At 37.1% G+C, this 69809-nt stretch overlaps 3 protein-coding genes across 3 annotated transcripts; 1 reads left to right on the forward strand and 2 right to left on the reverse strand.

Moving 5' to 3' along the window:
* Positions 1-15944: 15944 nt before the first annotated feature.
* LOC126783859 (probable jasmonic acid carboxyl methyltransferase 2) lies at positions 15945-17837 on the forward strand. Its single transcript, XM_050509386.1, has 4 exons — positions 15945-16038; positions 16150-16551; positions 17129-17389; positions 17478-17837. Exons 1-4 carry the CDS (start codon positions 15964-15966, stop codon positions 17835-17837), a joined length of 1098 nt encoding a protein of 365 aa, XP_050365343.1. The 5' UTR covers positions 15945-15963.
* An 18448-nt stretch (positions 17838-36285) lies between these two features.
* Positions 36286-41160, reverse strand: LOC126782357 (bifunctional dihydrofolate reductase-thymidylate synthase-like). Its single transcript, XM_050507583.1, has 12 exons — positions 40939-41160; positions 39895-40409; positions 39415-39814; positions 39265-39309; positions 38998-39063; positions 38058-38119; positions 37896-37970; positions 37653-37818; positions 37445-37568; positions 37232-37338; positions 36962-37144; positions 36286-36593 (listed from the first exon to the last, which is right to left on the reverse strand). Exons 2-11 carry the CDS (start codon positions 40335-40337, stop codon positions 37034-37036), a joined length of 1599 nt encoding a protein of 532 aa, XP_050363540.1. The 5' UTR covers positions 40338-40409; positions 40939-41160; the 3' UTR covers positions 36286-36593; positions 36962-37033.
* Positions 41161-42650: 1490 nt separating this feature from the next.
* LOC126782795 (diaminopimelate decarboxylase 1, chloroplastic-like) lies at positions 42651-46671 on the reverse strand. The gene is made up of 8 exons (XM_050508111.1): positions 46027-46671; positions 45688-45862; positions 45146-45295; positions 44744-44905; positions 44125-44310; positions 43400-43522; positions 43151-43240; positions 42651-43036 (listed from the first exon to the last, which is right to left on the reverse strand). Exons 1-8 carry the CDS (start codon positions 46521-46523, stop codon positions 42956-42958), a joined length of 1464 nt encoding a protein of 487 aa, XP_050364068.1. The 5' UTR covers positions 46524-46671; the 3' UTR covers positions 42651-42955.
* Positions 46672-69809: the final 23138 nt, after the last annotated feature.

Here is a 69809-nt window from a genome sequence, read left to right on the forward strand (position 1 = left end):
TCCCTGTAAGGCTGCAAAAGAAAGGCATTGGTTTATATCACCAGTTTTACATTCAATACAGTAATTGAGTGTCCATTGTTCTTGTTTTATGCAGTTTGTTCCTTTGTCTTAAAATTCAATATCTGATACTCTCATTACCAAAAAAAAAAACAATATTATACTCTGTATTCAATACTCAGACTACTAAGCTTGTGGCTTCCAAGGTGGTCTGGTATTCAATATTGCTTAAGGTGACTTGCTAGCTATATTCCTGAGACACCTGCCTCCATAAAGATTGTAGAGTTCAGTAGGAGAGCCCAGTTTCTAAGGCTTGGTCAGGACAGTGGGTTCAGGGGATCAGAAACCTTGTTTTGTTTACTGGTGGCCGTCTTAGGATCTTTGTTTCTAATTAAGTAAGCTGATATATAATATAGGAGAACTGGAGAAGGAAGATGGTGTCTAATGTCCCCTCACCTAATCACCTTAGCCTTGTTTGGGTCCATGTAGAACTGGCGATGATTTGAGGGCTGTGGTATGGTCCTTTTCTTTTCCAGCTATGAACTTATCTTGGTGAGTTAGGATGCAATAGCCCAACATATGGTTGGCTCGATGACCTCTATCTATAGGAGTTGATGCTGAGTTTTGTTTAAAATGTTGATGTGGAGTTTAAGCAGTATCCCTATGCTAGTAGCTTATTTTCATTTAGTGTATTTTAAAGTTGTTTCTATAGATCTATTTATTTAGGTATTATTGTTCAACACTTCTATAGGTCCATTGATTAACTGATGAAGTATTTGTAGAGAAGGGCAATGATCACACAATAGTGCATGTAATCTTGATGCTTTACTAACACAATTGTTGTAATATCCCGAAAATTCATATCAAATTTCCAATGAGTTCCCTGATATTATTAAGTTGGTCATTGTCCAATTTTATTAGACGAGGATAAAAACGAAAGGGTTCGAAATATTAATTGTTTGGAAACGTTCAATTTGATGAGTCTAAGAGTTGACTTTTGATTCATTGGGTTTCTTAGAAAACTTTTTACAAGAAAATCGTAGAGCTCGTCGATACGAATTCGTGGACACCTGGCACGCCTAAATCGGAGTTCGTATGAAGAAGTTACGAATCAAAAGGTATTTGGACATTTTTGAAAAATGTAGAAATAGGAGGATTAAAGAGAAAAAGGGAGAAAAATCAAAAATTTCGGATCGGGTACTGTTCATACCCGAAAATCCTAGATTTTTCTCTCTTCGAGTGGCTGACTTTGGGCCGCCGGATCTCCGCCGTCCGGACACCATAGAGCGGCGCACCGGTCACGTTTGAAAGGTTGCTGCATCTCCTGTCGATTGGTGGTAGCGCCACCCGCCAACTTGCCGCCGTTTAGGAGTGGTGAAGTCCGGAAGTTCTCCCGAAAAAGCACATTTTGCCGAATTTCAACTTGTCGGAGCTCCCTCATCCGGCAACCAATCAGTACGATTCTTGTCCCATTTTGAAGGTCTCCTTCCATACCACAAACCCTCCAAAAGATTTAACCCCAATCGTTGTGTGTTAGGAGAATCAAAGAAACGAAATTATAGGTTTTTAAATTAGGGCTTTTCGGTTCTTGTTAAATTGAAGTGTTTAGGCTCAGAATTAGATTTTGTGGTGAACTAGGAAGTTGTTAGGAATGTTATTTAGATTGTGGTGGTGAAATTTGGTGGTCATTGGTGGCGGTCGGTAAACAGTGGCGCCGCATGAATAGTACGGTGAATAGTGTTATATGAATAGTACAAGAAAACATTAAATGTGAACAGTGTTTTAGTATGATGTATCTGTTAGCATTGTTTTTAGTAAACAGAAAATATGAACAGTGTTTGGTAAAAACAGTCACCATGAACAGTGTTTTGGTAAAACAATAACTATGAACAGTGTTTTAGTAAAAACAGTACGTTAGAACAGTGATTAGTAAAACAGTAACGTGAACAGTGTACTGTGAACAACATTTAGCTGTATTGAAAATCGTCATCTGATATTTTACGTATCATTTTCTAAGCATTTATCATGTTATTAGGTGACTGACGAAACGAGTGAGGAAATTACTTTCAGTGTCGTGGAAGTTTCACGCAGGAAAGAAGGGTTCATTAGACCTGGTGTCTCACCTTGGGGTGCGCCGGTGTTATTCGTAAAAAAAAAGGAAGATGGTTCCCTGCTGTTGTGTGTGGACTATAGGGAATTGAATATGATAACCATCAAGAATATGTATCATTTGCCTAGGATTGATGACTTGTTCGATCAGATTTGAGGGGCTACAATATCCTCTAAGATTGATCTGAGATCCGGTTACCATCGACCTAAGGTGAAGAAGTTACTGGAATGCTAACTGGTTTGTGTAGATAGATTTCCATCGAGAAGAAACCTATCCAAAAGTCTTGATGGAGAGTGTTGATCCTGCATTGAGGGATTTTGAGTGTTCCAATGTTGTGGATTGGATTTTTAGTTATGCAACTAATCTAAGTTGAAGCCTAATGAGGTTGAAGTATTATGGTCAAGGTAAGGGATGTGAAGACCATATGTTGGAGGTGGTTTAACGAAAATTTTCGTGACAAGCATATCTAACATTATTGGTAATAGAGTGGTAGGGTGTGTGATACATCCTTAATGTGGTGATGCAATTATTGAATTGAGATTCACATTATGTCGTCGTTGCGTTTCAACTTGTTTTGGTTGGGCCATAGACAATTGATGTTACTCATTGTTCTTGGCTGAGCAAGAAATCTAAGGTGTTGAGAAAATTTCATTTATGGCGTCATGATTTAATTATTTGCTAGATGAGCATTTTATTTAGAACACTGATCTTTCATGAATTAATCATTTGTCTGGTGTTGAGAATTGGAACGTAGCTATGCCACTGATCCAAATGAGACGCAATGGTGGTGAAAGAATTCTATTGAAGGTAAGGAATGAGATGACCTTAGCTTAGTGGTGTTTTAACGAATTTTCGTGACAAACACCTTCTAACTCTGGTAAAAGAGCGGTTGAGGACCGAATTCTTCTTTCAAGTGCAAGTGGTATTTAGTGTTGGAGACTTGGAGGCTCATTTCTCTCCATGCATCAGATTGTTTATTGTTGGATAAGGAGATGTTAACTCAAGAGTTCAACAAGGGATAAATTTTACGATAAGAGAGTGATCCTTTAATTGCTGCTTGCAGAGCAGTTATTTTGGCCGAATGCGTTGGCAATTGAGCAGGAGCATTTGGCTTCTCAAAATAATTAAGTGGCCATGAGGGTTCTTGATGAAAGTAAAGAAACAACTGTTTAGAGTGGTGGTGTAGCGACAATTTTGGGTTAGTCTGGAGGAGATGGTGGACCCAATATCAGGATTCTGTTGAAGTAATTACTGAACTTATTAGTACTACAATTGTTGGGAAACCAATACTTTAGATGATGCCACTGGGACGTTTGTGTGGGGTCATGTGTCATGCATTTAAGGCATGTATAAACCAGGGGGTAATTTATATCTCAATTGTAGTCGTGTTGGAATTTTCGCTCTAAAATCCACCTAATTTTCATGTCCCACTATCGGGAGATAAATATCTTCTTTGTCTGACCTACAAATTGTGGCATACCACTCATAGAAGTAGGTAGCTGTTATTAATTTCCGACGGTACGTTTTGGTGAGGGTGGTAGGATGCGTGATGCGTCTCTCTTGTGGTGGTGGTAGAGGTTCTCTACTGCCTTGTGCGTATATTAGACGATTCTCTAGTGAACTGTTCAAGAGTAATTCTTAGTCCAAGGTGGTGCTCTGTTGTGGTTGTGGACTCAGTGAGTTAAGAATTTTATCGTGTTGCCGTTACAAATAACGTTTTTGGATGGGTATCATGCACGAAATTTTTTATGATTTATAATAAGATGATCAGGAAATGAGATTGTTTTATTGATTGGAAGGAATGATAGGTTCATGGTTCTAGCGATGTATTGAGGTGAAGTCATGAAGGTATTGCTGTGGATAAGTACGATTTCCTTGAAAACCAATGTGTGTGATGTAAGTAGTAGGTATGTGTTAATCATTGGTTTGACTCATGTTAGATGTCGAGAGTTTTTTTTACCATGCTTAGTGGTAGGGGCTAGCTCATGACGCAAGTATTGTTTGTTAATCGCAAAGGAGTGGTGAATTAGATAAGAGGGTATGTTGACGTCTCTATGCCAAGAACATCATTATATTTCTGGAGGATCATTATATTTTGGGTGGCTCACATGTGGCTATTAATGTTAGAACATGTGACAGATTGTCTGTTTGGAAGAAGTTTGAGGTATGGAGTAGTTGAATACTATAATGGTACGAGAGACTTAGAAATATCGGTTTCTAAGACTTGAAAGCGACAAAGAGTAAATAGAGATTATGTAGTGTTGATGTGGGAGACCACTTTACTTCAAAACCTCATTATTCAATAGCATAGTGAAATATGTCAAGAAGAGAAGTCACATGTAAGATTCGTTGAACTTTTTCGAAAGTTAGTGACATTCAAGACAATGATGTCTAACTTGTCTCCTAAATGTCCTACTGTGCAATATGTTCCTTTGAACTTATCTTACCCTTAAGAGAAGACGTTGAAAATTTAGTATACCAACTTCATCTTCTAGCAGGTTCAGATACATATGGTATGCTATGTGCCTCTGCTAAGGTTGTACATGGTTGCACTCAATGTGTGTTATGTAAGGAAATACAGTTATGACATGTTGGAAATTAGTTGCATAGTGAAGTTCGTTTTTAGATTCGCCTTATTTCTTAAATGTCTTGTTTTGCAGAACATCTTGTTTTGCATTTCATCAGCGATGTTCGAGTCGTGATTCTCTGGATAGGTATTATCATGCTCATTGTTAGATTTTATTTCAGACACGGTGAAGTTATATAACACCATAATAGAAGAAAAGTGAGTTGTGATCGTCTCGTGAAGGCATCATAGAGAGGAAAATTATTGGGGATTGTGAATTGAAGTTTTGAGAAGAAGTTGAGAATTAATGGTTAAGTCGCGCGCTTAAATTTCAGGACGAAATTTTTTTAAAAGGGGTAGAATGTAATACCCCGAAAATTCATATCAAATTTCCAATGAGTTTCCTGATATTATTAAGTTGGTACTGTTCATACCCGAAAGTCCCAGATTTTTCTCTCTTCGAGTGGCTGACTTTGGGCCGCCGGATCTCCGCCGCCCGGCCACTATAGAGCGGCGTACCGATCACGTTTGAAAGGTAGCTACATCCCCTGTCGATTGGTGGTAGCGCCACCCGGTATCTCGCCGCCGTTTGGGAGCAGTGAAGCCCGGAAGTTCTCCCGAAAAAGCACATTTCGCCGAACTTCAACTCGTCAGATCTCCCTCCTCCGGCAACCAATCAGTACGATTCTTGTCCCAGTTTGAAAGTTTGAAGGCCTTCTTCCATACTACAAAACCTCCAAAAGATTTTTAAAAAGAAGTGTTTAGAATCAGAATTAGACATTTAGACTTTGTGATGAACTAGGAAGTTGTTAGGAATGTCATTTAGATTGTGGTGGTGAAATTTGGTGGTCATTGGTGGCGGTCGGTGAACAGTGGTGCCGCATGAATAGTGTTTTATGAAAAGTGATATGTAAAACAGTAAATGTGAACAGTGTTTAAGTAACAGTAACTATTAACAGTGTTCTGTAAAAAGTAAATGTGAACATTGTTTTAGTAAACAGTGTTTGGTAAAACAGTAACCATGAACAGTGTTTTTGATAAAACAGAATCTATGAACAGTGTTTTAGTAAAAACAATACGTTGGAACAGTGATTAGTAAAACAGTAAACCATGAACAGTGTTTTGTGAACAATGTTTTATGAACAACATTTAGCTGTACTTAAATCGTCACATGATATTTTATATATCATTTTCTAAACATTTATCATGTTATTAGGTGATTGATGAAACGAGTGAGGAAATTACTTTCAGTGTCGTGGAAGTTGCACGCAGGAAAGAAAGTGAGTAAAATCTCACAATGACAAATCTACCCTTAGCGGAGATTCATAATTACATTTATTTTAAAAGATCGAACTATGATATGTATATAATATAGTGGGTTATGTATGTGTATAAAATGGTAAATACGATACATATATATGCGTTGATATATTATATACTGTTACGTTCTTATTTTCAAATGAATTATATTGTGACAACTATGTTTATTTTATTTGAGTAAGAGTTGCTTGTTGTAGTACAATAACATGAGTGGATTGTTATTGTACGTGGTTTTAACATTAAGTTTTATTAAAACGTTTTCTGTTTTCGGACATGTGTTATGTCTTCGGACGTGTTTTTCTGTCTTCGGACCAGTCTTCGGACATTTTGGCATGTCGGAACCTAGCATTGGCCGGGCGACAGTTACGATACAGTTAGAGCTCTAGTCTTTTTGCCGATGTACTGTATGAGGGGTAACAGATGAGTTACCAGCTTATGAGTACCCATATTTTTGGGATTTTTGGGTGGCAGATGGGTTGCCCAATGCCCAGCGGTGTACTGCATGAGGGGTAACAGATGAGTACCTAGGTCTCATGAGTACCTGTATTATAAATGTAGTTTGGTAAACAGAGGGGTTGCCCGATTTCTCATGAGCATTTATATTTTTAGATATTATTGAACCAGATGGACCGTCCAATGACTCATGAGTACATTTATAATTAAATGTTTTCAGTATTTTTCTTTTAGATATTGGGTAGCGAAATGTTGCCTAATATCTGACGGCGTACTACATGAGGCATAACAGAGGTGTACCAGCGCTCATGAGTACCCGTATTATAAATGTATTTGGATAAAAAGAGGGGTTGCCCTATTTCTTATAAGCACTTATATTTTCAGATATTATTTGACAACCAGATGGGTCGTCCAATGACTCATGAGTACATTTATAATTATATGTTTTCAGTATGTTTATTTTGTGTTTATACATGAGTTATATTGTTATTTTACTCATACGAGCTGTAAAGTTTACCGGGTTTGTGTGTAAAATCTCGGTGCACCTATTCGATGATGTATGTGATAGTTTTACAGGTGTGGATTAGCATAATTGACGGACTACTCTGAAGACGTCGAAGATTTTTTTCTACTGTTAGTGGTGAGGATTGAGTGAATTTTATATTTTCATTGGTTGTGTATTATTTCAGTTGACTGAGTCATGATGTGGACTCATTTTCGATACACTGTTATGATAAGATGATTTCAATATATTTAAAATTGTTTTTTGAGTTTTCATGGCTTAAAATTTAAATTTTTATCATTTAAAATTCAGAATCGTGATAATTGCAGTACTCTTAAGTGTGGAGAAGTTCATTCACATGGAATCTAATAAAGCAGGCTCGGATGCAACTACGAAAGAGACTTCGGGCCTCTTCTATCTGCAGGATTTCTCCACGTGAAGAATGGAATCTCACCAACAATGGACAAACGAGTCACCAAAAAGAGAACCCATACACTGATGTAAGTCATGAGAAATATGGAACTGCCAACAGCAGCTTCAGCTTTTTGGTTGATGATTTACATCGGCCAGTTGGTTTGCTTACATTGAGAGATGCGATCATCCACTTCGGTCCCCCAGGCATTGATTCAAGTATCCGTGGTGGAGGGTTCTTTGAATCAGCTCCGGAACAAAGTGGGTGCCATGTCCATAATGGAACCATAATTTGTGACAATCATTTATATTAATCTCTCTATAAGATTTAACCTCCCTCATCTGAAGCAGCAGACCACAGATCTGCTGAAAGCCTTGCTCCTGTATGCATAATTGCATAGTAATAATTTGTTATCCTTTGGATCTTTGTACTGAGCTGATTGTGTAGTTTTAGGCTATACCGTAGGTTCCTTGATGGGCATAATATGAAGTACATCTAGATCAGTAACATTAGATCTCAACATCTTGTGACATGCATTTTGTTCCTAGTCAACTCATTTGATCAATATTCAATAGACACTGATACCTTATATATTGAAGGGTTCGGTCTTTTCATATGAAGAAATACCTTCTTCCAGAAGATCAAGGGAAAAAGAAAATTCGAGGACTCTTGATAAATGAGGAAGATTGGTTTCTCATTTTCTAGTTGTCCGGTTAAACAGCTACGAACTTGAAGAGTTGTGGACTTGTGGTATGGTTTAGAAGTCTTAAAGATAAATTGTTTCATTGTCATTTTGGTTAAAGATGGTGAAACAATGAACCGTATATTATGATATTATTTCCTGCCAATGGGATTGCAGAAAAAAGAAATTCGTGTCATAAACCTAATAGGTGATAAATATCGATGTGAGATTCTTAGAATTGATAGAACAAAGTTGTTGTCAAACTGTTGGCCGGTGTAGGAATTTTTTTGATTGCATGCTTGGTGCAAATTCGAGCCACGGCCGTGGCACTCCACAGCATGAAATTCATCGCGCGTGTTTGACACGAATAGTATGGCGCATCGCGTGCTCACAAAGGGTAATATTTTCTATCGTTGCCTGCTTCCCAGAAGTTCATTGACGGAGGAACCTTTACCATCTCGAGTTGAAGAGAGCAATGAGAATATGAGATGAGCTTCTGGAAATTGGGAAGAGAACAAGGAGTTTAGATTAAACCCATCAAAATTGGGATTAAGAATTGAACACGAATTGGGCAGTGTAGATTAGGGCATGAACTAAGAAGCTTTCCGGAGTATCGACGACGTTGCTCAGAAGAAGTAGATACACGGCAGCGACACGGTGGTGTTAAACCCAGAAAAGAAAATCTTAGAGCTAGTTGGACATCAATCAGAGAAATTGATGGAATAATAGGATTGGGCTCACCAAATCGTGGTCTAGAAAGTCGCCAGAACCTTGAGAAATCATCAGAACCATGGAAGCTCGGCATATCAGCGATCTCCGACGAGACTGTGAATTGAATGGAAACAATGATCGATAAGTATGGGCTTGAAGAGGAGAAGGAGTAGAGATGAAGCATGCACCAGACCTCACCGGATGACGGTGGCACGAGGTTGAGAAGGAGGCGGGGTGGTGGTCTGGTCTCGGTGAGAGAGAGAGAGAGAGAGAGAAAGAAAGAGAGGTTGAAATGAGAGAAGATGTGGGTTTTAAAAGAAAAGAGAGATTGGGCTCAGGTCTTGGGCTCAAGCCTTAGTTAAAAAGAGAAAAAACTTTGGGCTTTTTTTTAAGTCTGAAAACTAAAACCCCAAATTGAAAATCAATTAAAAAAACATTTTAATAACAAGTAAAAGCTTTAGAGATATAAAAAAACAAAACCAAGCGTTGGAAAAATATTCTGAAAAAATTTCCGAACTCGTGGCGACATGTAGTTTAATATCGACTTATTAAACTATGTTTTCGACATTAGAGAAAATATCGATTAATTATTCATAAGTACATCCATAATCGAGATTTAGAAATCTCGGGCATTACAATTGGCACTAGCTAATGTGATCAATATTTATATCTAGGTACCCTATAAAAATTTGGTCCACTTTACACCTCGTCTTACCTTTATATTTTAACCTTTGTGCTAGATTTAAAATAAAATTGTAGCATTATGAAACAATTATATAAAGTAAAATTCTCGAGATTGATCAACACCAGCTGATGTGATTGGTATATATATTTAGTGGCCATGTAAAAATTTCATTCAATTCGGATCTCATTTTACTGTTAGAATTTCCGGTAAACCGAAAATACCACTAATATGTCCTAAAGGATGACCCATTACCTGGATGCAAATGCTGAAAACCGTTTGCACATCTGAAATCGCCTAGTTTTGTAACCGACAATGTGTGGTCGAATTGCGGAAACCTAGTTGGCAAAGTCCCGGTCAATGGGGTTTTAATATATCAAAATACATCTTTTTGAGTTGACCATAAGTACAAACTGTCAAACAATATCCAAAACAGAAGAAATTTTTACAGGGTTCCTAAATATATATATATATATATATGGATCACATCTGCTTGTGTCGATCAACCATATTTCGAACTGGAGTGTTGATCACCTAAGTGTCCACTAATATATCATAACATTATATTAGGTATTAGAATAAAACTATCGCATTATGAAGTGACTATATGAAAGAAACTTTTCAGCATTGATCGACACTAACTGATGTAATCGGTGTATATATTTAGTGACCCTATAAAAATTTCATCCAATTCGGACCTTATTTAATCGTCGGAATTTCCGGTAAACCGATAACACCTCTAATATGCCCTAAGAGATGATCCATTACTAGGATGCGAATGCCGAAAGCCATTTGCATATCTGAAATCACCTAATTTTTGTCACCGACCGTACGCTATCGCCCCGAGGAAACTCATTTGGAAAAGCCCCGGTTAATGGGGTTTTGATATGTCAAAACGCCTCTTTTTCTGTTAACTATAGGTACGGATGGTCATAATATGTCCAAAATGGACGAAATTTTTACGGGGTCCCTAAATATATATACTGATCACATCGGCTGGTATCGATCAACCGTATTCTGAACTGGAGTTGTCAATCACCATAGTTTCCATTAATGTATCATAAATTGTATATTAGGTTTAAAATAAATCTATCACATTATGGAAGTGACTATATGAAAGAAACTTTTCAGGATCGATCAACATTAACCGATGTGATCGATGTATATATTTAGTAACTCTGTAAAAATTTCATCCCATTCGGAACTCGTTTCACTGTCACAATTTCCAGTAAACTGAAAACATCACTCATATGCCCTAAGGGATGACCTATTACTAGCATGAGAAAGTTGAAAGTCGTTTGCATATCTGAAATCACCTAATTTTTGTCACCGACCGTGCACTGTCGCACTGAGGAATCTCATTTGACAAGGCCCCAGTCAATGGGGTTTTAAAAAGTAAAAACGCCTCTATTTGGGTTGACTATAGCTACAAACTATCAAACAATGTCCAAATCGGACAAAATTTTTACGGGATCCCTAAATATTAATACTGATCACATCGGCTGGTGTCGATCGACCAAATTCTGAACTGGAGTTAATGATCACCATATTGTCCACTAACGTATCATAATTTTTAGGGAAAATTTCCAAAATACACCTCAAATTGGTTGAAATTGTCAATTTGCACCCCAAACTTGCATTTGAGTCAATTTACCTTCTGTAATTGCCGATTTTCACCTCATCCGTTAAATTTAACTGTTTCTATCCAATTTTGCGTCATATGTCATGCACATGAGGGGTAATGTTGTCATTTTCTATTTATATTGTTCTTAAAAACAAATAAAAATATTCTTCAAAATGATTATTTTTTAATCAAATTATTTATTTACATCTTTTTTCTACATATTTAACCCTACTTCGAATTATATATTCAACATACATACTCATTCAAATATAGTGTGTTGTGTATATATATATTTTTATATGTACAAATTTATTTATATTTTTTTAATATCTTTTAACATACCATATCACATAAAATAATAAATATATAAATCAATAACATATTTAAAAATACATAAAAAAACATAGTATCAAGTGTTCCTCTTAAGTAATTTTATTAGTTTATTTCATTATTAATTATGAATAAATATTTAATGACAATACTGCCCCTCAAATGCATATATGTGACTTAAAATTGGATGAAAAAAATTAAATTTAACGGATGCGGTGCAAATCGGCAATTTTTACCAAATTTAGGAGGCAAATTGACTCAAATGCAAGTTTGTGGTACAAACTAACAATTATGGTCAAATTTGGGGTGCAAATTGACATTTTGCCTAACTTTTATATTAAGTTTAAAATAAAATTATTATATTATGAAGTGACTATATGAAGGAAACTCCTCGGGATCAATCGGTACCAGCCGATGTGATCGGTATATATATTTAGTGACCTTGTAAAAATTTCATCTAATTAGGATCTCATTTGACCGTCAGAATTTCTGGTAAACCGAAAACATCACTAATATGTCATAAGGGAGGACCCATTACTTATATGCAAAAGCCGAAAGTTGTTTGCATATCTGAAAATCACCTAATTATTGTTACCGACCGAGCGCTATCGCACCGAGAAAACTCATTTGACAAGACCCCGCCCAGTCAATGAGGTTTTAAAAAGTAAAAACGCTTCTATTTGGGTTGACCGTAGGTATTGATGGTCAAACCATATCTAAATCGGATGAAATTTTTACAGGGTCCGTAATTATATATACCGATCATACCAGCTGGTGTTGATCGACAATATTTCGAAATTAGAATTTATTTATGAATTGTTTTTGGAATGTTTTCCAACAATTTCTTTTATTGATTTAAATATATGAATTTGGTTTTAGGCTTAAAAGCCCAAGCCCAACTCTTTCCTTTTAAAATTTAAGACCCAAGCCATATCCATCAGCCCAACTCTCTTTTCTCTCATGTTTTTAAGATTGCCAGCTGTCTCTCAAATTTTCAACCCAGTCTGAGACCTTCTCTCTTCCCCATCTTTTTCGCCACCGAACCACCGCTTCTATCGACATCTCCGGTTGCCGTCCGGCGAGAGTGGGCAGATGCAACTTGAAGATGATAGTGCTCTCATCACCCGCGTCTTAATCATACCAGATACTTCTCCAAACAACCCCGATTTTAGAAAAATCGGAGTTAACACAGTGAGATTTTGACAAGGAGCTCCATCACTCGATTGAAGCTCGGATGCTTTCTTTCAACCTTCAAAGTGGTAAGCTTAACCTCATATCTTGATACCCAGATTAATTTTCCATTTAATTTCTCTAATAAGAGCCTAATCGAAATTCTCCCATTCTTTGTTTCTCTGTCATGTCGTCGTCGCTAACCACCATCACCGTCGCGTCGGCCGGATCGTTGGGGGAGGGAGTTTTATGAGGAGGAGTATGAGGATGACATTGGCGGCGGCTATGGTGGTGGGAGAGGAATATGATCGGAGGGAAGGGTTTTTAGATTTAGAGATGAAAATGTGATGGTTGATGATGCTATAGCAATTGAATCGGGTGCTAGGGATTGGGAATGGGGATATTGAGGTGGGGCAGAGCCGAGGATATCACCGCCGGTGGTTTCAGTTTTGATGTTGAATTTAATGGGATGGTGGTGAGGCTGCGGTGGCGCTGGAGTGGAGGACGGCAAGGGAGGACTCGGTTGGAGAACATCGGTGTGGAGATTTCTAAATTCATCGTCCTCTTGATTCCATGTTTTTCAGCTACCTAGAGAGAGATCAAGGTGGAGTGAGGGGGTGATTTTCACAGACTATCAATCCCACACGCAGGGAAAATCCATTCATTCTTACTGCTTTTTACTGAACCAATCACTGACTGCCACATCGTGATTTTACATGCCGTGACCCTCCACAGCCGTGGAGGGAATAATTTTCGATGCAAATGCAGGGCTATACACACACTTTTGTATGGTGTGAAGGAGGGGTTTGATAAAATGCACAGTGGGTGTGGGTGTGGGTGTAGGATTTGTGGTGGAAAGTGCTGCTGCATATAGCAGAATTCTCCCAAATGCAGACGTACGATGGATGGTGTGGTTTAGTAAGATGTAAACCACACGTACAATCACAACAGAATAATTTGTCGCCGGAAAATTAAGTCAAATATACAATTAATTAGGTAGGACTTGGAAGCCACATCCAGAAAAAAATTTGCGATTGAGAAGTTCATTCACATGGAATCTAATAAAGCAGGCTCCGATGCAACCACCGAAAGAGACTTCGGGCCTCTTCTATCTGCAGGATTTCTCCACATGAAGAATGGAATCTCACCAACAATGGACAAACGAGTCGCCAACAAGAGAACCCATATACTGATGCAAGTCATGAGAAATATGGAACTGCCAATGGCAGCTTCAGCTTTTTGGTTGATGATTTACATCGGCCAGTTGGTTTGCTTACATTGAGAGATGCGATCATCCACTTCGGTCCCCCAGGCATTGATTCAAGTATCCGTGGTGGAGGGTTCTTTGAATCAGCTCCGGAACAAAGTGGGTGCCATGTCCATAATGGAACCATAATTTGTGACAATCATTTATATTAATCTCTCTATAAGATTTAACCACCCTCATCTGAAGCAGCAGACCACAGATCTGCTGAAAGCCTTGCTCCTGTATGCATAATTGCATAGTAATAATTTGTTATCCTTTGGATCTTTGTACTGAGCTGATTGTGTAGTTTTAGGCTATACCGTAGGTTCCTTGATGGGCATAATATGAAGTACATCCAGATCAGTAACATTAGATCTCAACATCTTGTCACATGCATTTTGTTCCTAGTCAACTCATTTGATCAATAAGCAATAGACACTGATACCTTATATATTGAAGGGTTCGGTCTTTTCTTATGAAGAAATACCTTCTTCCAGAAGATCAAGGGAAAAAGAAAATTCAAGGACTCTTGATGAAAGAGGAAGATTGGTTTCTCATTTTCTAATTGTCCGGTTAAACAGTTACGAACTTGAAGAGTTTTGGACTTGTGGTATGGTTTAGAAGTCTTAAAGATAAATTGTTTCATTGTCATTTTGGTTAAAGATAGTGAAACAATGAACCGTATATTATGATATTATTTCTTGCCAATGGGATTGCAGAAAAAAGAAATTCGTGTCATAAACCTAATAGGTGATAAATATCGATGTGAGATTTCTTAGAATTGATAGAACAAAGTTGTTGTCAAACTGTTGGCCGGTGTAGGAATTTTTTTGATTGCATGCTTGGTGCAAATGCAGACGTACGATGGATGGTGTGGTTTAGTAAGATGTATACCACACGTACAATCACAACAGAATAATTTGTCGCCGGACAAATTAAGTCAAATATACAATTAATTAGGTAGAACTTGGAAGCCACATCCAGAAAAAAATTTGCGATTAAAGAGGAACATGTCGAAAGCTCCAAAGACGAGATAATCTTAACATGAAGATCGCTGATAAGTGGAGCGACTTTACGAAGACAAGGCGAAGCGAGCTGGGTTAGTTCTCAATTAGTTCGATGAGTCATATGACAATTAGTTCAAACTTGGAAATAAGCTTGCGATTAATTTATTAGTGCTGCAATTTGGTACCTCACACGTCGAATCATTTAACTGAATACATGACAATCAACAATTAGCATGGTCCTCCAAGATGGTCTTTATTGAAAAAAAAACTTCCTAACTAGGATATAATTTTAGTTTGCCAAAAAAAAAAGATATAGTTTTTGCTGTCCATAGACATTTGGGAAAAATCTTGAATTTGTAGTTATACGTCCAAAGAGACTGCCCTCATAGTTTTAACATATGATGTTAGAATTAGAGAGAATATAATGATTTGGGAAAAATCTTGCAATTGTAGTTATACGTCCAAAGAGACTGCCCTCATAGTTTTAACATATGATGTTAGAATTAGAGAGAATATAATGATACCTCCAAATTCTCACATGAACAGGGTGGAATTTATAAAAGAGAAAATTAGGGGTTTTATAAAAAGACCTACTGTCCGTGTATCATCAAATTAATGACCGATTCATGCAATTTGTATATATCTAGTTGATTACTTCACCAATGCCAGGTTGACATACATACTTATATTCTCAGTGGACGTATAAAATATTTCGAACTTGAGTCGTTCATTATACATTTTTCTTATCTTTTACAAATATCAATTAGTCTCCTCCGACCTTACATTTGTTGACTGTCCATAAGATATGAACTCATGATATATGGTGTCTATTAACCTACATTATTCAATTTAACAAAAACGTCACTAAGATATAAAAGGTCGAAATAGTTGGTCATCAAATGGTAGTTTGATATAGCACATGTGATGATATTATATAGGTGGAGGACATATATAACTTCGACTGCCCAGCAAAAGAAAAACAATTTTATTATTTCTGAAACATTTAACACGTGGATGGGCCCCTAGTAACCAGTTGAGCTAAGCATTATGATGTTCGCATGCATATTCTTGCTCCTGCTATAAATTGTATAGTGTTCTAGTAGAATTAAGTACCAAACAGAGAGAAAACCAACCAAAACTCGAGAAATAATATGGAGGTAGCGCAAGTTCTTCACATGAATGGCGGAGACAGCAAATCAAGCTACGCAAACCACTCACTGCTTCAAGTTAGTGCATGTCTCTCCATCTCTTTGATTTGCACCTCTCTTTTAAATCTTGTTAATGATAAGTATCAACATGCATGCATGGTCTTAGATGATTTAATTTGTTTCGATCAGAGAGCTGTGATTTCGACGGTGAAGCCTATAGTAGAGGCAAGCATAGAGGAGCTCTGCAGCAATCTCTTCCCGGAGTGTCTGAAAATAGCAGACTTGGGATGTTCTTCGGGACCCAATACCCTTCTGGTGGTATCAGACATCATAAACAATATCCAGAACACGTTTCGGAAGCTCGACCGTCCACCGCCGTCGCTCCAAGCATTCTTGAATGACCTTCCGCGGAACGATTTCAACACGGTGTTCAGGTTACTGCCTGGATTCTATAAGAAGCTCAATGAAGAACATGAGAACAAGGGTTCTTATTTCATTGCAGCAATGCCTGGTTCCTACTATGGGAGGCTCTTCCCGGACAACTCTCTTCATTTTGTTCATTCTTCATATGCTCTCATGTGGATCTCTGAGGTAAATACTTTTGATTGTGGTTTGTCACATATTTTTGATTCTTCATATATATATATATATATATATATATATATGGAGATTTTCAGGTGTGGAGGTCCGTACTTTAAGTTAAGCTACATATTTTCATTTTTTATTAACTTTTCGATCGCGTTTTCATATTTCTACCGTCTAATCCTTAGGTAATAACGTATAGATCACCTCCCTGTAAAATTTCAGCTAATTTGGTAATCGTTAAGGTGTCTAACTAAGTTAAACCAATAAACGGATTAAATGTGCTGAACCGTTCATGTGTATAATGGAAAAACACAGTTTTATGTGACTTAACGATTATCACATTGGCGGAAAATTTGCAGATATGATCTATACGTTATTACCTAATGACTGGACGATGGAGATTTAAAAACTCAATCGGAAAGTTAGTAAAAAATAAAAATCCGTACCTTAAACTAAGGTACGGACCTCTGAACCTGAAAAGTCGAGGTCGTTGAAGCAATACTCTTGTTCAATCTCATCTATTATGCTGATATATACGTCACTGATCGACTAGATATTTAAAATGAACTCTATGATCGGGCAGGTTCCGAAAGGGTTGGTAACAGAAGGAGGAGAGGGACTGAACAAGGGGAACATATACATAGCGAAGACAAGCACACCAGCTGTGTTTCATGAATACTTTGAACAATTCAAAAGGGACTTTACAGTCTTTCTGAGGTCTCGGGCACAAGAGCTAGTCCCGGGAGGTAGTATGGTCCTCACAACCATGGGCAGCATAAAGAGCAATGATCCCCACTGCATTTGGGAATTCGTCGGATCAAAACTTTATGACATGGTCTTAGATGTATGCATGCGCCATGCAATAAATTTCTTCAAACGTACGTAAATATAAATTTTTCTGTTACTAACTGTGAGATGAATTATATTTTCAGGGTTTGATTGAAGAGGAAAAATTGGACACATTCAATCTGCCGTATTATGCACCAACAATGGATGAGGTGAAAGAGGTGATAGAGGCGGAAGGTTCTTTTACTTTGCAAAACCTCGAAGTTTTTAGAAATGACTGGGACTCTTATATAAAACAAACCAACAGTAGCTTTGACAAGAAGTCGAGGGCAGCAATACTATCCACTGACATAAGAGCCGTGGGAGAGCCTATTCTGGCCAGCCATTTCGGAGAGGAAACCATGGATGATTTGTTTCGCAGGTTTGAAGAAGATGTTCTTGATCACATGGAAAAGGAGAACTGCCAGTTCATTAACCTTGTTATCTCGTTAACTAAGAAGTGTTGAATATAAATGTGATGCAGAAACAACGGAACGTAGACTTTGAATAGTTTCGTTGTTTCCTTGAAATGTTGTTTATTTGAATAAAATTTCTTATCGCTTGCTGTATGCAAGCCCTAGCAAACCCTTCAGCTCTAAAAGGTTTATGCTCAATTCCAGATCACGTACGCGTTATTAAGTGTATACTGCTCATTCAGTATGACTCCCATGAGTATTCTTTAATTTGTTATAAAAATCATATATACGGGAAGGAAAATGTTTTAGTGTCATAATATGACACCAAATCCGACGCCGCAATCTCAGGTGGTATATTACGTCATCTTGTCATGTCAACAATTACAATAATCACAAAATGTCATTTTTAAATATAAAGACAATTATATCCTTATTAATCTAACGACTCTAGATTATTATAAAAAAGTTGTAGTTCTTTTTTATATCATTTATTTTTTTCAAAATCCTTTCAAAATGTAATAAAAAATATGATATATACAAAGTACAATCCCGTTCACACGGTCAGCAGCTCACCGTGTGAATTCATGCTCAACCACCATTGGATGTAAATCCAAGGGTTGAAAATAAAATAACTCAGTTTTAAAAAGATTCTCCTTACCCTTGAATTTACATCTAATGGTGGTTGAGCATGAATTCATGGTTAGCTACTGACCGTGTGAACGAGACTGATACAAAGTATGCTTGAAATATATATATATATATATATATATATATGTGTGTGTGTGTGTGTGTGTGTGTGTGTGTGTGTGTGTGTGTGTGTGTGTGTGTGTGTGTGTGTGTGTGTGTGTGTGTGTGTGTGTGTGTGTGTGTGTGTGTGTGTGTGTGTGTGTGTGTGTGTGTGTGTGTGTGTGTGTGTGTGTGTCCGTGTGTGTGTGTGTGTGTTTGTGCGCCTATATGATAATTGTATTAATTCATTATAGTCATTAATTAATCATAAATGTAAATTAATTAAATAAGAAAGTCATGAATCTTAACATTTTTGTCACTAGAAATATTACACAATAGGCATAATTGTATTAAATATGATATTAATTAAGATATGTATATAGGAAAAATAACATTTGTTACCTTACATATCCGCTTAAATCGATTATATCATAACAAAAGAATATTCCATTCGGAGGTTCTATTCATACCTCCAAAAATGACATTTGGACCTCTATTTTTTTCCTAGATAGTTTTGACTTAGTCAATACATATGAAATTACCAAAAAACATATAACAATAAAAATACAAGAAGGGAAATAATTCTTTACTCATTTATTATAAAATACAAATGTGGACAATTATCTTTTATATTTATTGCTAGACAATCCAAAATGGGATATCAAATTGCATTAAATGATTTAATTGATTACATTCTTTTTTGATAAACATCATTAGTCAAAGTTAATAAACATCATTTTGAATGTGGACGATTTATTGTATAAACTATATAACTATTTAGAATTTTCTCATAAATTTCGATTTTTTCATATACGTTGATGAACAAGAATACGTTAATTAGAAGTTAAAATATTTTATATACAAATTAATTCGAGAATATAGTTTATGTGATTATTATGTATTTTTTGAGTTGTATATAATAAATGAAATTGAAATAGAGTACGAAAGAAATTAATAGATAGTAGTATGATTTGATATATCAAATTAGATAATGGGCATTTTAGAAAAACTTTGGAGGCCTAAATAGTATTTTAGGTATTATAAAAGTAAAATGAAAGTGTACTAAGTAAAGATGTCTAAATACATTTTTTTAGGTATGAATAGAAGTTCCCTATTCCCTTTCAGAAAAAACAAATCAAAAGAATCTGACCAAAAGTTTTTATCTAAATATAAATGTAATAACCTGAATTTTCAATACCATTTCTTTTAATTTCTCGAAAATTAAGGGAATGATAATATGATTAAATTCACATTTTACGGCTTTTATTTTGTCGTTGTTCGAAGTAGAAATTGGTTTCGAGAGCCAAAGGTGTGTTATTTGATTAAGTTCATTTGACCTAAGAGTTGACTTTTAATCCGTCACTCATTTCAGAAAAACTTCTTTCACGAAAATCGTAGAGTTCGTCAATAAGAATTCGTAGACGCGCGGCATGCTTTAATCGGATGTCGTATATGAAAGTTGTTAGCAACGAAAGTTTAGTTCCCGATTTTAGAAAGAGTATAAAATGAAAGAGATGAGATTAAAATAAAAAAATCAGTTTTTTTTTCCAAAATCAGCTCGGTCATTGTTCACCTGAGCTCGGGTACTGTTCACGCGAATTTTCTCTCTTTATTGCCGAATCTTTCTCCGGCCATATCTTCGTCGTCCAGCGACAGAATTGGGTGAGACCGGTGGCGTTGGAACCGTCTCTTCGTCCCCTACCGATCTGAGTTAGCTTTTGGGAGAGATTCGAGCTGTTTGAAGTCCAGAAATGAAGAAACAATACGGCTGTTCCGTTTGAAGAAGTGAGGAGAACTCCCTCCTCCTGCAACCAATCAAGGTGATTCTTCTTGTGTTTTGAAGCTTGTAGGATATATATCAACCCTCTAAAACGGTTTTATCTATTTCAAAATCCCCAGTTACTAACACTTAATACATTACATACTAAATTGCTGACCTACAATGACCTCTAAAAATATATTACTGACCTTCAGCACACATGTTACTAACTCCCCTAATAAACTACATATGCCCATGAAAACGTTACTGATTGCTTATACTAAACTATTAACCCCTAGTGATTTCTAATAGTATATTTCTAACTGGTAATAAATATACTAATAATACTAATCACCTTATTTCCCCTTGATACTATCCCTAGATAGCAATAAAAATGTAAAGTTTAATGCCCTCTAATAAAAATTTATTGCCCTCTATTAATAAAATTATTAATACCTGATAAATGTGAAAAATGATGACTTGTTGTAAAAGAATTACTCTTTGTAATCTTCCGGTGTATCTTATCCTAATTAGTATAGGTTAGTCTAGATAAGGAATGATATATAATCCCTTATTTTACAAGATACTCAATGTAATGCTTGTATATAAGGCTTCCTTATCAATGAATAAAGATGATTGATGCCTATTACATTTTTCTGTAACACGTTATCAGCACGTAGTTCTAACCCTTAGTTCCTAGGTCTAGAACTCTAATTTATGAAAAAATTCTTTCTGTCATGAAAACAATACGACAGAAGAAGATGTAAAATTCCTTCTGCCATGAAAAAATTCGACAAAAGATGAACAAAATTTTCCTTCTATTGAAGAAAAATCGCAGAAAATATGAAAAAAAAACCCAAAAATTGGTTTTGAGCTTGGGCACCCATCTCCTCTGATCGGTAAAGAACGACCCATTACCGGCAGCGCATCTCCGCGCCGCCAATCTTCAACGCAGCAAAGCGCCGAGACCTTACTCCGTGTAGAACCTCGTCACCGCCGAAATTAATGTGTTGTATAGAAATCCTCCATCAAAATTCCGTGAAATGCAAAACTGTAGAGACAACAAATTCAAATTACTAGTTGTATGGCTCGTAGTTTTACAACACGCAATATATGTTTTGTTATATGTGAGAAACTCATTTGGAATATCATTTGGCTGACGATGTTCCAATATGCGTCAGGGGATGCAAATTGAATTTGCTAAAAAGGTTGTACAACATAAAAGAAAATTTTAGTTGTAGAAATTAGATGTCAAAATTATTTATACAACTTGTCTTGTACGAATAAGAAGTTATAATCATTTATACAACTAATACATTTTGCCTATTGTGAGATTATGGTTCAATATGAGCTAGTGAATGCCACTTGCAAAGGGTGAAGCACTAGGACAGTAGAACATAGTTTTTTAGTTGTTGGATTTTAGTTTAGCGTTTAGTGTTTAGGGTTTAGTGTTTAGAATAAGGGGCTAGGATTTAGGGTTTCAAATGAAAATTAATTTTGTATTTTGGTAAAAAAAATGAAATTACGATAATATGATAAATAATTTTAAAAAAGATATAATTTAAAATTAATTAAATAAAATGTAAGCATTTTGCCACATAGGCCATGTTGGACTATTAAATAATATTCAAATAATGAAAATTCTTCAAAAATTATTTAAAATAGCTTAAGTGTCTGAAAATGTTGTCAAAAAATATTACGTTCATATGGTAGTACACTCTACACACCCGTGTAAAACTTTTTAGAGATTTCTTTTTGCGTAATGTGGCTACCCTTAGGGAGGTATAATGATATCTATGATAAGTACTTAAATAGTTTATATATAAGGGTTGACCGCATCGATCGAAATCTAATCGTTATCGAAAATAAATGAATTTTATACCCTAACTATATTTAACTATGTCAATCACATCCTACGGTTGATTTTTAAAATATGGTATAGTGGATATAGTTAATTTAGAATGACATGCATTCATCTATAACATAGTAAGAATCGAAGGTTATACCATATGAGTACACATGTTGTGATGTAAAAGAGAAATCTCCTAGATCCGAAAGGGAATTTGACAGTAGAATGTGATAACTATAATGAAATACGTACATGTGGTACAAGATTCAGAATTTTATGCATAGTTCAAAGGTTATACCACATTAGTACACATGTTGTGATTCAAATGTCAAAAATTCATAGAATAGAAATTCGACCGTAAGATGTGATTACAATAGTGAAACATGGGTATGGTACGAAATTGACATATTTTCAGTAAGCTTTGTGTCTCGATCCATAAGGTTAACTATAAATAAACGGTACTAATTACACGAAAATGTTCTTAACACCCTCATATCATATTTCTTCAATGTTCTCAATCTGCAAGGAAATTTGACCATAGGATGTGATTATAAAAGTGAAATACACATGTATTAGAAAGTTCAAAAGTTTGCGGCAATGATCGGGTCTCAATTTGTATGGTCAATTGTAAATTGTCAAAAATATTATTAGGGTTGACCGTGCGGATCAAGAACCAAATATTATTAAAAGTTAGTAAATTTTACACTATCGACATGTTTCAATATAAGGATCATGTTGTGCGGTCGAACATTTCAATGTTAATATCCTTCGTATCATTGGTGTACAAAACATTTACAACCTAATTTGATAAATAATCATTTCTATGAATATCACCACTTTAGCCAAACAACCATGTCCTTATATGTGCCATGTTCTTATATATGCCATGTTTGAGACCCCTTAGTTGAACCTCATTTGAGCCTACATTGAGCTTTTTCTTCATTACCTTCTATTATCTCCATGAATAATATAGTAACTTCTACATTGTCCTATAGACTTGGCAGAACTTTTTTTGAGATGATGTTGTGATGATGTATGAAATAAGTATGGAGTGGAAGACATATAAAAAGGATCAAAAGCTTTTAAGCAAAGTGACGAAAAAAAAAGAGAAAAAAAGTTATATTGTCTTTTATTTGTGATTTGGAGTTCAGTTGTAATTGAAGGTCTAAAAATATTTATTTGTTATTTTTCCATGTTCACTTTGTGTTTAGAATGATGATTGAGCCCAACTTGTTGATATTTAGCCCTTGTGATGTTATTTGGTGTCATAAGGAAGATGTTTACTCTACTAAGTCTATAAGATGACCTTTGTGATTCTTTGATATTCCATACATTTAGTTGAGCCTAAACACTAACCTTGCATAATGATCATAATGGTTCTTAAAATGATCAAATCTTGATTTGTGGAGATGATTCACAAGAGTTGAGCATATGGTTTTGGTCCATTTGTGCACTTAATTGTTAAATGAGGTTTTCCAAAAGTTATTCACAAAGTGCTTTCATTTGATGAAATATGCAAGTTATTTGTTGTCTTACTATCTATTCTCTTGCATATACTTAAGTGTGAATTATAACCATGAATTTGAGTGAAAAGAAGAGAGTATGTCTTGTGAGGAGGATTAGATTAACTAAACATGTTAAGTGCTTATTCATACCATGAAGCATGTTTATGAAGCTTAGAATTTATGTGTTTACTTTCAAATGCTTAATTTTGAAAGCTATGTGTTATGAGATTCTGAGACAATCATTTAGGGGCAATAGTGTTTTTATAGAGTTTTTGTTTTTTTGTTTGTTAAGGGACTAGCAAAAGCCAAGTGTGGGGTAGTTAATAGAAACACTTTGTGCGATGTTCTTAACATGTTTTTACCACCATTTGTACTTTGCTTAGCCCTTATTGTTGTAATTTCGAGTCATTGAGTCATAGTAGGAGTCTTCGGTGACACTGATGACATTTTTGTACTTAAACGAGTTGAAAACGCAGAAATGGTCTAGAATCCTTGTTTGACTATGAAACCTAGTTGGATTAGGAGTCCTCATCTTTCGACGTTTCTGTTGCATTGGCGATATATTGAGAATCCTACTTGCATTAGGAATCATTTTTAGACTAGGAAACATACTATTTGAGAAAGTCATACTTGAAATGAAACTCTTATTTTGTAACTTTCCTAATCGTACTTTCCTATTCTAGTAACTTACTTGATCGAGAAAGTTTCCTGTTGTGAAATGAAAACTTTCTTAATCTAATTGAGCTTATCTATCGCATATGTTTTTTTAAGACAATATTTGTCTAGATTAGGACAAGTTTATATGAATTATCTTGTCTTTTATTATTTTTATATTTTAAAGATGAGATTGTGTAGCTAGAATGAAGGAAAAAAATAGAGAAAAAGTCTCAGCAAAGGAAGAAAATAAAGAAAGAAGGAGACAACCAAATTAAAGGAGAAAAAGAAAGAATTGATCAAATGAGATTACACCCACCAATGACAAAAATAAGTGAAAGAAAAAAAGGAAGAGAGAAAGAATGTGACAACCAAATTAAAGGAGAAAAACAAGGAATTGATCAAATGAGATTGCACCAACCAATGAAAAAAATAAGTGAAAGAAAAAGAGAGAGAAAAAAGGAAGAGATAAAGGAGGGATTAAGTAAACAAAAAGAGATAATGCAAGAGAGAAAGAAGGGAACAACCAAATTAAAGGGAAAAAAAGGAATTGACACAAATCGAATCATGTCCTAAGTATGTTCGGTTTGTGTTAATTAAATTGAGAAATTATGGAAAATTTACATATACCCCATGGTGAGTGACGCCACCGTGAAACATGTCTCAAACAAGGATTTTGTGCTTAAATGTAATCTTGTTTAAGTTCTATGCAAACTGTTATTAAATTAGATTGCATGCAATTTAGGTGAGGCTCTAAGTCAACCTAAACGTAAATAGAAATATTGCATGATTAGATGTTCCCCTAAGGCTCTAATTGTATTGGTGTCTAAAAGTATGTAATTAGATGAATTAGAATGCATGATATAACCAACTTTATATGGTGCATTGGCGAATTTGGTTTAGTTTGGTAAAGAGAAATCGATCATGTAAATAGTAATTTAGGTTTTATTTTAGTAGTTAATAATCAATCTCAAACCCCCCCCCCCCCATTATTTGTTAACACTAAAATTTAGAGTTCCCTTCAATTTCCCGGACTGAATGATCAATGTTTATCCTATATTAGCGATGACATTTTTTACATGGTTAATTAGGTGACGCACGCACGTCCCCAAAGTGATCGACAACTCCAGTTCGAAATATGGTCGATCGACACCAGCATATGTGATAAGTATATATATTTAGGTATCCCGTAAAAATTTCGTCCATTTTGAACATAGATTGACCGTCTGTACCTACGGTCAACCAAAAAAGAGGCGTTTTGACATATTAAAACCCCCATTGACTGGAGTTTTGCCAAATGGGTTTCTTTCGTGCGAATGCGCATGATCGGTGACAAAAATTAGGTAATTTCATATATGCAAACGGCTTTCAATGTTCGTATATTGGTAATGGCTTATTAGTGGTGTTTTCGGTTTACCGGAAATTCTGACAGTCAGATGAGGTTCGAATGAGATGAAGTTTTAACATGGTCCCTAAATATCAGAACTGATAACATCAGCTGGTGTCGATTAATTCCGAGAAGTTTATTTCATATACTTCATTTAGTTGCTTCATAATGTTAGAATTTTATTTTAAATCTAGTATAAAGTTATAATATAAAGAAATATAAAATTTTAAATCTGAAACAGTAGAATGAATTTGAGAAAAGGAATTGTGATTTTATTGATAGCATAAATCCTTATATATAGGCATTACAACAAAGATCCTGATGAATTAGGGAATAGCTAACATTCATTATCTAACTAGGCTATACTGATTAGGACAAGATACACCAAGTATGAATAGGAGATTATTCTCCTACAACACTCCCCCTTGTATCGCAATCCTAATGTGACATAGTGCAATATTGTTGCCTTGGTAAAAACCTTCCCAAGCAAAACAAAAACCTCTTGGGTAAAATTAAAAGCTTTGGTCGAAGGAGAAAAAGAGCACAACGCACTAACTACAAATGGTCACTGCATGTAATGTAGACTCCCCCTAATGTTTACAAAACCACTCCCCTTGAAATTTAACTCAATCTTGGAGCTCTGATAGACGACGCAATCCAATGCGTTTCACATGCTTCACAAATGTAGATTTTGGAAGAGACTTAGTGAACAAATCTGCCACATTATCCTCAGAACGAATCTGATTAACTTGGATATTCAACATCTCTTGTTGTGACTGATTATAAAAGAACTTTGGCAAAATATTCTTTGTGTTATCACCCTTAATGTAACCTAACTTCATCTGCTCAATGCAAGCAGCATTATCTTCATAAAGACATGTATGTTCAACTGTAGTAGAACTTAATCCACTAGCCTCTCGAATATGAGTAATGATTGCTCGAAGCCAAATACATTCTTTGACTGCTTCATGCAATGCTATAATCTCACAATGATTCGAGGAAGTAGCAACAAGGGTTTACTTGGTTGATCTCCAAGAAATCGCCGTATTTCCCATGGTAAAAATGTAACTAGTTTGGGAACGTCCTTTGTGTGGATCCGAAAGGTATCCAGCATCAGCAAATCCTACCAACTCATCACTAGAAGATGTAAGAAATGAGGAATTTCCATTCAAATGCTAAGAAGCAGCATCGGCAGCAACACATGCATCGACGGCGGCAGCAGGGCCGTGTCTAACTTTCCGGGAGAGCATGGCGGCGACATTGTGTCGATCATCATCATCAATTCTTGCCGGAATAGCATTTCTTGTCGGAATATTGATAATACAACCCCATATCAATGGAACATTTCAAGTACCAAAAGATGTTCTTGATACCGGTCCAATGACGCATAGTTGGTGCAGAACTAAACCTTGCCAACAAGTTCACTGAGAATGCAATGTCTCGACGAGTACATTGAGCTAGGTAAAGCAAAGCTCCTATAGAACTCAAATATGGATATTCAGGACCAAGCATCTATTCATGTCATCTTTCGGACGGAATGGATCTTTCTTGGTATCCAGACTTCTTACGACCATGGGAGTACTAGAAGGGTGCATAACTTTGTCCATACATAACAACCTGAGCATTTTTTGGATGTATGCAGACTGGTGTACAAGGATTCTACCAACTCTATGCTCAATTTCCAAACCTAAGCAAAACCGAATCTTTCCCATGTCTTTCATATCAAAATCTGCTTTCAATGAGCTTATCGTCTCACCAATCTCATTAAGAGATCCGATTATGTTCATGTCATCGACATAGACAGCTACTATAGCAAAACCAGAACTATTGTGTTTGATAAACACGCAAGGGCACAGTCCATCGTTCTTGTATTCCTTCCTAATTTAGTATTCGCTCAAACGTGTATACCATATTCTTCCAGACTGTTTAAATCCATAAAGTGAGCGTTGTAACCTAATGGCATAGGCATTGCGTGGCTTACTTGAATTGGGTACTTGAAGTCCATCATGAACCTTCATGTATATCTCCGTATCTAGATCCCCATAAAGATACACGGTCACCACATCTAATAGCTGCATATCTAGCTTTTCATATACCACTAGACTTATCAGATATCGAAAGGTAATGATATCCATAACTGGAGAAAATGTCTCCTCATAGTCAACACCAGGACGCTGAGATAATCCTTGAGCAACGAGTCGTGCTTTATATCGCAGGACTTCGCCTTTCTCATTCAGCTTGCGAACAAAGACCCATTTATGTCCAACAAGCTTAACATTCGATGGTACTTCAATGACCGGACTGAAAACTTGCCTTTTATTCAAAGAGTCTAGTTCCGTCTAGATTGCTTCTTTCCATTTTGGCTAATATGCTCTTCGTTGACATTCTTCAACCGAGCACGGTTCCATGTCGTCGTCGTCGATGATTTCCCTAGCGATGGAATAAGCAAACACATCATCTATCCGCATGGAATTCCTATCCATGAGTTATAGATCATTTAACTCGCTCAATGAGATTTCTTTGTTCTCTGATATAAACAATGAGTCTGAAGCGTCCCTCAGATCATCAAGTGTTGATACATGGACATAGCTATAATCATAGATAACCTCGAAGCTCGGGTTGTCCGAGTTTATGATCAGTGGATCAGTTTGTACCTTGACTTTAGCTCGTTTTCTTAGTTGTGAGTCAGTGGAACCTTTCGGCCTCTCCCTCTTCTTGGGAGGAGCCGTGACCGTCACCGAGCTTCCACCTAAGGCAGGCTCAGCCGCCTTGCCCCGATACAGTAACATCTTGCCCGAAGTTCAGAACTTCTAACCTCGCAGGACAGTTTGCAGCAAGTATACTTGATCTCGTCACTTTTGCAATTTCCGTAAAGGCGTCATGCATCGAATCTGCCACCTTATGTAACTGCAAAATACATTTCACTTCAGTCTCAGGATGAGATATGCGGGGATCCCAATGAGAAATAGTGGGGGGTATTCCACGTTAATTCTCGATATTTATCTTGAACAAATATGTTCTTATCTCCCCCTAAATGTGGGAAGTGTATCTCATCGAAGTGACAATCTGCAAATCTAGCAGAAAGAGATATCCTGTCTGAGGGTTAATGTAGCGGATAATCGTTGGAGATTTATATCCAACATAAATTGTCATTCGTCTCTATGGACCCCTTTTCTTACGCAGAGAAGGCGTAATAGGCACATAAACCTGACAAATAAACGTGTGTAAATGTTAAATGCCAGGCTCATATCCAGTTACCAACTGGTACGCACTAACAGGTTGTTTGGCGGTGGGTCTGAAATGAATAAGTATAGTTGCATGCAAGATTGCACATCCCCAAGCAGTTATGGGCAAGTTACAATGCATAATTAAAGCCCGAGTTATAAGCTGTAACCGCTTAATTGTCGCTTCTGCCAGTCCATTCTGAGAATGAACGTGGGGTACAGGATGTTCAACATCAATCCCGATGCACATGCAATAATCATCAAATGTCTTCGAAGTGAATTGTCCCACATTATCCAGTCTAATAGACTTAATTAGATGGTCGGGGTGGTGAGCCCTGAGTTTAATTATCTGAGCAAGGAGCTTCGGAAATGCAACATTGCGTGTGGGCAATAGATTGACATGTGACTAGTGTGTCGATGCATCTACCAGAATCATAAAGTATCGAAATGGTCCGCATTCTGGATGTATTGGTCCACATATATCACCTTGGATCCTTTGTAAGAATGGAATGTTCTGTGTATTATCAACTGCAAAAGAAGGCTTTGCCTGCATCTTTGCGAATACACAAGCTTTACAAAATGATTTATGGGCATTAGAGATCGTGGAAAAGGCATCGCATAACTCCTTGGGCTCTATCACGGCCTTAGAGGGCCATGGAAAAGCCTTGGCAGGCCAAGAGGCCGAGCCATGGCCGGACACAGGTGCACGACCATGCTACCATCATTCACGGCTTGTGGGGTTCCCACATGCCTGTACGCTTTGAAAAATGGATGATTGTGTGAAGTTTTTGATATATGAATCATCATATCACGTCCAGGATGACCTAGACGATTATGCCATAGCTTGTAAGAGTCAGAATCACAGAAAGACTTGCTGACTGCATTGGATTCAATTGCACGTAGTGTGGTAAAGTACAACCCACTACTAACACGCTCAAACATCTCTCGGGTGCGACGATAACGTCCATAACAAGAGGTAACACAGAGATACTCCTTTCTATTAATAACTTTGGTGTTTAGGTGATAATCGTTGACACGAGTATCCCTAAACTGAGCAAGGTTCAGTTCTCCTTTGGTGCATAGAGTGCATCTTTGACTATGTTGAGAGTACCATTAGGTAGCAAGAATTGCGCTATACCACGCCCTTGGATTAATTGATCAGTCCTAATGAGAAAGTCACAGAGGATTTGTAAGGCACAAATTGTGTAAAGAGTTGCTTATCCCGCAAAAATGGGTGAGTTTTTCCATAATCTGCTAAGCATTCTATCTCGCCGGTTGACATCTACAAGTAAATTGTAAAACATAATTAGTCTTCGAAAAGACAAGGCGAATATTCTCTAAAAAAAAGAGAAAACAATAATATGAAGGGTCAAAACAAGTTGTGATCCCTTAAATGTGGATAATAGTATCATAGATATTTAGAGAAATCACATGAGAAACTTATGTGTGCCAAAGAGTAAGCACGTTGCCATTGGATCAAGTAACTATGATCGGCAAAAGACAAAAAGTAGCACTGCAGGGTCGCATGGTCATGGCGGGGCTGCAGTGTCGCCTTGCAGAGGGAACTGCAGGGGGGCCGTGTAGGCTGCGGGGTGGCCATGCGGAGTGTTGCAGAGCTACTGCAGGTGTCCTGCGGGGCGGCTACAGGGGTCGTGCAGGGGTGTTGCCGGGGGGCTGCAGGGGGCCGCGCGGGGCCATGTAAGGGTCGTTCGAGGCCGTAGCTCGCGAACCTATTATAGTTTGTCATTCCCTCTAAGTTTGTCTTATTAAGGCGATACTTCCATTACAAATCAAACTTAAAGGCTTAAATAAGCGATATATCGACAATCAATCGACATGGATCTTATTCAAAATCAGGAGTGGAAAGAGCCTCAAGACCGTCTTTCTTTTCAACTTTGAGCTTGATGGTAGCATTAGCATCAGGCCTCTCCACATCTTCAACATAGTTGCTTTCATTGGACAAGTATTGCTTGCACTGCTTGTGAGCGCGAACAATCGCCTTAGGAGCACGACATTGCTTATGAAAGTGCTCAGTTGAACCGCACTTGTAGCATGGAAAGTTCATATTGAGAACCTTGGCCGAGTTGTCAAATTTGGGGGGACGGGAGGCACCACGGCCTCGAGGGTTAGGGGGGCCGGCGGCGGCGCCATCCCTAGTCCAAGTCATATTACGACGAGGCCCTCTGTTTCCTCCAGTTTGATACGGTGCAGATCGATCCCTTGTTTTTTCTTTACAACTTTTTCCCTGACTTGCCTGATGAGATTCCGGAAATCTTTTCATCCCTGCAGGTCTTAGGTTGTTGTTGTTGAGAATGATCTCATGATGACGTTCCTTCTTTTTGAGAAAGTTCATCAAATCTGCAAAACTCTTGATTCTTTTGGCCTCATAATCAAGGCGATATTAGTGAGCTATTTCACTCGCAGATTCTGGGAAAGTCTCTAGGGACTTCTCGATCATGTCATCGTCAGTTTTCTCCTTGCCACACACATTTAAGTCTGCTTGGAAATTTACCATCGCCTGATGGTAATCATGAACCTTGGCAAAATCCAATAGACGAACAGATCTCCATTCCGCCAAAAGAGTTGGCAACCGTGTGTCATGCACATTATTAAACCGTTCCTTAAGAGCTTCCTAAAGAATACTCAGATCTGTATACTTGAGGCACTGTTTGTTGAGTACCTTATCCATATGGCGCCTGAGAAACATCAGGGCTGGGGATTTCACCTCATCGGACGCTTGGTCCTCTTTTTCTTTTGGAGGGTTGATGGTAGCAATAAACTTCTTTCCGACGAATGTGATTTGCACATCGGACACCCATCGATGATACTCAGTTCCATGAGAATCTTGGATGTCAAACTCTGTTCGTTTTATTTTCAGGCATCTACAAGAAAAACATTGAAGATGTTAGTTTCGATTTAACGAAACAAGTTTGATTTGATAAAACTATTTCAGAACAATTATATGGGTCAAATCGATGCGAATTTGCGGCTATGACTGTCATGATCGATTTTTTTTTTGTTCTTCCCTTTTTTTTCGTATGTAGCTACTATAACGGCTACGAATGGTAACCGTGGCACTCCCAGCCGCTTCTAAAACTCGATACCAGGGGAGTCATATCCGTGTGTATCACCCGAGAAGCAGAAGAATCGGGTTGACAAGAAAAGGGAGTTTGAAAGTCCCCGATGCAAGACAAAAATCCCATCAAAGTAAATTTCATTGAAAGCATGAACTTTAATTTATAAATGTACCTTGAATTGCAAAAATCTTGAATTTTCTTCTTCTTCTTCTCTTCTTTTCCTTAGCTCGGCAACAATCTTGAAGCTTTGTCTTCAACTTGGTGCGGCGGCAAAAAAAAGGGGTGGTTAGGCCACCGAGAGGAAGTGGCCAGACAGGGTGATAGGAAGGAGGCCGGCAGCGCTAGGGGAAGGTGCAGCCGGTCGGAAATAAAATCTAGGATGTTAGGTTTTTTTTTCGGGTTCTAGGCCTATGGTTTGCAGGGCTAGAGCTACGTGCTGATAACGTCAAACAATATAATGAATTCGAGAGAATTTGTGATTTTATTGATAGCATAGAGCCTTATATATATGCATTACAACAAAGATCCTGATGAATCAGGAAATAGCTAACATTCCTTATCTAACTAGGCTATAATAATTAGGATAAGATACACCAAGTATGAATAAGAGATGATTCTCCTACAACAAAATCTAGTATTATTAACATATGTAATATTTTATGTATAATTATTACAAAAAAAAAGACAGATGATTGATATATGTATATATAATATTTTATTTCTTGGCGGGCTTTTATGGGCCGGACTGGGCCCACCGAGCCAGGTAAAAACCCATCGAGCTTGCGGGCCTCCGCGGGCTTTCTGGATCCGTAGGCTAAATGATGAGGCCTAGCTAATTGATATCAAGGAGAAGAGGAATCATGGTTTGAGGAGCTCAATTATCCGTGTGATCAATGGATTCTAATCTGCAGATTAATTCTTATCTAATATTGCAACTTCAGTTGCGGTGGTGGACGAGGGAGGAGAAAAGGAGCAATGAGAAGGTTGGGCGTCCAAAAGATTGAAACTGACCGAATTACCCTTCAAATTATGACATATGTCTCTAACTTGACAGTGTTAACAACGTTGTGTACATTTATCGGGTCATATTTCGAAATTGATGGACCAAAATTAATATTAGAGAAGTTGTACTGAATTTCATAGTGGCCTATATTTCACGTACTATTTATAATAATTTTCCAAAAAATATATACAAAGATACAAAATGCCATTAAAACCATTTGTGAGGATATGCTTTTACCCATAAGCAATCCCTTTATGGATCAAACTGTATATCAGGTGCCAAAATAACCATATTCACGTAGAAAATTACAGTAGAATGCTAAACATGCCATACAATCTAGCTGGTGATAATCTTCTAGTCTATTTGCATTCAACATAGTAATTAGAATCATAAATTCTGAAAACTTAATTTGAATAGGCCACAGAATTGTTAGGTCAATAGTAACTTAGTAATTCTTATCTTATTTTTACCTCATCTTAGTTTAGTCAAAATAAACTCAACAACCATTTCACTACCATCCATTGTAAATATTACCACTTGTGGTGTTGGCTTGCAAATGGTTTACACCACTAAATTGTAAAAATGTAGACTTGCATGTTTTTCTAGGTTTTATTCGCAGTAATCTAGTTAGGGTGGAATTACTCAATTCCTTGGGTACGATACGCTTACTTTTCCCTTCTATACTAAAAGTTGACCTCTTAATCTTGAGAATATGTAGTTTCACACATAAACGCACATAATTATACTTACGTAATGCAACCAACAAGAATTCGAACGGATTAATTTCGATACTTTGGTTACAGATGGAGAGGGATGTGCAGAGAAGTGTCTCTCATTGTAATCTGCCCATTTTCTTTTTCTAAGATTCTGAAGTCCCATCCTTCTGTTGCAAATAAAATCCTTGGCTGCAGGATCGGCACAATGCCACAATCCTTTATCACAGAACTGGATCGAACCAATTTCCAGATATACGTACAGTAGTTAGAAATTAACAAGCTATCGATTGTAAGAAAGAAATCATCGAATTTTGCTTCCTTCTTTTGTTTCCTCCGTGAATAATGAAATGAAAGTAAATGAGCTTAACAGAATATAAGTGACTTATATAGGATAAAATTATTATGTATTCAGCAAATGAAGATACAAAACTGATTTTGAAGTGAATAATAGTTATATTTCTCTCGAAGTAGCACTTCTGAATAATAGTTATGTATTCATATTCTGAATAGTTTCTGAATCTCTTTGGAAGGATCTCTTTATAAGGACCACTTCAGTAGTTGTCTAGTGTAGCCTGCCAACGATCTATGCTTGTTCCCAAATGAATACCTAAACCTTTAAGTGTTAGTGGAAGGCATTGAACATAATCAACAACATGGCTTGTGATTGCAACATATATACTCTTATGGAGGTTCATTTTTCCTGATGGCGTGCCAATTGAATAACCAATAGCTTAATTCCATGACGAGTTAGCAATCCCTTATCTGTCATGGTAACAGTGACTCCGCTTCCCTCACGGAACAAACCTGTAGCTCTAGTTAAGGTAAACAACCTTGTCCAATTTATAATTTACATCATCAAGAACTAACAGAATCCTTTTGTTGCTCAACTTTTGTTTTATGACGTTGATTCCACTATGAAAACAGCCGACCTTCCAGCTTGTGCCTCCTAGGATCTCAGAAAGAAGCCTCTCTTGTAGGTCTCTTGTGGCTTTGGCAACTGTTGTCTTTCCTCCACAAGTACCCCATGTCCTCATATCCCAACTATGCATCTAAATTTTCCAAAACACCCAAAAATTCTTCGACATTCTCATTTTGTCAACATGGGACTGTATAGAGTGTATACCAATCCCACTCGGCCACATCCAAAAAAGTTTGCTTTACTAGTTCGACAGAAATCTCCTCAACTAGTCAACTATCTTGTTTATAGATTTAGATTCATACCTACAAGTCTGAAAGAACATAAGCATATAGTTAGTCTTTGTTGTATTTATAAAAACGGATAGGGGGGTTAAGCATAAGTAAGAGCCAAAGATAGCAAGCCCTCAAATGTAGAATAAAGCAGTGAAGAATGTCTTGTGTCAAGAGCCTAGAAATATATTTCCCCTACTTGAAATGCCAGGTGGCCCATGGGTTCACCTTCTCCAAGTTATCTGGGAATCTCTTTTCATGCTTAGCCAGAGCTTCACTGAACTGCCTTTTTGGTGAAGGTGTTGATTCCCTTAATGATCAAAGCACTGTGCAAGTGGTCTGTAAACCATGGCGTGTATCCTCACCTCGAAAGATTAGAAAGACATCATATTTCCACGTACATGGGACGAGAGAAGAACAGGATGAATTATGTTAGCTCAAATATTGGTTACAACTACAGGATTGTCATGTTAACAAATTGTTGCTGAATCTTGAGTAAGACATCTAGTCTCTACTGTCATGACGCATGATTCCATAGCTCTATTTGTAAGATATTACACAAGTTACATTTCTTACAAGTTCAATCTACTAGCTGGATGAAAATGAATTCTTTCGTCAAGACCCTGCCGACCATGTTCTATTATATTAGTGGAATGACCGAATGAGATAATTTAACATTGTAACGACTCGGCACTAATCCACCAGCTTCAGTGTAAACTAAAAGTATGAACTAATTACCTTTATTTTGAAATCAAAGTAGTTCACACCATCATTGATACTAGCAAAGTATGAAAGTTATGGGAGAGAAGCAGCAAATTACAGACGGAACTAAGAGAAGAGATCCACTACTTGTTCATTGGGGTCTAACTCAACTTGTACGTTCTGAAAGTCTATCAAGTTCCATTACACCATGACTACCAGTCAATTAACCATCTTAATTATGAGCTCAGGAAGTTGTTGATCTGCTTTAGTGGATAGGCCAACCCTGGGTGGAGATTTCACCATTGAACTGCTGGGTAGGCTTGCTGGAATATTTGAGTAATTAGTGGTTTCACTTTCTTGTCCATAGTGCACCTTCATTTGTAAAGTCAAATTGTTGCGTAGCCAATTTTCATGGCTTATTATAAAGAATTTTAAACATGAAAAAACTGAAGTCCCAAGTGACTAGCTAGATAAGGTAAAAATTGAGGACTTCTCTAGCTTTGAGTTCACAATGGTAAAATTTCTAGATAGGGAGTAATTGAAAAATTAGGTTTATGGACGTTAGTATGCAAATGTTCCTGTAAGCGTTTTATGTTCCCTGACCCAAACCATTCACCTTTACTGACCCACCAGGAAAATGGCAATAATAAAACCCTGCTTAACAATCATAAAACTTGACCAGTCCTTTAATCTAAAACTTGACGGATAATGCAACAAGAGAATTCATCTTATCCAACGGTACATTAGTAATTGTTTTCTTACAACAGTACACCATATGGTAGTTTTAGTCATAGTAAACTGATGGCCACTGCCCATAAGAAAAAAAAAAGTGAAAGTGAAAAGCAAGCTCAGAAGGCACGGGGTAAAATCCAAGTATCCTACATCACCTTAGAACCAGACATGTGGAACTAAAGGATTCTGAGTCAATTACTACAGATGCATAGCTTAAAGTATATCCTCCTAGCAGTTATTCAATTGTATTGAACTCTACACAACATGAACCTCCATTTACTGCACCTGAAACATGATATACAAAGATTCAGTTTGATAAGACTTCATAAACTTGAAGCATAAAAATGGTTTCCAAACTAAGTTTGTTCAAGCTAATGGAACAGTGTAATTGGCACAAGAGAACCGCTCGCTTATATTCCTTCTTATTCTTCAGTTTTTTTAACAAAACTAGCTAAACAAACACACAAGGCACCATACTAACACTCAAAAGACTAACTATAGAGAGACAACAACCCGACCCTGCCAAATGCCAACTAATAGGGGGGCAGAGATGCATTTTTGAACTCTACAATTTCAAACAATTTTGTCTGGCATAGTGTATATATGGACATGCAACCTTTTTTTTTATGAGCAGAATAACATCATGTCCTTACCTATCATTAAGACCAGAATTGGCTGCAAATAAAGAAAACTTTTGAGATCTCGGTTGAAAATTTGAGAGAGCCTCACACAGCCATTTTCATTTCTATCTTCTCATGAGGATCATAACCAATGAGTTCAAAATCAGCTGCCACGAAAGAATCTATATTCTTTTTCTCAGGATTAATCTTCAAAATCTGCATTAATTTATGCGAATGTAAAAGAACAGTATGGGTGGAAATGAAAGAAGAAACATGTCATTTGTGTAACCTTATTACACTTACTGGAAAAGGCTTAGGCAGTTTCTTGAGTTGCTCCTCCAGAGGCCTGATATGAGTGCGGTAAACATGAGCATCCCCCAACACATGAACAAAATCTCCTGGAACAAGACCTGCACAGCACATTATGCATGTAATTATCAAGGACCATGTCTAAGTACAGATCACCAGCAACTAAAATCTAACCATATATAAATGATTTTCTTAGAGTACGCATACCACAGACATGAGCAATCATGCATGTCAGAAGCGCATATGATGCAATGTTAAATGGCACACCCAGGCCCATGTCAGCAGAACGCTGATACATTTGGCATGATAGCTCTCCTCTGGCAACATAGAACTGTAAAGACAAGATAGACGATTGTAGCAAACCAAAAAGGTTAGGATTAAGAAATAAAATTTTGTACTTAATTGCATCACAAACCTGAGCAAACATGTGACATGGTGGAAGGGCCATCAATTTGAGATCAGAAGGATTCCAAGCTGAAAGTATAATCCGCCGATCATCGGGATTATATTTTATCTTGTCAATAACATCTGACAACTGGTCAAATCCTTGGCCAGTGTAGTCAGCATGCATGTCAGTATACCTATTATTCGAAAGAGAATTAGGCAGACTTAAAGTAAGACTTCATTACATAAATCAGTCAACTACAGAAGTACAAACCTGGCACCGAAGTGTCGCCACTGGAACCCATATACTGGTCCCAAGTCACCCTCCTCCCGGCCAGTTAAACCAATGCTGAAATAGCAGACACAAATGTCATCTAAAACTGCAGAAATCATAACAAGCACACATACACACACATGTGAGAAGTACAATACTTGCCTATCGAGGTAGTCTCTAGATGCATTTCCGTCCCATATGTGAATGCCTTTCTCCTGAAGGACCTGCAGATATTAAATTTTTACTACACATAAGTCACTTTGCATAAACTTCTCTTTTACTGGATGTTTAAGTCAGAAATCTTTCTCTGTATAGTCTAGCAAGGTAAATATATGTCACATCTTCATGCAAAGTTAAAAATACAAATAAATGGCTCATTTTCCATGTGAAACAAGAGCAGATTAAAAATGCCAGAACTTCAAAACATAAACTTTTCAGCGGTCCGTAATCCACAATCTATAGGCATATTTCAAAAAATGGTTGACTGAATCATCAAAATAAGTAATCACTTTGTAGCAGTCATTCTTGGCTGCGGAGGTCCGCACCACTGTTTTGGTGCGGATTTCCATTTTTGCACCACTTTTCGATCGAATTTCCTCATCTCCACTGTCTAGTATCTAGATAATATTGTGTAGATCATCTCTGCAAAATTTCAGCCAATTTGGTAATCGTTAAGGCCCTCAAAATTGTGTTTTTTTCTGTTAAAAACATGAACTGTTCATGTTTGACAGAATTCAGTCCGTCCATTTGTTTTTCGATTTTGAGGACCTTAATTATCACCAAATTGGCTGAAATTTTACAGAGATGATCTACACAATATTATCTAGATATTAGACGATGGAAATGAGGAAATTCAACCGAAAAGTGGTTCAAAAATGGAAATCCGCACCAAAACCATTAGTGCAGACCTCCTTATTTTAGAAAATCTGCACTTTGTAGAACATAGCAAAAATTTAAATTCTCACATATGGATAGATAAATCGAGCGCTCAACAATCTAGCACAACCACTTGCTCTTACCTAGTCGTATTAATATGATGTAAAGTATGTGAAACAAGGAAAACAGATTTATAGTTCAAAAGGTTCAACAGAGAGAGTAATACCTTGGCATTGGTGGAACCACTGAGGAACCACAGAAGTTCTTCAACAACCCCTCGCCAAAATACTTTCTATAAACCAAATGATCACAATCTACGTCAATATTATATTGAAATTAAAACAAATCCAATAACGGAACTTCGTCAGAGAGAAAAAGATCTCAGTTCAATTACATGAAAAGATGAAACCAATTCATGACAGAGGAATACGACTAGTGACATAGTGTACGTTAAGAGGGGAAAAACGTATATCTAGAAGAAACATATGCATGCCTTGGTTGTTAAAAGAGGAAAAGTTCTGCGCAGATTGAACCGCATCTGTGGAGATACAATGAAAACGTGTAAATATAACTTATCAGTATATAACCAATGGACTGTCAAAAGGAAAATGAAATTCTAAATCCAGTTTTGGCTTGACATTACCTGACAGCCAAATTTTGATAAAGTACCAGTCCCGGTCCTATCATCCTTAGAGGTACCATCTGAGAGTATTTCTTGAACCATATTTAGATACATGTACTCCTCATGTTTATCAAAAATCATCTTGGGGAGAAAAGAGAACTTCTTTGCCTCACTTTTAATGGAATTGGACCTACTATTGCAGTTCACATCGTTGTTTTCACAAAGGGATCCGGCTTCAGAACTCCTGACCCGCACATAAGTCGTGAAGAAATGACGTATGCTACTTTCCACCTTGGGAAATGATGAATACCATGGCTGAAAAACAGTGGAATCGATTGCAGGGATAAAAGTGTCGCATTCCATGTCGGTCTCTATTTCTGTTACGTGAATTGCATCACAGCCTGGCCCATTGAGAGCTTCCCTGAGACACAGAATTTTGCATATGAATAAGGTGAGGGAAGAAGAAAATGGTTTCAATACCAAATTAACAGCAAATTACACCTCAATATCTGGCCACCTCCTATGAGAAACACTTTGTCAATTGACAGACAGTAAGGAGAAGCAGCTAACAGTTCCAAAGCAGAGGCCATGCTGCCACATATGACGACATTCTCTGCAGTAGCAATATCAAAACTCCCAGAACGAGTCAGGACAACATTAAGGCGCCCAGGTAGAGGCCGATAGTCAGGAGGAATGCTCTCCCATGTTTTCCTGCCCATTATAATTGCATTCTTTTTCCCGGGATCTGAAGTTGTCACAGTGACGTCCTTAAAGAACTTGAGATCAGAAGGCAATCTCCAAGGTAGTTTCCCATCCTTTCCAATACCCATTTCTCGAGTTGCGGCCACAACAACTTGGTAAGTCCTCATTGGATTCGGCTGGGTATTGCCATTGGCATTGCCAATTCCATTTCCATTTGCAGCCACTACTACTTCACCAGCCATCGTTGAATACAGAGAACGACACAAACTCAAACGAGGACCGCGCAGCCAATTATTCTGGAAGTGCGGTAAAGCCTAGGACAGTACAAGAGAATAGTCAACACATAGAAAGAGAAAAGTCCAGAGTGCAAAATAAAATCGAAACTAGGAACAACCACAAGCCTATCAACTGATAATCTGATTCCAACGGAATTGGGCGGGCAGAGAAACCCCACTAAATCCAACGTTTCACTAATCCTTACAGCTATACAAAAAGCACCAACAAGATCATCGGTGCTAGAAACACTAATACCAATAAAAATCTCTTCTTTTCTGTCTTAATTTCACATTAGTATTGCCGCCCTCAAAATCAATAGCATCTTAGAAGAATTGTCCAAACTAAAACAGAATACAGATTACTCTCTAATAGAAAAACCTACCCAGAATGCAAAAGTCAACAAAAAAGCAAAATCTGATCACGCCCAGCAATCCCTTAGCCCCAAAAACAAAATGCAACACGCATCCAACAACGATGAACAATCCTCAAGATAAATAAATAAACAAAAAAAACTAAAAATACGGAGAGGAGAGCAAGGAAGAATAATATGCGCGAAGGGGAACTGACCGATGGAAAACGGAAGAGCGAAATTTTGAAGAGGTGGGGATTGGAAGAGATAGAAATAGGGTTTAAGAATTGAGGGGCAATGTTGGAGAGAGGGTGGAGGAGAAGAATTAAAAATGGAGAAAACAAGGAGCTTGAAACCGCTTTCGTCTCCCTACACAAGAAGAATCAAAGGACTCCTTTTCCCTCTCTTCGCTTCTCTTCTCTCTTGTGTGTGTTGGATGCTGTGGAGTGTGGACTGAGGAAAAGAGAGAGGGATAAAAGAAGAGGAGGAAGGGTGGAGGGGCAAAAGAGGAAGAAGGGGGAATTATCAACTGTAATGGTGTGATGTTGACATGTAAGCTCACTAAATCCAAATCCAAACGAGCGGTTGACGCGGGGTTTCGCCCAAAAGTCCATTGTGGCGGGGTCTGCTCTGCTTTTAAATGATTTGTGTATATTGGTTTCTCTCATTTGATCAATGTAGGGCTTATCGTCCTAACTTCAAAAGTCTAATCCTTACTAGATTTAAGAAAGAAAGAATTGGATTCGATCAAATGTTTAATCCAAGACTTATGAAGGAAGGTAAAGTCATCTCATCATCACATTATAAATCAACATATTATGCCTTGGGTTGTAGAATTAGTTACATCTACAAAGTGAGATGCATTTGACGAGTAGGTAAGACTTCTGTACGTCTATCTTCTTCCTTCGGTTGGCCTAAATTTGAGTGCTAGTTTTCTTGAATGAAAAACCATTAGTATAAAGTATAAAAGTATCAATTGCTAATTTAAGAAAAACCACAGTTGAAGTTGAAGTTCTTTCCTGGATCATTTTTCTATTTAATTCTAAACCAGTTGAGGAATGACTTGTACATAAACTAAAAACCTGAAATATTCACCAGATTCTTAGAACATACTCCAACACCGCGATGATTTTGCTCAATCGCAACCCTGGTCTCTATCAACTCCCTAGACTTGCAACAATTTCACAATCTGAAGAATATCAGGATCAATTGATTGAACATCACTGTCCTCTCACCAAGCTGGAGATCATCAAGTATGGATGTCAGAGAGCCTATTCCTTCCCTCAGAAGCCTCCTCCATTGTGCTATCAACCAAGTTTCACTAAAAAGGAAGTTTCTTATAAAATGAATCCCAGCAATAGATTACGTTATAAGCAAATTGGTGAGATGGTGATGGCCTCACTAATATTCAGTGTTTCAAACTTCTTGTGATGAGGATGAAATGGACTAGGCCTCGGAATTAAGATGATCAGTTGCTGCTAATCTTCCGAACTATTTAGATCACCTAGATTTCAAGATAGTTATTCCCTTTTTATCTACAAAAGGACTTCGAAAAATATGAGAAATACTCGAAAACAAGTGGCATGATGCCACCAACACTTGCTGGTTCAAGTGGAAATGAGCGTGTTCCTCTTAAGCAAGGTCTCGAGTTCGAGCCTTGTGAATGGAGCAATTAATTAGTGTTGGGAGAGCTTCCCCGCCGTAACCCGACGGTCCGATGCGGCTCAACGGTATAATCATCTCCCAAAGGGCGAGGGATTTCCTAGGAAACCAAAAAAAAAGTGGCATGATGCCATGTTTACCAGGTAAGAATGGTCTAGTGGTGCTCACAATAGAGGGCACATTACCAGAACATAAAATCTCCGTTATGACAACTAACTAAAACGAGCTAATCAGTCCATGTGTTAGGCCACGACACTTGTCAGCCATATCAAGGTTGCTTAATGGTGATTAATCATATTTAATGCGAGATTACTTGCAGCAGGTACAAGAACCTCAATCAAAAGATTCGCTTCCATAAATCTGCAACTTAGAAACTTATGGCAGCTTCTTCTAGAAGGAAAAGTTAAAACAGATGGTTCAGTGCTTCCACAGATGACAAACCTGAGTCAAGTGCGTAAACAAAGGGAGGCATATTTCAAACTTCATGTCAGAATACGTAACTTCCATTGTTAAAACGACCATGAATGAATTCGGGTTCCTCTAATGGGGTTCCTGACTACATTTCTCCCGCAATCAAAGACCCTCAAAAAACCGCATATGATCTTCGAATGTCTCTGCATGCCTGATCTTTGACACTGATCCATCTTCTTCAACCTGGAAACATTGTAAAAGCTCAGAGTAAGAAGTAGAGACTCCAAAAACAAGTTTTCCGAAAGAGCATGTATGTTAGTATTAGTCTGTATACAAGTCGCAATTAGAATTCCCTACCCAGTACTCGCCAGGGCGCATCTTAAGATTGTATGTCGAGGCCATGCTCATGCAGTAAGCACCTGCATCATGAACAACCAGACCAGCTCCCTGCCATGGTAAACTCTAGTTCAGAAATCAAGCACCAAAATGTACAGCAAAGTTCCAAAACAGAATAGCAAGAAAATTACAGTTATTTTTTGATTTCCAATGACAGCAGAAACTGAAAACCTATAATATAATATTCCTTTTCGAAAGAAAACAATTTACCTTTGCAGGAGTTGGAAGTTCTCTCTCCTTCCCTAAAAAATCAGCAGACTCGCACACAGGGCCAACCACATCAAATGTAGATATCTCAGCTTCATGTGGTGCAGGAGAAATTAATTCAATATGCTGCAGGCAGAAGTCAAAGGTCAATTGTGATCCAAACTAAAACCAAAAGAGGTATTAATCGAACCGAGAGACCCTTTAACTATATTATGGGTCTGTCTAAAAGACACTGTTGAGTTTTAGTCTAGTTTAGTTTATACGAAAGACTATAAAATCACTCTGGAGCTTCCCTATGCATAAGCCCCAGAGATGCTTTAAATAGAGATAACGCCACCAAAACCCAGTTTCTGTAGAGTATTACAAGCTACAAAGGATGCAAAGTGCCAAAGGGGGAAGGAAAGGATGTGAGGTTAAATGCTCACTGCCACTATAACTCTATAAGTGTTTATATAATAACTCGATGTTTCTTATCAATGGAAAATGTAAAAACAAAAGACAAATCCTACAAGGGATATACCAATTTCGCAATAATACCTACATTCATGATAAAAAAAATCTGATATTAGTTTACTGGACAAAGTGGAAAAGATCCATGAAACAACTAAATGAAAATTATAGAATGCAGATAATACCCTCCATGATTCTACACATGCCTTACTTTTATTTTCATCGATACATGCCCATTTATTTCTATTCAACATTAGTTGACTAATCTTGGAACTTACTTGATAGGCATCATAGAGACTGGGACGAATGAGTTCAGCCATGCTTCCATCGATCACAATAAAGTTTTTGGTGCCATTTGTTTTCACCCCTGTTACTCGGTTGACCAAACAGCAAGAATTTGCAATAAGTGATCTTCCAGGTTCAATGATGAGATTTAGATCTCGTGATAGGACCACCTCCCGAACCTAAACCATCAACAGAAATGCTAATAAACTCCAGTGAAATTTCGTATGACTCAAAATTTGCTATTTTTTTTATTAGAGACCCGAAAGGTAGCAAGACCACCTTACTTAATCAACGAGGATATATAGAAGAAATTTTAAGACTTGGCAAATTGGCACCAGAGGACAAGTCTCGGATCAAAAATTAAAATTATAGATGACAGAGAAGTATTTATTCTTCATTTCTTTTTTATGCAGGCACTGCCATACATAGGGCGCCAACATTCCATAATCAAGGTTGCACGGTGCACCTAGTGTAGGGAAAGTCATTTCCTTTGGAAGCAAAATGGCAGAAGTGTGTTTTTTTTGGTTTGCCGGGGTGGGGGGGGGGGGGACACAGAAAAAGGAAAAATTCCATACTTTAAGAAGAAAACAAGATTCAAAAGATTATACTCACAGTATTAATGAGATCTCTGGGTGTTGGAAGAACAGCACCCGTGTGGTAGTAATCAATCCCAAGACCGCCACCAATGTTTAAGTAATTAACATCAAAACCTTGATCTCGGATTTTGTCAATATACTCAACCATAAGAACAGCAGCATCTCGAAATATATCCACCTGATGACAAAAAATAAAATAAAAAACTAGTTGGAGGTTTGGACAAATTAAACATGCAGAAAAAATTGCAACTTCTGTCGTAATCATATTTTTTGAGGTGTATAATTGGCATATGCTTTTGGTTATGAAGTACCTAGCTTATTCAATCATTACCTCAAACAAGTACGGATTTGTAAACCTAATAGTAGCAGACACTTGTTCTAAAGTTATAAGAGTATATGAACAAAGTCATCATCGTACCTTTGTAATGGTGGATCCAAGATGGCAATGGGCCCCAACAAGTTTTAGCTCATCAGGATGTTTCTTCACCTCATCTAAAAACCATTGCAGCTTCTCATTTCTTATACCAAATTTGGAGTTTTTGTTTCCAGTGGAAACATAGGGATGAACCTAAGAAAATAACACATAATTCAAATGTATTAATGGTTTAAGATCGATGTCACAACCAAACACATTATCACAGAAAACATCAAAACTAACAGCTAAGAAAAAGTGAAGTCGGAGAAACTGGTGGGTTAGGATTAAGGGTACAAATATTTGTCCAGCAAGCATGTCCTAGAGAATACAAAAAAAAAAACTAACTATTGGCAACTGTGATTACAGAGGAAGCCATCCTATTAGATGAGCTTCAACTCAAGGGCATCGTAACAGACACCAATATGTTTCAGGCACATAATATATTTCTAAGTCCAAAACTTGCTCAAGAACTCAATAAGCATTCAATATTTTAACTTCTTTAGGGTTATGACAATGGGAAATCTACATGGTAACTTAAGCTATACCTGAGGGTCTACATCTGGGTTAATTCGAAGTAGGACATTGACCCTCTTGCCAGCAATTCTTGCAGCTGTAATAATATTTTCCAAGTCGAACTCACTATCAACATTGATAAAAACACCTTCTTGGGCAGCCAAAACAAGGTCATCCAACAGCTTTCCATTGCCATTGAAAATGCACCTGCTCACATTATTATCCAAGCATCAATTTAAATTCAGAGTTAAACTAAGAACACTATCATCCAGAGCAGAGCTAAACATGATCACAAAGCAAGTTTAAAAGAAAAAACAACTGACAAGGTAAACAGATACCAAGAAATTACAATTGGGCGAGTATGGTTTTACCTAGTTGGGTCAAACCCAGCTCGGAGAGCCAACCTGAGCTCGTTCCCACTAACGAGCACAGCACCACAGCCTAAGCCCCTCAAATGCTCCAAGATCTTGAAGTTATTGTTGGCTTTGATGGCGTACCCAATTACAGACCTTAAACCCTCCAAGGCTTCCTTATAGGCCTCAACATTTCTGGTGATCTGAGGCTTGCTGTAAAGGTAGAAAGGGCGCCTCTCCACAGAATCCATTACATCCTGGACCTTGAGGCCCTCGCAGTAGAGAAACCCATCAGAGGATTTGGAGAAGCAATGCTTAAACGGCGCCGCCTGAGGAGGGTCTTGTGTTAGGGATTTGGAAGTGTTCTGGGAGAGGACGGCTTTGAGAACGAAGGGCTTAAAGGAATGTTTGAAGGGTACAACGAGGTTTTGGGAAAATGGCTTCCGGGTGAGAGAGTGGTTCACGGGTCTGGAGAAGGAGGATGGAGGGTTGAAGGTCAGCTGTGCGGCCGCCATATTCAGCTCTACTCCGACGCAGAGGACTCAGAGGTCTGCAATGTTTGTCAACCAAAGCAGAACTTCAAAATCGCAGGATTGGAGATGAGAAGGGAGCTTTTCAGTACTGATGAAGGTTTTTTATTAGTTTTGGCATTCAGGGTTTTAGGAATTCAAAGGATTCCAAATAAACTTACTTTAAAACATCAAATACTGGAGGAGTCTAGCTGAGTTGGTAGGGCTTGCTCTTAACCTTGTGGTCGTGGGCTCGAGCCCCACGGTGGGCGTTAAATTTTAACTTTTTTTTGTTTGTTTTAGCTTTTGAATTGTTTGGCGAGGACGATGCAAAAGTTCTCTTTCATACTAATAATAAAGAAAAACAGCACCGTAAAACCACCAACCATTTTCGAGCTGCTCGCAAGTTCTCTGCCAGTCATAGTCAAAAGAACTTGGAGCACGTTTACTAAACCGTAATGAGATTGAGAATGAATGGGAGAGAGAATGAATGCGAGAAATGAGAAATGGGAGAGGATGAGTCATTCCATATTCTTCATTTACTTGTTATTTGGAATCAGAATCAATTCAGGGAATGATTCATGTTTATGTGTTTACTAACATCAAGAAATGCAAACTAAAATAAATTAAATTACCAAACTACCCTTATATATATCAGGAAATAATTAAAATTAAACAATCAACCGACTAATAAGGAAATAGATTTATGTTCAACATACTAATGACATACCAATATAAATGAGTTCAATAAAACATGTTTTTGTCAATAATAATAAGTCTTAAGATAATAATAATCCAATATATCTAAGCAAAATAGGCACTAGTCCAGCAAAAATAAATAAAAGAGGGTAGAAGCCAGTAAGCAATCCAACATTAGAGGTTTCAGGTATTGGTTACTCATCTTCATGGTGGACGATATTGGAGAAGGTTAAGCACATATAGTCATTTCCTATCATCACTCATGGAAAAGAACACTCGGAGAAGATCATGTTTTTGTGTCAAGATGTTAGTGATATGAAAAGCTTGTGCTGGAGCTAAAAAGTCTATTTTGCTTAACTCACCATCAAGTTTAGATTGCATCTCAATTAAGTCCTTCTCTGTAGATAAAACACTGACCAATCCATCAAGTTTTGGTGCCATTTCAGCCACTGTTTTTGCCATTAGACCAAAGTTCCTGCTTATTTCATCCACAGCTTTTCTTTTACGGCGACTTTTATTAGAAGCATCACTTTGGGAAGACATTTGTTATGATACACTTGGGCTTTGAGGACTAGGCTGAGTAAAAGAACCATTCCCATCTTCAAGCCCGTCTTGTTGTGGTTCCATATCAGCATTTATGTTCACATTGTCAAAGAAATTCTCATCCTCTAATTTGAATGCATCGACATTGGTATTCTCACCTCTAATTTCCTCTTCATCATCATCTGCATTTCCCGCATTTTTTCCATTTGCACGATCTTTCTCATAGATTTCTCCAAGATTATAATAATGCCGAAATGACTTCCCAAACAGTCCAACTACATCCTTATTCCTTTTCTACAATGACATATGAAAGTACTTTCTTTAACAAAGAAACATAAAACTTTATCAATAATCTAAATGAACATGTACTGACCCTAAAGGGTTTCAATAAAAGATTATTAATTAGCTCCTTTCCTCTTTTTAACCATGAAGGGTTAATTCCACAAAGGGTGAGTTAGTTCGGACATGGTTCCACAACCGAAAGAGTAGAAAACATTCATTATTTCTAGTAACTACTGCTATCATTCCTTCAAGTAACAATGAGCATAGCCTTAGCTACCATGTACTGACCTTATCTAGCCTAGCAACAACTGCATATTAACTAGATCACTAATTAACTCAAATAACATTCATTCAAGCACCTAATTAATAATATCACTATGTAACATAATATAACAAAATTACCAAAGGTCACAACTTATTTAAAGACTATAATACCTATGTAAAAATTTTGATTAGATCAATAATAGTAAGTTGATCAAAAATCTCCATTTACCCCCACCCACTCGTTAAATACACTTTGCTCACACACTAGCATCATATTTTGTTCGTTCCAGCTGAACCCACTTTGGTTTAGCATCTCATATAAAAGCAGCATATTTTGCCTTCAGTGTCTTAAATGCGAGACTCAATATGAGGGCTTGCTAATATTCCATGACCCGGAAGCTTTGTTTCCATCATTCCTTGTAAATGTTTGAGGTAGCCATTCTTAAAACCATTATCAGTTTTCCATCTTTTGTCATGGTGTAACTCCAAAAATGACTCCACCAACTTGTCATCTTCTTCATCTGTCCAATAATGCTTGTTTTGGCCTCTTCTTCAGGAAGTTGCCGTAGAACTCATCCTATTGTACAAACATCTTAAGATTTAATTTAACTCCAGAAACACAAAAATATGATCAAATGATATTGATAAAAAATGGGAAGGTAAATACTATTAAGGATAGAGACATAGAGAAGATGATATTGATTAGATCAATGAACTTATCCATTTATATTGATCAATCCCAATTTAAAAGAAGATGGTACTTACCAGTAACCATTATCAATCATCAAATTTGTAACAGCCTTAGTAAAAAAAGTTAAAGTATGCACCATATCGTATCAAAACAGTATAAGTAATTAATTGAATCCAAATTAGTTAAAAGTTTGTATTGTAATCTATGTGGGAATAATGAACTATCAAGGAAGTTTGTATTGTAATCTATGTTCTCTTTGGCTTGATCAATGACATTTTTATTCAGTTGGTTATGCTCTTCAATTGACTCCAAATTAGTTCAAGTTTCTTCATTATCTATGAATCATGGGTTAAAATTCATTAACAGAAACAAAGTCTGCAGATCTGAAACTGTATATTCTGATTTTTACACTAGTTACCATTTTTACCAAACCTCGTACATTTTCATTGGTTATCTCAATTCGGTGTCATCATGAAAGTTAGAGTAGACATCCTAAAGAACATTGGAGAGCTGGAATCTCTTAAAAACGATATTTCTAGAATTAGTTATGATTTTTTCAAAATTACATGACTGAAACAAAGTTACATTTTTATTCAGTTGGTTATGCTCTTCAATTGACTCCAAATTAGTTAAAGTATCTTCATTATTTTTCCAGCCTTTTATCTATGAATCATGGGTTAAAATTCATTACAGAAACAAATTCTGCAAATCTGAAACTGTATATTCTGATTTTTACACCAGTTACCATTTTTACCAAAAATCGTACATTTTAAATTGGTTATCTCAACTCGGTGTCTTCATGAAAGTTAGAGTAGACATCCTAAAGAACATTTGAGAACTGGAATCGCTTCAAAACGATTTGTCTAGAATTAGTTATGATGTTTTCAAAGTTACATGACAGAAGCATAATTTTCTGAGAAAAAAAAATAGCATGTTACTTTGGTTTTCTTTACTGGTTTTCTTTTCAATCATGTGGATGCATTAGTATTTCAAAACTAGAGATTCCCATGTTTTAAATGAGACCAATCTCTCCCTTGTTGTAATTCACTCAGATCAAGGGAAATATGATTTAGTTGTATGATTTATTCATTAGTACCACAATCACACCTTCAACTCAATAGAAGTTAAAAAAAAGGGTTGGGGTGTGATAGAGGGGCTGAACAATAACACTATAATAGCAGCACAAGAGTAGAAGTGGAAAAGGGTATAAGTCAGATACAAAGAAGTTGAATAAAAGAGAAAATTATGCAGCACAAAAGTAGAAGTGGAAAGGGGTACAAGTCAGATACAAAGAAGCTGAATAAAAAAGAGAAAATTGCATAATTTTCTCCAATTAGTTATAACGAAAATAATACAAAGAAGAAACTGGAATCCATTGCATATAATTTAAAGTACAGATTTATGTTCATACAAAAATATATTCTGATAAGTCATAACATTCAACAAACATCATAAGGGAATGACAAGTGATTTCCTTAATAATACCACAAGAACATATCAAAGAGGACAAATTATCTAAATTCTCTACTTCCTCCCCATCTCTCAAACATCTCAGTGGCAAGGTTATCCCTCCATGCACTCCACTCATCTGATGTCTCAACCGTAGTAATGTAGTCATTGACCTCTACATTTTCATTCACATGTTGACTGTCATATAAATGCTCAATTGGGTCTATTGACATTTCTCTCTTAATGAAGTTGTGGAGCATACAACACACCGAAATAATTCGACGTTGTGTTATAATGTCATAAAAAGATGTACTCCTGAAAATTTCCCAACGCATTTTCAGCAGTCCAAAACATCTTTCAATGACATTTCTAGCACTTGAGTGTTTCATATTAAAGAACTTTTGCTGATGTAGGTCGGTGTCCATCTCTTCACTCATTAAGATAATATCTTTGTCCTCTAAATGGTGCAAGTAAACATTTTCCATTAGTGTAGCCACCATCAACTAAATAGTAATTACCTACAGTTTATAAACACAAAAAATATTATATTCTAATGTGCTTAAAAATTCTGGTTTTTTAATAAACTAATTGAGGTTCAAAATATTACCATGTGGAACTTTTAATCCATCTCTAAGGACTCGGCCATCATGTGCCGAACATTCCCAACCCGGCAAAACATAAATGAATTGCAGTTCAGGAGAGAAAACTCCCAACACATTTGTTGCAACTTCATTTTTCCTTATCATATACCTCGGTTTGTCTTTCTTGGGTATACGCACTCTTATATGTGTTCCATCTAATGCTCCTAAGCAGTTCTACATAACAAAAAGCTATTAATAATCTTATAAAAGAAAATATGAATGTTATAATTAATATATAGAAACACAAAACCAAAATGTACCTTAAACCACTTCCACTTATAATCCGTAGAGTCCTCAGGTATTGGTTCCGGTGTTTTCCAAAAGTCTTTTTGACATCAAATTATTGCTTTTAGACACTCATGGAAATATTTCCAGAGTTAAATCCTAATTCTACATCAAATAGAAATTCTAATCTGATATTCATTCACCCAGAATTTGTCGGAGTCATTGTCGGCGTCGATGAGCTCGGCGGAACGTAAATCATTATACATCGATAAGTTCAAAAACGGACGACACAGGCGTATAGATGATAATGAGTGAATGAATGTTGTTACCTCATGCAGACCCAAACGTCGCCGGAAATTGCAGAAAATACTCAAAGGTACTCATCGCCGGCCCGAATCGTCGTCTACATCTCGCGCATGTGCAATCCAATGACTGGGTTTGATAATTAAGGGGGCTATGGCGGCAGGAAGGCTAGCTTCAGAGAAGAAATTCGGAATAGAGTTTGGATCTACTACTGAATCAGAGCAGTCTCATTAAAAAGGTGCTGGGAAGTTGGTTGGGAGAGTCTGAGTGCTTGGGAGATGATCTCGCTGGGTTGAGACTTGAGACAAGAACTGGAAGGGAGATGATGAGATAATTAAGGGCGATTTGAAAGAACCAACCCTCTTTCGGAAAAATCTATCCTACGCGGCTGTATGGTATACGCCTTATCATCCAACCGCACAAACACACCACCACCACTGCGTGCAGAAAATGACAGCCATTACCGGCCATTGAGCACCTGTTGTATGGTGTACAACGATGTACACCAGACGAACCCCCTCTTTCATATAAAAGTTATATGATATATCTTTGCTGAGTCATGCATTCTCCCAATGTTGATAAAAAAAAAGGTAAAGGATTCACATCAAGGCACCCTGCGTATTTCAAGCATAATAAGAAAATACACATGCAACCTACATGTTGACAACAACAAACACAGCACATCGGAATCTATAATTTCTTGATCTTTGTAATTGTACATGAGAGGGAGCACAGCCCTCTTTCCCGAGAAAAACTATGTGCCCTTCAATAAGCATTCAACACCTGGATTTCCACTAAATACAAATTAATATAAAATTAATTTTATTATCTATACTAAGCACATAAAACTTATCGAAAAAAAAAACACATAAATTTTATTTTTTTTAAACGGACGTAAAATATATCATAAATTATGTTAAAATATATTTTAATTTTTAATAAACAAAAGACAAAATAGGTTAATAATCCCCTAACATTTCTCTTTGTAATTTCTCACTCTCATTTTTTCCTCCAACAACCCACGTTTTTCTCCAAATAAGAAATTAAAAAAAATATTAATTACACAGGTTGTGTGTTTTTTTGCTAGTTAGTTTTTAACTTTGTATGGTTTTCAAATTTGCAATAAAAGAAAACTAACAAAAACAAACCACTTCATTCATTCTCCAAGTCATTCTTCTAACCATGAAACCACCTACATTTATCTTGTGTGTCACTTCACTTTTGTCAATAGTAAATACTATCATTTTAACACACACTCACGCGTGTCGATTTATTTTAACGTGTAATTTTTTTATTGAAAATTTGTATCCTAAAATGGAGGAACATTTTCACAAAACGGTTTGAGTCTAGCCACCGACGTCCTCAATTGTAGGCATTACATTCATATCTTTAATTTCTATTGTGTACTTTTACCAACTTATCTTTAAAACATGAAATTTATTTAGACTTAATTAGATATAAATGAAGGGTAATTTTGTAATTACATGAAAGGTAGTTGTATAAAGCAAATTGTCTTATCAATTTGGTTTCACCGGTTTGTGATCATTCTTGGGTGTGGCAGTGGCTCCAGCCAATTGATTGGGGATCTTAGATGCACTGCAATCTTAGGGAGACAAGCTGCTAGTGGTGGTTGTAATGTTGGGGACTGGTTCTTTCGTGGCCTGCGGAATACTACAAAATAATTTTGATTAGCAAAATGATTTGTCGCTTAGTGAGTCATAAAGTTTGTGGAAGTAAAAACTCAGAATAGTACATGAATTGTCGTGAAATGTTTTTTTTTTTTGAAAATGGTGAAATGTATAGAAGCGGTGAAATGTATGTATTGGTACTTACAAATTTTCGTTACCCAAAATGGTACCTCTATAAGTCTTTGATTAAATTGATGACATGACATGTGTTTTTTACTATTTTGACCAAATAAGTAATGTATAAAATAATAATTTTAAAATTAATTTTATTATTCAATGCTAAACAAATATCTATTAAAAATTGTGTTATGTTTTGTGAAACAAGAGTTGATTTTCATCTTAAATTTGTAAATTTCATAAAAAAATAAAAAAATTTATAAATAATATATGTATGATTTATCAAGTCCACCAAATTTGTAATCAATTTGGTGAATTTGTGAGAATTTTGGAGGAAAAATAAAAACAATTAGGGAGAGGAAAAATAAGAACTTTATGTACTGGTCATATTGTCCTTCTTGTTAGGGAATGCAGAAGAATGAACTGTATAATGGAAATAGAAATAACTCACAACAACAAGCTGTCATGACCCCGAAATTTCAAGTATAAAATTCGAAAATCGAAGCCATGAAAACTCAAAAACAATCTCAATAAATCAAAATCGTCTGATCGTTACAACGTATCATTACTGAGTGTATAGTACCACTCAGTCAAATGGATTATTATAAAACCAATTTAAAATTTAAACATTATTTCAAATGTAAATGTAAAACACTCACAATCCTCACCACAAAATAAATGAAGAAACTTCGAAGTCTTCAGAGTGGTCCGTCAATTCTGCTAATCCACACTTGCACAACTATCCCCTACACCATCGAATAGGTGCACCAGGATTGTAAACACAAACCCGGTAAGATTTGCAGGTCGTATGAGTAAAACAACAATATAGCTCGTGTATAAATACAAAAGAAAAATCATGAAAACATTTAATTATAAATGTACTCATGAGTCATTGGACGGCCCATCTGGTTGTCCAATAATATCTGAAAATATTGGTGCTGATGAGAAATCGGATAACCCATCTGTTTACCTAAATATATTTATAATACGGGTACTCATGAGCGCTTGACTCATCTGTTACCCCTCATGATAGTACGCCGCTAGACATTAGGCAACCACTTGCTACCCAATATCCAAAAATATGGGTACTCATAAGCCGGTAACTCATCTGTTACCTCTCATGCCAGTACACCGGCAGACAGACTAGAGTTCTAATTGTATTGTAACCGTCGCCCGACAAAGGCTAGGTTCCGATATGCCAACACGTCCGAAGACAACAAAAACGTTTTTAACATAACTCAAGTTAAAACCACGTACAAAACAATCATCATATGTTATTGTACAATTCAAAGTGACATGCTCAAATAAATAAATATCAATGCTATAAATGAACTTATTTGCAAACGGCAATATGACAGTATATAATATAGCAACCCATATATATGTACCGATTTTACCAATTAAACACATACACAATACACTAAATCATATACATATCATAGCTCAATCTTTTTAATTAAGTGTAATTCTGAATCTCCGCTAAGGGTAGATTCGTCAATGTGAGATTTTACTCACCTTAAATTCTTGAGCGTAATTTCCACAATTCTGCAAGCGACTTCTTTACTTGTTGTGTCGATCACCTAGAATATATAAGAAGTGATTTAGAAGCGTTACGTAAAACCTCAAATGCCGAAACGGTAATAATGTTTTACTGTTCAGCGATTTTCTGGTTTTTACGAAATTATTGTTCACGTAATTACTATTCACATATCACTATTTAAATACGTACTGTCTATGTATTACTTTTCATATACGTACGTTTTATGTATTACTTTTCATATACGTACTGTTTACGTATTAATGTACACCAATGTACTATACATAATAAATACTGTCAGTAAATACAAATCACTAATTTACCTTTCAGAAATTACTTTTACAATTACTATACGTAAATTATATTTATATTTATTGTACGTAAATTTCTTTTATATTTACTGTATGTAATTTACTTTTTACATTTACCGTACAGAAATAACTTTTTACAAAAATTACTGTTTTGAAAAATCACTGTTCACGCGTTGCCGCACGTGGCGGCGCGTGAGGTTCACGCGCCACCTTCTGCGACCGCGCGTGGCGCTCACGCGCCGCCCATAGTGACAGCACGTGGGGCCCACGCGCCGACTCTAAAATTGGCGTTAGCTCGCCCACCATCGCCCAAATCCTTCCTTTCCTTCCCCTCCTTCCTTCCACGGCCTCCTGCCGCCTCTCTGCTCCACCACAACCTCCCACGCGCTGCCACAGACGGCGACATACGCCCTCCACCTCCCCTTCCAAAAGCAACTCTGATTACAACAATTCCAACAACAACATCGTAGCACGCAAGGAGAGGAACGTTTTTGTACCTAAATCGGGCCATAGGACCGCCGGGAAGTCGTCGGAGAAGCTCGAGACGTCGCCGGTGATCGGTTTCGTGGTGGATTTGAAACGCGACGTGATTTGGCCCCAAATCAATTGTAGATGGCACCAGGGGTGAGGATCGGCGTCGAGATGCTATCCTCCGAGCGCTTGTGTCGCCAGAGATGAGGGTTGGACTGCGATGAGTTGCAGGAGCTTGGGATCGTCGGAGGAGCTTCGGCGCGGCGAACGGCGGCATGTAACGTCCAAGGGTGGGAGCTGGAGGTCGTGCGACACCTTTGGGATCGGCGGTAAGGGCCACGGTGGCTGTGAGGTGAGATCGTCGGCAGAGAGAGGGAATGAGAGAGATCAGGGAGAAAGAGAAAGAAGAGAGAGAAAGAGAGGGAGGCGGGTGAGGGGTTTCCGAAAATGGAAACCCTAATCCCAAAATACTTTTTTATACCCTCTTCTAAAATCGGAAACTAACTTTCGTCGTTAATAATTTTCATATACGACGTCCACACAAGATAAAGAACGGGACCCTAAAACTTCAAGTTAAACAACTTAGTCCATGAGTCAGGCACATCATATTCTCTCATGACCCATACATGAATGCGTTGAGAGGATGAGCTTAGAAAATGAGCAAGTTTCTGAATTTCAAAATGAGTGATGCCAAATCTGTTATCAAACAAGTGGAGGAACTTCAAGTCATTGTTCATGAGTTAGATGTGGAAGGTATGGGTCTTAACCAATTTCCTTGTTTGTTCTATGATTGAGAAATTACCTCCTTCATGGAAATATTTTAAAATTTATCTGAAACATTTAACTGAATGATATGAATTTTGGGCAATGTGTTCTTATACTTCGAGTTGAAGAAGATAACCGGAAAATGAGAAGGCTGATGTTATTTCCTTGGAGCCAACTGCTAATATGGTTGGAGGGAGTCCATCAAAGGCCAAGTTTCAGAAAAACAAAGGCAAGATTATTACTGCTAAGCCTCTTGTAATTGTTGGAAGGAATCCCTTCGCCCCACAAAAGACCAAACCTTTTAAGAAGCCACAAATTGGAGGTTGCTGGGTCTGTGGCAAACCAGGGAATAGAGCTAAGAATGTCGTTTGAGGAAGGATCACAATGGTAGTGCTGGAGGTTCTGGAAATTCCAATTAAGCCAGCATTGCTGAAACTGAAAATCAATTCAGTGGTGTGGTTGCTGAGGCAAATCTGGTTACTAACTCAACTGATTGGTGGATAAATACTAGTGCTACAAGGCATGTATGTTCTCTTCATACCAACCAATCAATGAAGTTGAATCACTGTTCATGGGAAATGCCACAACTGCAAAACTGGAAGGAAAAGGAAATGTGGTTCTAAAACTCATTTCCGAGAAGGATCTTGTACTGACTAATGTTCTTCATGTGCCTAAAATTCGTAAGAATTTAGTTTCGGGTCCTATTCTAAGCAACAAGGGCTTCAAACTTGTATTTGAATATGACAAATTTGTACTCACCAAGGGTGGGGTGTATGTATGTAGGAAAGGGTTACCTTTGTGAATGGCTCTTGTAAACTAAGTGTTGTACCTACTATGGATGCTGTTATTAATAATAATAACGCAGGCACTAGCACTGCTTCTATGTACATAGTTGAGTCCTCTTCTTTATGGCATTCTAGATTAGGACATGTTAACTTTCGTTCTCTACAAAGAATGATAAGTTTAGGCATGCTACCTAAGTGTGAAATCTATGTAGAATCCAAATATGTGAGTCATCCTCACAAATTTGTAGATAAATCCAATGAAGTACTTGGTTTAATTCATAGTGATTTGTGTGATTATAAAGCAACTCCTTCTCGTGGAGGAAAGAACTATTATATATCATTTATAGATGATTGCAGTAAATATTGTTATGTATACTTGATACATACTAAAGATGAGGCTTTTCAATATGTTCAAAACATATATAGCAGAAGTTGAGAATCAACTTGAGAAAAGAATCAAAATTCTAAGGTCGGATAGTGGAGGTGAGTATGAATCCAACGATTTTGCTGAATTTTGTTCTGCTCATGGTATTGTACATCAAACCACAGCTCCATACACTCCAAAACAAAATGGTGTTGCCGAACATCAGAATATAACGTTAAAGAATATGATCAATTCAATGTTAATTACTTCGCGAGCACCACATAGTCTTTGGGGAGATGTTTGTCTTACTGCAAATATGATATTAAATAGGATTCCTCATAAACAAAGTAATCAATCTCCCTATGAATTTGGAAGGGAAGATTGCTTACTTTGAAAAAGATGAAAGTGTGGGGTTGTCTAGCTAAAGTTCAAGTTCCTTTACCAAAGATAACTAAGCTTGGACCAAAAATAATAAATTGCATCTATATTGACCTTGCTAATAATAGTGCTACATATAAATTTTTGGTTTACAAGTCAGAAGTGGAAGACATTAATAAAAACACAATCATGGAATCTACCGAAGCAGAATTTTTTGAGGACATTTTTCCTTATAAGGATAAAGATAAAGAAGGTTCTAATCCAAGGAAAAGGACGGTGTCTCAAAGAGAGTTAACACAAAGTGCCGATATTGATGCATCTTCTGCTGGTCAAGAAGAAGTTGAACCAAGAAGAAGCAAACGTGAGAAAATTGCCAAGGATTTTGGACTAGACTTTATGACCTTTGCAATTGAAGAAGAGCCTCAAACTTATAAGGCTGCTATGGAGTCATAAGAAGCACCTTATTGGAAAGAGGTCATCCAAAGTGAAGTAGAATCCATTATGCAAAACAATACTTGGACATTGGTCGATTTACCTCCGGGACATAAACCAATAGGCCATAAATGGATTTTCAAAAGGAAATTGAGATCTGATGGTACCATAGAAAAATATAAGGCTCGTATAGTAGCCAAAGGGTATCGTCAAAAAGAAGGTATTGATTTCGTTGATACTTATTCACCGGTAACAAGAATTACTTCTATAAGGACGTTAATTGCTATAGCAGTTGTTCACAATTTGGAAATACACCAAATGGATGTGAAACCGCATTCTTGAATGGTGAATTAGATGAAGAAAAATACATGGAACAACCCAAAGGGTTTATCATTAAAGGTCTAGAACATAAGGTGTGCAAATGTAATATCCCAAAAATTTATAATAAGTTACTAATTATTGTTTGTAGATATTTAAATTGGTGGTGATCCGATTATATAGTACGAGGGAGAAAACGAAAGTGTTCGATCGATTTATACACAGAAACGTTACCGTGACGGGTCAAGAGTTGATTTTTTATCCGTTAGGAATCTCAGAAAACTTCATTCATGAAGTCGTAGAGTTCGTCAATACGAATTCGTGGACACGCGGCACGCCTAAATCGGAGTTCGTATGAAGAAGTTATGAATCAAAAGGTATTTGGACAATTTTGGAAAATAGTATAAATAGGGGAATTAAAGAAAAAAAAAGGAGAGAAAAATCAGAAATTCGGATCGGTACTAAGCATGGGTACTGTTCACCCGAAAAACCCAAATTTTTTCCTCCCGAGCGGCTGACTGTGGGCCGCCGGATCTCCGTCGTTCGGCCACCATAGAGCGGTGCACCGGTCCCGTTTGAAAGGTTGCTGCGTCCACTGTCGATTGGTGGCAGCGCCACCCACCATCTCGCCGCCGTTTGGGAGCGGTAAAGCCAGGAAGTTCCCTCGAAAGTGCACATTTCTCCGAATTTCACCTCGTTGGATCTCCATCCTCCGGCCACTAATCAGTGAGATTTTTGTCCCATTTTGAAGGTCTCCTTCCATACTACAAACCCTCCCAAAGATTTAACACAAATCGTTTTGTGCTAGGAGAATCGAATAAAAGAAATCTTAGGTTTTAAATTGGGGCTTTTCGGTTTTTGTTAAATTGAAGTGTTTAGGCTCGGAATTAGATTTTGTGGTGAACTAGAAAATTGTTAGGAATGTCATTTAGATTGTGGTGATGAAATTTCGTGGTCATTAGTGGTGGTCGGAAAACGGTGGCGGCGCATGAACAATGATTATGAACATTGTTATATGAACGTCATTTCAATGTTTTATGAATTGTGTTTAGCTGTAATGAAAATCATCATCTGAGATTTTATGTATTGTTTTTTAAGCATTTTATCATGCTATTAGGTCACCAACGAAAAGAGTGAGGGAATCACTTTCGGTGTCGTGGAACTTGCATGTTGGAAATAAGGTGAGTAAACCTCACAATGATCATCATGATCGAAGTGGTGTTATAATTATTGAATTTAGTTTGAGTTGTTAACATAGTCGTTGCATCACTAGCTTATAAAAATTATTCTAAAAATATGTTTTGGTTTAAATTACGTGAATTTGATCGTCTATGGTTCATGGGTAAGTGAAACACTATTTTAATAAATGATTTAAAAAGGTTTTAGTGATTATGGACTATGGTGAATGTGAGTAAATCTCACTATGACGAGTCTACCCTTGGCGGCGACTCATATTTACGTTTTCTTAAAAAGATTGAACTATGACATGTATATAATATAGTGGGTGTGTATGTGTACAAAATGGTAAATATGATACATATATATGGGCTGCTATCTTATATACTATTACGCTTTTATTTCCGAATGAGTTCATACTGTGGCAACTGATAGGAGCACTTTGTGCTACGTTCTTAATATATTTTTACCTCCATTTGTACTTTGCTTAGCCCTTATTGTTGTAATATCGAGTCATTGAGTCACAATAGGAGTCTAGGACGGTTATGGATGTGTCTTTGTGCTTAAACGAGTTAAAAACGAAGAATTGGTCTAGAGTACTAGTTTGAGTAGGAATCCTTATAGGACTAGGAAACCTAGTTGAATTAGGAGTCTTCATCTTTCTACGTTTTGGTCGCATTGGCGATATCTTGTGAGTCATGTTTTCATTAGGAATCCTTGTTAGACTAGGAAACGTACCATTTTGGAAAGTCCTACTTGAACTCAAACTCTTATTACAAAACTTTCCTAAATGAACTTTCTTGTTCTAGTAAGTTTCCTTTTTGCAAATTAGAAACTTTCCTAATCTAGTTGAGCTTATCTATTACATGTGTCTTTTTAAGACAACTATTGTCTAGATTAAGACATGATTTTCGAATGGATTATCTCTTACTTATGTTTTCTTTTCTTATTTTCAGATTTAAGAGATAATTGGAAGGGAAAAGGAATCCATGCCGTGCAATAGGAGAATGGATGAGATAATGCACGAATTAGAGAAGAAAAAGGAGTCCAACCCATGCCGTGTAACCCTAGAATAAATAGGAGATAAGAGCTTGTTCTACAAGGAAGACAAGAAGAGCCATTCGATCCAATTAAAGAGAAAAGATCACAGCCGTGTAATCTCCTTGATCCAGCCCATAATAAACCCTAGCAGCCTCTTCTCTCCTCCTTCCTCTATAAAAGGCACAGCCTCCCTCACAATTCATCATCTCCATTCTCTCACAAAGCAAGCCGAAATTCTGCCCAAAAATATCCAGAAAATTCAAGCCAAAAACCTTCTTCCATCATCACCAAACCGTGCTCATCTTCCTCATCTACCAATTCGAATTCATCCTTGCTTCATCCTAGAAGGTTTCTAATGTGTGATTCATCCATGGCTTGTAATTTTTCTTTTTATTTTCTGCAATTTTAGAATTCTATGAATGAATTATTGGATGTTATTTTCGGTTTCATATATGAAGAATATAAATTCAGACTTCTTTGGCTTTATGTTTTCATTGCATTAACTCATGAAATATGTGTGTATGCCGTGTGTAGCATCTATGGGCAGTAGATTTTCGATTTCTATTTAGGTTTTATTTTAATTTATTCCTTGAATTTGTGCATCTAAATCAATGCTTGAGGAAGCCAAGGCCATGGTTCTCCTAAGGTTGCGATTTAATTCACCAAAGTGTTCTTTGATTGAATATTCGCTTCGTGTTTCAATTATTGATACTTGTTTAGAGTTGCGATAGTTCTAGGAATTTGCATGTTTAATCAAGATGAGTGACGCCATGCTTGCTTACATGTCTCCAATTTGACTTAATGTGCTTATGTGCTACTTTGTTGTTTAACTAGTACGCTTCGTTATGTTGAACTATTTATAGCATATGTTTAGGATTGAACGCTTTGTTGATTCTAAATAACTAGGAAGTCTTAACGATTAGATGAACCTCTTCGGACTCTAATTAGAATTGGAATTGAAATGGACTTATAAAGAATCGAAATACTTGCTGCTATATGTTATTCTATACGTGTCATACATGTTTCTTGAGTAGAATTCGTGTTTTGGTTATGTGATGAATGGTTGATCAATTGTATATAAGTAATTTAGGATTTATTTTAAGTAGTAGTTTTATAATCAATCTCAAATCCCCCAATAACATGATAAGTGTTGAGGCCCTTTTGATTCCCCGGACTGAACGATCCCTGCTTATTCTATACTAACGATGATGTTTTTCAGGTATTTTATAGACGTTCTAACAAAACGCTCTATCAGCAACTATATTTATTTTATTGAGTAAGAGTCGCTTGGTTGTAGTACAATAAACATGTGTTGATTTTTATATTGTACGCGGTTTATTCATTGAGTCTGGTTAAAATGTTTTCTGATCTTCGGACGTTGTTGGAAATAATCGGAACCAAGCCTTGACCGGGTGTCAGATACGATTAAGTTAGAGTTCTAGTCTGCTGCCGATGTACTGAATGAGGGGTAACAGATGGGTTGCCTGGGTCTCATGAGTACCCATGTTTTTGTGTGATATTGGGTAATAGATGGGTTGTCCAATATTTGTCGGCGTACTGTATTAGGGGTAACAGATGAGTACATGGGTCTCAGGAGTATCCGTATTTTAAATGTAATTTGGGTAAACGGATGGGTTACCCAATGTCTCATGAGTATACATATTTTCAGATATTATTGGAGTACATTTATCTTTAAATGTTATCAGTATTTTCTTTTTTATAAGATATGTGTTATACTGTTGGTTTACTCATACGAGCGGCAAAGCTTACTGGGTTTGTGTTTATAATCCCGGTGCACTTACTCGATGGTGTAGGGGATAGTTCTGCAAGTGTGGATTAGCAGAATTAGAGGGCTTACTCTGAAGATTGTTGAAGTTTATTTCTTCTATTTGTGGTGAGGATTGAGAGAATTTTACATTTCCATTTGTTATAATGCTTGAATTGCAAACTGGTTATGTATTAATAAAGTCAACTGAGTCGTACTATAAACTCAATTTCGATACACTGTTACTATAAGATGATTTCACTGTATTTGAGATTGTTTTAGAGTTTTCATGGCTTCGATTTCAATTTTTATCATTCGAAATTTCGGGGTTATGACAGTTGGTATCAGAGCATAGGTTGCTTATTTGATGATTTATCAATATCATCCAAGAGAGATGGCCCGATTGCATCGGATCCCCATCACATGCTTTTCAGTATTGATATGTCACTGGGTACGCAAGAGTGTTAAGAGCTACACCTTAAGGTTTGGTCCTCTAAATAGAAGTGTTGTGATAATATTTCGATGATTCATCTTCCCTCTAATATCTTGGTGAATCACGGGACACAGGAGTGGAAAGTAACTTATCTATTTTTGACTACCTTGCTAGAGTACTGTTTGATACGGGAGCATCACACTCTTTTATTGCTAGTTTGGTAGTGGAGGTGTTAGGTTGATTCCTACTTCTCTTAGAAGCTCTTTATGTGTCACTTCACCTCTTGGAGTATCTCTCGAGCTTGAGACAATATGCAAGGCTTGTCCTATTGTGATTGGGGGTAGAAAATTCTCTGCTTCCTTGATAGTGATTCCGGACCACACCTATGATGAGATCTTAGGAATTGATTGGTTGAGGCCACAACATGCCTGATCGATTGCTTTGACATGGTAGTGTTTTTCCATAGTCCCCGGGAGCCAGTTTTCGTTATCGTTTCTTCAAGTCAGATAATGCCATGAAAGCAAGAGTCTTGGCACATATGGAGTCTGTGGATCAGGAAGTAGCTGTCGCAAACATTGTTGTGGTATCTGAGTATAGTGAGGTATTTCAGGAGATACCAGGTTTATCTACTCCGAGAGTTGTTGATTTCTACATTGATGTTGTACCCGGTACAACACCTGTGTTGAAGTCACCTTATAGGATGGGGCAGAACGAGTTTAAAGAGTTGAAAGTGCAGATATATGAGCTATTGGACCAAGGGTTCATTAGACCTAGTGTCTCACCCTTGGGTGCGCTGGTGTTGTTGGTGAAAAAAAAAAGTTCCCTGCAGTTGTGTGTGGACTATAGGGAATTGAATAAGGTGACCATCAAGAATAAGTATCCTTTGCCTAGGATTGATGACTTGTTCAATCAGATTTGAGGGGCTACGGTATTCTCTAAGATTTATCTGAGTAGATAGATTTCCATCAGGGTAGAGACCTATCAAGAAGTCTTGATGGAGAGCGTTGATCCTGCATTGAGGGACATTGAGTGTTCCAAAGTTGAGCACTTGATTTTAGTTATGCAACTAATCCAAGTTGAGGCCCAATGAGGTTGAAGTATTGTTTTCAAGGTAAGGTATGTGAAGACCATAGGTTTAAGGTTGTTTAACGAAAATTTTCGTGACAAGCATTTCTAACATTATTGGTAATGTAGTGGTATTGTGTGTGATACATCCTTAATGTGGTGATACAATTATTGAGTTGAGATTCACATTATGTCGCCGTTGCGTCAACTTGTTTTGGTTGGGCCATAGACAATTAATGTTACTCATTGTTCTTGTCTGACCAAGAAATCTAAGGTGTTAGGGAAATTACATTTATGGCGTCATGATTTAATTATTTGCTAGATGAGCATTTAATTGAGAACGATAATCTGTCGTGAAATTAATCATTTATCTGGTGTTGAGAATTGGATCGTAGCTATGCCACTAATCTAATTGAGACGCAGTGGTTGTGAAGTAATTCTATTTAAGATAAGGAATGAGATGACCTTAGCTTAGTAGTGTTTGAACGAAATTTTTGTGACGAGCACTTTCTAACTTTGGTAAAGGAGCGGTTCAGGACCAAATTCTTCTTCCAAGTACAAGTGGTGTTTAGTGTTGGAGACTTGGAGGCTCTGTTCTCTCCATGCATCAGGTTGATTTTGGATAAGGAGATGTTAACTCAAGAGTTCAACAAGGGCTTAATTTTACGATAAAGGAGTGATCCTTTAATTGCTGCTTGCAGAGCAGTTATTTTGACCAAATGTTTTGGCAATTGAGCAGTAGCATTTGACTTCTCAAAATAATTAGGTGGCCATTAGGGGTTATTGATGAAAGTAAAGAAAAAATTGTTTAGAGTGGTAGTGCATCGATAATTTTGGGTGAGTCTGGAAGAGATGATGGACCGAATATCATGTTTCTATTGAAGTGGTTACTGAACTTATTAGTACTACAATTGTGGGGAAACCAATACTTTAGATGGTGCCACTGAGGCGTTTGTGTGGGGCTATGTGTCATGCCTTTGAGGCAGCATGAACCAGGGGGTAGGGTATGTCTCAGTTGTGGTCGTGTTGGGATTTGTGCTGTAAAGTCTACTTAATTTTCATGTTCCACTATCGGGAGATAAATATCTTCTTTGTTTGTTCTGTAAATTGTCGCATACCACTCATAGAAACATGTAGTTGTAATTGATTTCCAACTGTAAGAATTGGTGAGGGTGGTAGGGTGCGTGGATCATCTCTCTTGTGATGGCGGTAGAGGTTTTCTACTGCCTTGTGTGTGTGTTGGTTAATTCTCTGGTGAACTGTTCGAAAGTAATTCTTAGTTCAAGGTGATCGGTTCGATTACTCGACATCAATATTTAACCATGTAAGCATCGTAAGTAGTATAAAATAAGAGGGTATCGTTCACAAACCGGGGATCCAACCAGGGCATAGAATTACATACATTTAACAACGAATTCATAAAGATATATAAGAGTTTGATATAGGATCTGTATCAAAACAAAAAATAAAACTTAAACTAATATATGCATGTGATCAACCAACCAACACACAATACATCACCAAAACAATTCATACAAAGAAACCGAAAACAAGTTCTAGTTCTCCTTTTAGAATCATGCCAAGATACAATCTTAAACAACTAAGGTTGGATCATGCAATTAAGTTCCAAATCAGTAACCTATATGCATAGACACTTAACACATTCAAGTCTTGCCAATCGGCTTCATCGAAATCTAACATGTTCATCTTATCATACAACTCCAAAGCCATGCATATCGAATTCATTAAGTATGTCACCTACTTAACCCTCAATCATGAAATTTCAAAAATCATATAGAAAAGAATAAACATGTTCATAGCATAAGTCTTTAATCCAACAACCTAAGTATCATGCTACAATCGCATACATAACACATAGATATCGAAATCACTCAAGAACATGTCACGGCAAAAACCAAAAATCACAAAACCAAACCATGAAATCGCAACTTTATATAAATTGAATCAAGTAGCTATTTCATAGACAAAATCGAAACAAGGTTACAATATCCAAATCGCATACACAACCAAGAACAAGAAAACCAAAACTGAAATAAACATAGAGAGAATCATAGTTACACTTTATCAATCAATCGATCCTAAAAGGTGTAGCCGTGACTTCTAAGGGGATAGAACCTCTTCACAATCATGCTTGAAGGCGTAGGATGATGGTGGAGAATGAGGGAATCCGTTTTAGGATTTCTTGGAAGGGTGAGTATAAAATTCGGTAGAACTTTGGCTTTGGCTAGTATGTGCGCAAGGTTGATGATGCTTGAACAATAAGGATGTGCCTCTATATATAGGAGTCAAAAACATAGCCTTGCTGTCCCAATTAGGAGATAGAATCAGATTGGGAAGCTGAAATCTTCTTTGATGTGGACTTTGATTCATGTACTCCAAATCCAACTTGATGTAGAAAACCAAATCCAATAGGGAAACACATAGGGGCTGCACGGCATCTCTCCTTCTTCAACTAGGAAATAGCTAGGCCGGGCTTTTCTCTCCTTATCAACTCGGACACGGCTTCCTTGTCTCACTAGGAATGCATCACGGCATCACTACTCCTTGTCCAAATATGATTTGTCTTTCCTGAAAAGAAATTGACGATTAAGGAATAGGAAAGTAGAGTCCTAGTCGAATAAGGAATCATAGCCCAATAAGAATTTCTAACACTTAGCACAATTTCATCATCAAATCTTCCAAATTCAGCATAACTCTACTAAAATACACAAATGACAAATACGAACGTAAAACAACTAAATAAGAAGTAACAAAGCATAAGAATAAGGCATGTATACATTTAGAGTCATAGTCGAATAAGGAATCATAGCCCAATAAGAATTTCTAACACTTAGCACAATTTCATCATCAAATCTTCCAAATTCAGCATAACTATACTAAAATACACAAATGACAAATACGAACGTAAAACAACTAAATAAGAAGTAACAAAGCATAAGAATAAGGCATGTATACATTAAGAACGTCACACTTTGTGCTCTTATCACAAGGTGGTGTTCTGTTGTGGCAGTGGACTCATTGAGTTAGGATTCTTATCGTGTTGCCTTTGTGAATAAGGTGTTTGTGTGGGCATTATGCACGACAACTTTTGTGACTTTATAATGAGAGGATCATGAAAGGAGATTGTTTTGTTGATTGGAAAGTAGGGTAGGTTGGTGGTTCTAGCAATGCATTGTGGTGAAGTCATGAAGGTACTGTTATGGATAAAGTACGATTTCTTTGAAAACCACTGTTTGTGATGTAAGTAGTAGGCATGTGTTAATCATTGATTTGACTCATGTTAGATGTCGAGAGTTTCCGACCATGCTTAGTGGTAGGACTTAGCTCATGACGTGAGTATAGCCCGTTAATCACAAGGGATTGGTGAATTAGAAAAAAGGGTATGTTGATATCTCTATGCTGAGAACATCATTAGATTTCAGGAGGATCATCTATCGATGGTTGAGTTCCATTACAAGCATGCTAACTTGGGTGGCTCACATGTGGCTATTAATGTTAGGACATGTGATAGTTGGTCTATTTGGAAGAAGTTGGAGGTATGGACTAGTTGAACGGTAAAATGGTCTGAGAGACTTGGAATTTCAGTTTCTAAGACTTGATAGCAACACAATTAAAAATAGATTATGTAGTGTTGATGTGGGAGACCACTTAACCTCGAAACCTCATTCTTCAATAGCATTGTGAGATCTGTCAGAGAAGAGAAGTCACATGTAAGGTTCGTTGAACTTTTTCGAAAGTTGGTGACATTCAAGACAATGATGTCTAACTTGTCTCCTAAATGCCTTACTGTGCAATATGTTCCTTTGAACTTATCTTGCCCTTAAGAGAAGACTATTAGAGTGGCGCCTTGTGACCATTTAGTTGAGGGCTCACTTATAGTGGAGTGGTGGGAGTGGGTAGGAAGCAAGGTTGACATCGAGGGTACGCTGGATTCTGCGGGAGCAAGGTTGGAAATTTAGTATACCAATTTCATTATCTAGCAGGTTCAGATACATGTGGTATGCTATGTGCCTATGCTAAGGTTGTACATCTTTGCACTCAATGTGTGTTATGACCTGTTGGAATTTGGTTGAATAGTGAAGTTATTTCTAGATTCACCTTATTTCTTAAGGGTCTTGTTCTGCGGAGCATCTTGTTTTGCATTTGATCTTGGATGTTTGAGTTGTGGTTCTCCTTTAGGGGTGTTATTATGCTTATAGTTAAATTTAATTTCAGACATGATGAAGTTATATAATACCATGATAGAAGAAAAGTGAGTTGTGATCGCCTCGTGGAGGTATCATAAAGGGAATCGAAGTTTTGGGAAGAAGTTAAGAATTAGTGGCTGAGTAGTGCGCTTAAATTTCGGGACGAAATTTCTTTAAGGGGGTGGAATGTAATATCCCGGAAATTTATAATTATATACTAATTATTCTTAGGATATATTTAAATTGGTGGTGATCCGATTATATTGTACGAGGGAGAAAACGAAAGTGTTCGATCGATTTAGACACATAAACGTTACCGTGACGAGTCAAGAGTTGACTTTTTATCCATTAGGAATCTCAATAAACTTCATTCATGAAAGTCGTAGAGTTTGTCAATACGAATTTGTGGACACGCGGAACGCCTAAAGCGGAGTTCGTATGAAGAAGTTACAAATCAAAAGGAATTTGGACATTTTTAGAAAATAGTATAATATGGGAAATAAAGAAAAAAATGGGGAGAAAAATTAGAAATTCGGATCGTTATTGTGCATGGGTACTGTTCACTTAAAAAAGCCAGATTTGTCCTCCCGAGTGACCAACTTTGGGCCGCCGGATCTCTGTCGTCCGGCCACCATAGAGCGGCGCACCGGTCCCATTCGAAAGTTGGTCCCATTCTACGTGCCTTGTCGATTGGTGGCAGTGCCACCCGCCATCTCGCCGCCGTTTGGGAGCGGTGATGCTCGGAAGTTCTCCCGAAAGTGCACATTTCGCCGAACTTCACCTCGTCGGATCTCCCTCCTCCGGCCACCAATCGGTGAGATTCTTGTCCCATTTTGAAGGTCTCCTTCCATACTACAAACCCTCTAAAATATTTAACCCAAATCATTTTGTGCTAGGAGAATCAAAGAAAAGAAATCCTAGGTTTTAAAGTGATTGTGAACAGTGGTTTATGAATTGCGTGTCATGAACAGTGTTTTATGAACAATGTTTAGTTATAATGAAATCGTCACCTGAGATTTTACATATCGTTTTCTAAGCATTTTATCATGTTATTAGGTGACTGACGAAAGGAGTGAGGGAATCGTTTTCGGTGTCGTGGAAGTTGCATGCAGAAAATAAGGTGAGTAAACCTCACAATGATCATCATGATTGAAGTAGTGTTATAATTATTGAATTTAGTTTGAGTTGTTCACATAGTCGTTGCATCACTAGTTTAAAAAAAGTATTCTAAAAATATTTTTTGATTTAAATTACGTGAACTTGATTATCTACGGTTCATGGGTAAGTGAAACATTATTTTAATAAATGATTTAAAAAAGGTTTTAATGATTATGGACTATG

The sequence above is a fragment of the Argentina anserina genome, chromosome 2, assembly GCF_933775445.1.
Source record: "Argentina anserina chromosome 2, drPotAnse1.1, whole genome shotgun sequence".
Classification (NCBI taxonomy): Eukaryota; Viridiplantae; Streptophyta; class Magnoliopsida; order Rosales; family Rosaceae; genus Argentina; species Argentina anserina.

What these genes read in the sequence shown, in the direction of transcription:
- LOC126783859 (XM_050509386.1), top strand. Translation starts at nt 15,964, where the DNA reads ATGGAGGTAGCGCAAGTTCTTCACATGAATGGCGGAGACAGCAAATCA. An exon ending in CAAACCACTCACTGCTTCAA is followed by an intron (nt 16,039 to 16,149) that starts GTTAGTGCATGT and finishes TGTTTCGATCAG; the next exon opens with AGAGCTGTGATTTCGACGGT. An exon ending in TTTATGACATGGTCTTAGAT is followed by an intron (nt 17,390 to 17,477) that starts GTATGCATGCGC and finishes TTATATTTTCAG; the next exon opens with GGTTTGATTGAAGAGGAAAA.
- LOC126782795 (XM_050508111.1), bottom strand. Translation starts at nt 46,523, where the DNA reads ATGGCGGCCGCACAGCTGACCTTCAACCCTCCATCCTCCTTCTCCAGA. An exon ending in CCAGAGATCTCATTAATACT is followed by an intron (nt 44,311 to 44,743) that starts GTGAGTATAATC and finishes TTGATGGTTTAG; the next exon opens with GTTCGGGAGGTGGTCCTATC. An exon ending in GTCTCTATGATGCCTATCAA is followed by an intron (nt 43,523 to 44,124) that starts GTAAGTTCCAAG and finishes TTCTGCCTGCAG; the next exon opens with CATATTGAATTAATTTCTCC.
- LOC126782357 (XM_050507583.1), bottom strand. Translation starts at nt 40,337, where the DNA reads ATGGCTGGTGAAGTAGTAGTGGCTGCAAATGGAAATGGAATTGGCAAT. An exon ending in TTCCTCTTTTAACAACCAAG is followed by an intron (nt 39,064 to 39,264) that starts GCATGCATATGT and finishes TTTGGTTTATAG; the next exon opens with AAAGTATTTTGGCGAGGGGT. An exon ending in CATGATTGCTCATGTCTGTG is followed by an intron (nt 37,339 to 37,444) that starts GTATGCGTACTC and finishes TGTGCTGTGCAG; the next exon opens with GTCTTGTTCCAGGAGATTTT.